The 57,800-nt window shown below is 40.1% G+C and overlaps 1 protein-coding gene across 1 annotated transcript; it reads right to left on the bottom strand.

Annotated features, from left to right (window-relative positions):
• Nucleotides 1–5,965: 5,965 nt before the first annotated feature.
• On the bottom strand, nt 5,966–39,378 carry IL12RB2 (interleukin 12 receptor subunit beta 2). The gene is made up of 17 exons (XM_005300109.4): nt 39,237–39,378; nt 38,797–38,926; nt 33,696–33,780; nt 31,711–31,926; nt 30,563–30,677; nt 29,880–30,055; nt 29,455–29,597; nt 28,277–28,421; nt 24,490–24,569; nt 20,255–20,474; nt 18,905–19,093; nt 17,770–17,871; nt 17,529–17,684; nt 12,932–13,069; nt 10,846–10,933; nt 8,490–8,589; nt 5,966–8,176 (listed from the first exon to the last, which is right to left on the bottom strand). Exons 3-17 carry the CDS (start codon nt 33,751–33,753, stop codon nt 7,631–7,633), a joined length of 2,472 nt encoding a protein of 823 aa, XP_005300166.3. The 5' UTR covers nt 33,754–33,780; nt 38,797–38,926; nt 39,237–39,378; the 3' UTR covers nt 5,966–7,630.
• Nucleotides 39,379–57,800: the final 18,422 nt, after the last annotated feature.

Raw genomic sequence — 57,800 nt, 5'->3', positions numbered from 1 at the left:
TGGAACCTGCAGGTGTTCAGCATCTATGACATGCATTTTAGACACCGAAGAATGAGAATTCTGGCTAAATTTGAGGCTTATAGTCTACTAGGGTTTCAGGCAGCAAGGTCATTATATGACAGCTATTCAAAGATCAAAGTATTGTTTTCTGGCCGCTGTGCTTTTGAGCTGAAAAGAAACTATTTTAATGTGCTATGTGGCCTCATATGTACTTGTCTTTTAAATGTATTTAGCAGTGACTATAAATACTAAAGGTTTTTCATTTTTTTTCAGCTCTGCTGCAAAACAGTGCTGGACATATACCTGTTACGCATGTGTGAACAGTTTAAAATGAAATAAGGCCATTCTTTATTGGATATAATGACATAAAACTACTTCTGTTTCTGAGAAAATTTGTATGTGCACCAAATTGTGTAAACATTTGAAATAAGTTTGGCCGTTAGTGTTAGACAGGGCCACCATGCTGTTTAATAGTGCCAAGTGTGGGTGGCTTTACTCTTGCCAATGTTAGCACTCTCACTTTCATAAACACTGAATTTTCCCAGTGTTTAATGGTGGAGAGAGAATACAAGTGACATGGGATTGGTCATAGTCTGTTGCAGTTGAGTTAAGTTAACATGTGATCAGTATATTAAGCAGCCTTTAAGATGTGCACTTCAGAGAGTTCACATTGCCTGTTGTAATTTACTCTTTATACAGAACACTGAATAAAAATAAAGACTTGTCTGTTCTCGCTCTGATCACAAGGCAACAGTTGCCCTGTTTTTAAAGTCAAATTGATTAATTCCAGTATTTCATTTTGGATTTACAAGATAAAATGGCAATGAAAAATTTGCATTGCTACATAGAAGATTAACTTTCTACCCATAGATATTTAAGACCGTTAAGGAGAAAAGAGGCTGAATTGTCCATTGCTGGTGGTGATATAAGATAAACATGCAGTTTCTTTTTTTTTTTTTAATTTCCCCTTCAAGGCCCTTCCTCCTAATATCCCCACAAGTCGCCATCTTTTTGTTCTGTGTTTGTATATTAGAATGGGGTCTTGGTCTATGACCTGGTTTCCTAGGTGATGATACAAATCTGTTCCAGAGTTCAAATAGCTTTATGTTGTACTCAAGAGAAAATATGCTTCATCAGTAGCAGCACAAATGTGATGGTGATCTTCTCCCTCGTTGCAAATTTTTGTGAAACTTCATTGAGCAAGCAAGTTCTTTGGGAATGAAACGACCAATTTATTGCTGCATTCGTTTTCAATTGCTATGACTGTCTCCATCTTTAGCTATGGTTTGGCCATCCTAACTGCAACAATAAAATGAATATTGAAAGTGATCCTAGTGATCTTAAAACACTTGCTTATCATGACTCCCAGGACCAAATGGGGGTGGGGGGTGGGGGTGAGAGAGGGGGAGATCCAGGTTCCTCCCACTGATATCTGTGGGGATTAGAGAGAATATTCTGATCAGTGCTAATGGGTTTTGGGCATAAATACCTTGCATGTCAGTGGGAGTATACACCCCCAAACACAAGTGGTGGGCTAGTAGTAATTATGTAGATACATTGGCATAGGTGGGGTGGGGAAGCTTGCTTTCTGCCTTTCCTTCGTCTGAATATTGTGGATAATTTCTGCACCATGTTTTATGACAATTTGAAGTGTTTTGACAATAAGGGTAAGTAGCATCTGTCATCAAGGGAGCACAATACACTTTACAATATAATAAATAGCCTTAGAAGAGTAGAAATAACATTCCAGTTGTACCATGCAGAAATGCTAAGGGGGTTAGCCAGAGTGACACAGTGAATTGGGGTTAGAACTTGTCTCCTAACTCCTGGTACTGGGCTTTATATTACGTTATAGTCATAACAGATAGAAACTTTGTGAAGCCCTTGACACAGAATTAATGTCAAGTTGTGTAGTTCCTCTGCTAAGGCTTGTGATTGCCTGATCTTTTTGTATTGGCGTGGCGGTGATGGAGCCCTTACAAAGCTTTGTGAAGATTCCCCCAGCAATAAAGCACATCACTTTAATTTCCAAATTAAAAAGCAGATGAAGAGTTGTTTAGATCTGCCCTGTGTCCATTTTCTCATTGCAGAGCAGCCTAAACTATGCATAGGAAAGACGTTTAACCCTTGTATGATTTGAGTGGCTTTGAACTTTTTGCTGATGGCCATTATCTGTTAAGTGATATAAAATGAGGCTCCTTTTTGTGTGTACACTCCACACTATTCCAGTGTGCCTTTTTGTGGTACAGTTATTTTGCTGAAACATTTCTGGAGCTTCTAATTGTGTGTAATCCATTTTCCTGTTCCCAGATTTCCTTCCAGCTCTGAAAAATTGCCTCTCCAAATGACGTAGAACCCTACCTCTTAAAGGCCAGCAGACTCCAGATCTCCCGAACGTTAGTTCAAGCCCGAATTAGGTGCAGAAAGGAGACAGTGAGGACAAGGTTACTTATTTTTGCTTCAGTGGCAATTGGCAGATGTTCAAAAATAGACTTTAGAGCTGCTAGACAAGCTTTGTGGTATATTGGATTGAGTTGTCATTGATCGGATATTAAAACCTTAGGTCAAATGTCTTTAAAAGTGGTTGTAAACTTTTCTACCTTATAAAGGACCTTTCATCATTGGGGGAAGAATAAATTACCAATTCTAATTTTGAAGTTCAGTGACTTACTGCAGAGTAGCAGAAACGTGTAGCACTGAAATAGTAATGTTTGAGAAGAGACTGGTTACTTGTACAATTTAGAGATGGGAAAACATCAGCTGGAATTTTTCAGGCCACCCACTGCAAAGGTAGGTTATAGATAGGATAAAATATTAAATGGATACTATGCCTGATGTTAACCAAAAGGCCAAGGAGGAGCAATTGTTGAGGTAGTCGGGTTGGTCACATGAAGTCTTGTCTACACAAGGGAATTACTGATTTAGTTAAATTGGGGCAACTCCCTTGTGTAGACACTCTTACTTCAGTTAGAGTACAGACGTTAGGCCTAACACTGTAGCTTCTATTATTATTATGCCATTCATCTGGAACAATATGTACTACAGCAGTTTGTGTACATTGTTGTCAGTTTTATTTCTCCCTCAGGCTTACTTGTTATAGACTTGTTGATTTATACCAAAGCACTTTTTTTAATATAAGTTTTGCTATCCAAATTTAGAACTAGGTGTTCTAAAAAAAAGACTAATAAATATGATGGAAATAGACTTTATTCAAGAATGTAGAGTTGTATCTATGACAACTGGCTAGATTTACTTTATTTGTATGTAACCTATTTTCATTAGCCTAAGTTATATTCATGTTCATTAAAATGCCATGACTGGTTGTATTAAGGTAACATATGCACATTTCTAATCGTATGACAGAGAAGGAATTTGATGCAAGACTCTTAACTGAGTCTTCTCAGCCCAGGAATAAAGAGGAACAAGATAACAATTTTTCAGAAGGGATTGTAGTTTAAAGCAAAATTTTATTTGAAACCCTGCGGGAACCATTTCAGAGGTGATCATCATTTGGCTATTTTAATTCTAAGACTAAAATTTGCTTTAAAATGTTTTAGAATAAATATTTGTACAAAACGTAGCTCAGCCTTTTTGATAATTTGGACATGGAAAACAAAATAGTGTCTGAAACTAGGCCCTATATATATATATATATACATGTATGCATGCGCACACACCTCACGATAGGTATAGACAGACAATGTCCTGCTTGGATACAATAAATGACTTAAAAGAAATCTTGCAGGCATTGGAGCCTAATTCTGCTGCTAATCTGTACAGCAACCGGAAGGGTGCTCCACCTAAGAAGTGGCTGCAGGCTCAGTACCATGGACCTTAGTTTGAACTTCACTTCTCTTTTCCAATTTAAAAAAAAAGCTAGCTAACTTACATATTGAAAATTAGCTATTTCACATGCACAGCCACTAATTTCATAAAATGAATTCCTATGAACAAGCAATATCAAAATATTAGACTGATGTATAACACCATAAGATAGTATTTTGTTGTTGCTAATTATCTTCTATTGTTTTGATGCTTGACTACAGACCAAGTGTGATGACTATAGGGAAATGTGTGTGATTGTGTTTCATGCAAAATCCACAGGAATGTCATGACAGATCTTTTGATGTTGAAAACAGATGTGATAGGGTCCATAATGGCAAGTTTCTATGTTGACAGAGGCAATAGTTGGAATAAAAAGTCTTTTGAAAATCTGCAGACAAATAAAGGGCTTCCTCCCTGACCTGCAAGAGTTACTTGAGTTTAGGACCTTCACTTCTGAGTACGGACGCTATGTTGGTCTCAGTGGAAAAAGCTATGGTCCAAATGCAGCAGTCTTTTGCAATAATGGTGCATTTCTACTACCTGGGGGGATGGGGAGGGGAGAATTCTCCTTCATCATTGCTTTGGGAGTATAGATAGATCTCTTCAAATTCACTGAGGATTGTTTCATCAGTAAATTAGAAAATAGCATTTCAACAGAGACAGTTTGGGATAGTATTGAAATAGTTGCAATGCAACAAGCTAAAATCTTAATCTATTTGTTGAAGCACTTGCTTTACCTGCCTTGAAAGGGGAACTGCTGTTATAAATGGTGAGTAAAGAAGGTCAAAGGTAAGTCAAAGATCTGAACTACTTCAGATCTGTTTGAAATGTCTACATTTAAAAAAAAACAAAAACAAAAAACCTCATATTAAAATCTCAATCTTTGGCTGTAGCCCAGAACGTGTGATCAGTCATACGGTAGCTAACAAGTCAGTATCGAATGGAAAAGAAGATTATGTGAACAAAGCAACGTAGTTTTCAAACTTCCAAGATTTTTCAGTGAATAAAATCATAGAATGTATATAAAATATTTTAAAATCTGTATCTAGACTATTTTAATAAACAGTCAAACATTTTGCTGTTGGCAGACTCTTGTTGCCTGTTTCTTCATTCCTGGAAACTATTCCTCCTACCTGCCATTGGTTCACCCAAAAAGGCAATCTGACTTTTGCTTAGTGATTCATATAACCTGCTGCAAAAATGGAGTAGGAAGCCCTTTCTCCAGTTACCCATGTACACATCTGTAACACTGTGGGCAAAGCACCATTATAGTTAAAGTTGAGACTAGCGTACCTCTTAACCGGGGCAAAAGAAAAAGTCAGCGAAGTGCTAAAATCGTGCCTAATTCGATTGCCTTGAAGTGAACTGTGCTTCAGCAAGGCTCAGGGTGTGGTGTAAAGCTGGAGTTTGGGCGTGGCATTTTAGTGTCCCTTAAAAATATAAAGACCATGTGACCTTAATTTTACAGTGGTTTTTTTGCTCATACTTGGGACTCAAAATGGTGATTCCGATTCACCCGTGGCCCTGAGGATGTCACATTGGCCACAGCTGTGTGCTGATTGGGCTGTGGGTAGAGAACCACTGGTTTAGAGACAGAGAGGGCAGTTGAGAAATGGATTTCTTTGTATCTCTGTCCATGTACAGGTGCAAGTAGACAAGTGCCCAGAGCCATCTAGAAGCCAGGGCTGGTAGTTTCTGAGCAGATCAGTGTTTTCCCATGGGCTGGAGAGTAAGTTTCCATGGTAGATGGAGTCATAATTGGAGAACTGAGCCAATCAGCACTCAGGGAGAGAAGCTATAAAATAGGAGTTTGAGACCACCCAGTGGGCTCCCTGTATGATCCTGATGAGATGATACAAAATGGTGCCTCCTGGAGTCAGAGGCCAGGTCCCAATGCCTGTGATGACTTTGCCGGGGTCTTGCACCCAGTAGCACAGCGCCTGGGGTCCTCCATAGGATCAAGCCCTTAATACCGTACATGACCTATTTGTGCCATATTTATGAAGCTTGACCTCAAAAGTTAGAATCGGGGGAAAATATCTCTCCTGGACAGCAGACATTATGGTTTATTGCTCCTGTAAAGAGTCAATATTCAACAATTTGTTAATTTAACTGAAGTTACCAAACAGCACTGGATTGGTTTGGATTAAAAATAAAACTATTTTATTAGCAAAATATAAGACTGTAAGTGAATTCAAGTATGAAATAAAATGAGAAATTGTTACAAGCAAATAAAAATGAAACCACATGTCTAAAACTTAAGCTAGCAAATTTTGGTTGAAGGCTTTGTTTTTAAGGTGGCCTTTCTCATCCCCAGTCTTCCAGCAATAGGGGACTGACCCTTTTCTTGGTTAGGATCTTGCAAAGGTGCTTGTGCCTTTGTTGTCTTTGGGGTAGACACCCCCAAGCTATATCTTTCACCTTTCTTTTACCTTTGAAGTGGATTCTTCTGAGGGTCACTCTTCAAAGTAAAGTTCATTCCATCAGTAAAGGAGGAGACATGGAGTCTGGTGATGAAGGAGGCTCTATGCTTTCTTCCCCTACTTGTTTGCTGAAATCCAAATTGTTCTGTTTCCTGCCATCATCTTCCCCTACTGTCTTGAAGACTCTGTTTGCATCTTATATGTAAACTGAGGTAAACTCACACTTCTTTACTTAGAACAGGCTTGTTTAACAACTTTTGCCTAAGCAGAGCTGGTTCGTTTTGGAACATGTGCTAATATCAGATGGGGAATTCACAACTTTACATATAATGTTGCTACATACATTTCCCCATGATAATTTGACCAGCGAGTTACTAATTTTCAAATGATACCTCACAAGGCATAGTTTGTACAAAGATTATTACAGTGATGTGTAGGGTGTGAATACAGGGATGCTTTTGATCACAGTCTCCCTCCCCTAAAATAATTTGAGCCCTCAAAGATGGGGGGGGGGCACCGTCTAAAGTTGATGAGAGGGGGTTGTGTGGATCTGCCCTCTGTATTTCTTCGTTTTCAAAGGTTTCAGTTTAGCCACATTCTGAACAGGTACGAGGCAGGGATGGGCAGCCTTTACCCCACATCAATGGTGATCACACCCCTCCTCTCCCACCCTGCTTTGTGTCTGTAGTAGTCCCCCACACAAGTACATATACCAATTAACCCCCCCCACTAAATATTAAAAACAGTAAGGCACTGATTCAAACAGAGCCATTTAAATATAAGGGACTTCCACCTTCAGCTCTGAAGGCAGTAGCGCCACCAGCAGCAGTGCGAAAGAATGGCGTATTGAATAGCTGCTAAGGTGTAAGATGGATGCCCTGTCTCCCTCAAACCTCGAGTTATTCATAGCTGTGGGTACAATGTGCGCAGTAAGGGTTCCCCTCCCCCCCCCCCCAAAAAAACCTACTCATACACACCCAGAATACATTCAGTGCCATTTCCTCCCTCACCCAGTTAAAGAACCTCTGCTCTACCTTAAAATTGAACTTTTGGCAGTTAATATATAAATATGCTCTGCTGTAAGAGCTCTCAACTTCTTATCTGTATGAACATGTCACCTACCTCAACAGCAGGTTCTCATAAGATCCACACAAGAAAGAGGTGCAAAACATGTACTATCTTACAAAGTAAGACACAAAACACAACTCTAACCATGTGTATGTTTAGATTTTACAACTTTCCTTTAAATTACATGAAGTGGATGAGTTGGTACTATCAAACTAAAAACAATTTTGTGATTTGTTCATTTGACTAAAGTGCACAGAACCTGGCCAGAATACAAAAAACAAACAAAAAAACCCCAGACATACAAGCTGGACTGCTTAGCCTGTGAAAGAATTGCAGTCAATTTTTACTGCATCCAAAGTAAGTTTCCCTCCACAAGAAAACATTGGCATCAGAAGAGGAGTTGTTGGGAAAATGGAGAAGGATTTGCATTCAAATTCATTGCTTTCTTCATTCGTGTCCATAATGGGAGACAATATGTTTGAAGGCAAATAGTTCACAGTCATGTCTGTAAGTGGATTAGTAAGGTATTCAGAAACAGTTTGAATTTGCTCTGTTCCCTCCAGTACTACTTTTTTGTACAAATAAGGCAGGTGACACTTATAATTGTCTCCATCATCTGGTGTGCTGGGGGCCAAAGGTTTGTACTCAGAGTTCTTTTCAGTGGATTCCCGTTTCTCAAAGCTGTTTTCTATTGTTTGCCAATCATGACCTTCACTGTTTTTAATGTTGTTGAAGATGGGTATGTCCTTGAAAGCCACTGGTTCCCTTTTTATGAAGACTTCCTCTACTTCTATAGTTTCAGGCTCTTCAAAACTGCTGAAGTAGCTTAGGAACTGATTGGAATCTAAGTTCAGCTCATTCTGATGGGTGAGGAAAAATATTCATTATTCAGACAGTATCTTCTACCCTGTCAAAATGCAAATAGCTTTCACACAACATCCTTTCTAATACTGCTAATCCTAAAAGTAAGTTTCTGCATTGTCCTTGTATCAGGCTGATATGTGATCATCTTAACAGGCCATAAGATTCACAAAGTCGTTTCCTGCAATCATCCCACTGACCCTAAATTCACACTTTTTTTGTACCAAGAGATTACGGACATGTATGGCCAAAATCATTTTTAAAGTGAGCATGACAAGCTTAGTATAAAAATAATTTTGAAAGGTGACTTACCTCTACAGAGGAGTACTTTTTAGCCCATGTCGAGTTAGCTGGGTCTGGAATGGCTTTTCTGTACCATTGAGGTACAAGGACAGAAAGGAGTGAGCATAATCTACAAACAAATGGAACATGTTGGCATTAAAATCGCGATTGCTAATTCCTGCAAATGTAATGGCTTCAAACTATAATCTATACAGCCTCACATTTAAATCTGACCATATTAAATTGGGACACCACACAATGCCAAGATACCAAATAATCCGTGTTTTGTTCAGTGTAGACTGCTTTAGTCTGGGCCAGTAGAAATTCCAGCCTGCCAGTATTTGGTAATTTGCAATTTACCTTGTTGGAACTTGTATTAAAGCAATTTAGTTTAAGCTCAATCTGGATAAAACTGTTGTGATGTTGACTGGCAGGTTCTCAAACTCTTCCCTTTGTTAACATCTATGGCTGCTCTCTCAGCTGAGGGCACCTGCCAACCTACACTCAGGTGGTTTGCAGACTTAGGGTCTTGCTATATTTATTGCTGCTCCTGGATTCCCCAGATGGCAACAGTGACAAGAAATCTCTTATTCAGATTTCAACTGGCCGAGACATGAACTTTTTCCTCTCTGAGGTGGGCTGCACATCTGTTTACCTCAAAACTTGACTATTGCAGAAACCTCTGCCTTGAGTTAACCTTGAAGAAGCTAGTCTGGAATGCAGCTGCTTGACTTGTCAGGAGGGAAGATAAACAGGAGCACTCTTATACCTGTACTCTGCCCCAATTGCCAGTGACTTTCTAAACCCATGTATGACCACATTTAACCCTAATGGAAGATGCATCTCTGTCTAGGCTTTCCATTAGATGGACTTTCAATCTAAACCATGTAAAGTGTACACTAACATTGCGTGATGTACACCTCTACAAGCTAATAAACTCTCTTCCCATCCCTGCTCCTAGTGCTGGGATGTAAAAAAGGGTCCTCGAGCATGTTTTTCTTAGCCCCAGTGACTCTGTGCTGAACACCTGAGAAGGCCGAACTTTCACCTTATAGTGTACCAATAGCTTCTAGAGGCTCCAGTCAGGGATTGGGGGGGGTGTGTGTGTGCGTGCACCCACCCAACAAATAGTCAATTCCTGCCCCCAAAAGCTTAGAATCTAAATTTCTGGCCAGTTCTAGTAGGGATTGTAGTTCAACTCTACATTCTAGGCTGCTGTTTTTATATCCTATCCTAATTTTTCACAGCTGCAAACACTACTCTCGCTCTTGTGGCCAAGAGGGCAAGGGACTGTTTCTGAGACACTGATTCTGCATCATAATTTACCACGAAGTGGACAAAACACTGCAAGTAGCTCCCACCTGTAATGCATCACCTCTGTGATGCTACTCCCTTAGAAGTATAGGAATTGCCATACTACATCAGACCAGTGGTCTGTCTAGTCTCAATGGCCAGCAACAGATGCTTCACAGAAACTCCTGCAGTAAGCAGTAATGGAATGGTCTGTCTTCAGGAAGTTTCATCCTAACTCTGATAGTTACAGGTTGGCTTATGCTCAGATGCATGAGGGTTACATCCCTTCCATAGGTCTGGTTTTCTTAAGAAATCCTTACTAACGTAACACTGGATATTTCTGTTAATCATATAGACTGAAATTTGCTAAGCTGGAGGCCCAGATAGTGACACTTCTGATATAGCTCCCAAACGTTGTTGTCTCTGCTGTTAGCATTTTGTGGTGGTCACTGAGTCAACAAGCTAGTATATAATTTACTTTGCCTTTTACCTTTAAGTATATCTTAAAAAAAAAAAAAAAAAAGTGGCCCCTTCAAGTTTTTAAATGAATTAAATTTGGAAGGTAAATTTGATATAGGGGAAATCCCTGTGGCATCAAAACTGTTCTGTAGCAGCAGATAATTAGAGAGCTCTTCTGTTCTATGAACTATATTTTGTTCTGGTCTCTAGACATCTATTACTTCCTTGGTGTGTGTGTTGCTTTATGAAGACAAATCCCTGCTCTTAAGAGTTTTCAGTCTAAGGGCTGGATTCTGTTCTCAGTGAAGTTACCAGGTGTCTCATTTCAATGGGAGAAGGATTAGGTCCTAAGGGTTAAACTTGGGGAAAAAAAAGAAAAGTATATATTGGGGGGAGGGGTGCACATTCTCGATTGGTGCATTTCTGAACCTGCATCTATTTACATGTACAAATACCTAACTTTGTGCTGTGTTTTTATTTAATATCATTTATGCAATTTGTTTGGCATCTTGTAAATTTCAGGTAAAATTTCAAAGGAGTTGAGAACAAGTTGTAAAAAGACATTATTATACATTCTAAAGAGGAAACTACTTTATTTTTGGAGTTCAGATCTGATAAAAAATAATTCACTTACGCTTTTTGAACAGATTGCACAAAGCAAATGCAGGCTGAAATACCAAAGAAGATGCAAGCAGCCGAAACAATAATCCATTCAGAAGCACCTGTAAATCCAGCAAACCCATGTTGATAAACAGCAAAAATCAGGTTTTAAATATGCTAACTCAACTGTATGGATGGTTGACCTATGAGAGTCCTGGGGTATGCTCTCTTGCACATAAATGAAAAAGAACTGAGTACATTTAAGAACTGGAATTTGGCATTGCTGAAATGCTAAGAAAAAAAGAGAACTTTGTAACATGGGGCTCTCCATTGGGCAATTTCACCCAAGACTGATTGTCTAACATATGCAGCCCTTTAACCTTTGTCTTGGGCCACTGCACTTAACATTGACATATGCAGCAAATAAACCTAGAGTCAGTAAGATGGACTATGCTAGTGAACACTAGGCTAGGCAGAAAAGCTTTTAAACAGTAAATGTACTATGTTGTGTCCGTGAAACAATCAAAATTAGAGCTGGTCAGGAATTTTTTTGACAGAAAATTCAATTTCTGCAAAATCAAAATTCATTGGGGGAACATGTTGATTTTGCTGTAGTTTTTAAATTTTTTGTTAGGGAAACGGAAACACAATATTTTGATTTAGATCGACCCAAATCTGAATACTTCAGTTTGTTGAATTGAATCAAAATATTTCATCTGGGGTCAGTTCAACATGAATCTATGTCTGCTGCAGCTGCCACAGTGCCTCATGGGAACTGTACTTGGAGTGCCTCATGTCCCCATTCTCTACAGGCCAGGCTCCCTACCTGGACATCTCCCATGATGCACCATGGCCTCTCCTCTGAACTGCTGTGGTGCATGATGGGAGTCACATAACCACTGTACATGGTAGGAGAGCTGACAAACCAAAATGAAACTTTTTGATATTTACTAATCAAAATTTTTCTCAACTTTCTAGTATATGTGTAAAATTTTGTTCTTTGACTTTCTGTCCCAATTTGGGATGAAAACAAATAGCAAACTAAGGGAATTTCCCATGGGTTTGAAAGTCTGATTCTACCAGCTCTAGTCAAAAAATTTAGACAGAGGTCTGACTTTGTAACTGGTATTACAGGCATAATGGTGTGGAATACACTCAAAGGGGGAAACTTCTGAATATAGGAAACCTCTGAAATAGCTGAGAATTACAGGAATTCAGAAATAATACTATTTTATTTATTTATTAGAGTCAGTGGGAATTTTGCCATTCATAGATTCATAGACTCTAGGACTGGAAGGGACCTCGAGAGATCATCGAGTCCAGTCCCTTGCCCTCATGGCAGGACCAAATACTGTCTAGACCATCCCTGATAGACATTTATCTAACCTTCTCTTAAATATCTCCGGAGATGGAGATTCCACAACCTCCCTAGGCAATTTATTCCAGTGTTTAACCACCCTGACAGTTAGGAACTTTTTCCTAATGTCCAACCTAAACCTCTCTTGCTGCAGTTTAAGCCCACTGCTTCTTGTTCTATCCTTAGAGGCTAAGATGAACAAGTTTTCTCCCATCTCCTTATGACATCCTTTTAGATACCTGAAAACTGCTGTCATGTCCCCTCTCAGTCTTCTGAAATAGCTGAGAATTACAGGAATTCAGAAATAATACTATTTTATTTCTTTACTAGAGTCTGTGGGAATTTTGCCATTCACGTCAATGTGAGCATAATCAGGCCCTACTTTATCCCTAGCTTAAATATGTAAGTAGTAATTTGAGGCCACTGGGACTGTTCACATTGAAGTCTGTGCCAAAACTCCTATTACCTTCAGTGAGGTCTAACACTGCTTGCCTTACTTATGTGACCAGTCCCACTGGACTCAAATTACTACTTGCATATCCTAGTTGTCTCTACAGATGTCTTGTGGGAAGGTGGGCAATTGGAAGGGAAAAAAACATGCACAATTTTATAACCAGCTGAAAATATCCAATTATTTTCTCTGTAAGGATTAACAGGAGTAGGTACAATCCAAATCTGTGTGAAAGGGCTGGGGCCAGGGATAGCTAAGGTGTCTTTCTGCTGACTCATCACACAAAGGTCTTAAGATGAAGTTATTTGTTACTTTCTAGGTAAACCAGTTCCTCGTTCCCTATAGGGCTTTCTCCAGCCATGGTTGAAGCTGTCATCCACAAAACGTAGTTCACACCATGCTGCAGGTTTTTGATTAAAAATGAATTTCTGGAAGTCTCTTTATGGATGACTGAAAAGAGAGAAAAAAAGAGAAATCAACAAAGAATCCAGTGTTTTTATTTCTCTTGTTTAATTCTAAAGAACGGAACCCTCAATTCTCCATCTCACTTTTTCTCCCTCCCTTTCCTTGTTCTCTGAGTCTTGTCTTCACTGCTTTCTCCTACTCTTAGCTACCCATATTTATTTTTCTTCATAACCTATGCTTTGAACAGGATCCTCCTTCACCAAGTGCCCTGCTTTCTCCTCTAAATCTCTGTGCAGCTTCTTTCATGAAGCTTTTCCAACCCAGCTCTCTGTCCCCTTTGCCCTTTTGAATCTGAGTCATTATCTTGTTATCCTATTTGTCTGAATTAGATCATATGCTGCTCAGGGTAGGTACTATGATTGCCATGTTTGCTAAGCACTATGTATGCATAAAGGACTTTGTAAATAACCATGTCCTGTACATAAAGAATTTAACAGTACCATTTTCTGCCCTATTCTAACTGGTGTGATTCCTAAATTGGAAAGGAACACTAAGCACAGATTAGTAGTGTTCATATTTGAGCAGCTACTTTTACTTTCTATGGGCTGCTCCTGCAATGAGCTCCAAGAAGGATGGACTCAAATTCCCATGCAGAGCCCTACTTCAAGTCAGTGCAGCTCCATGTGGTCACAGAAGTCTGCCTATACAGTATTTGTAATAGGACGGGGGAGTGGGGGAAGGGGAGACAGGTTTACAAATTATATACACGTGCTTTCATTTTCTACCCCAATGATTAAGGCTACGATTCTGCCACAGATGTCATGAATTCCGTGACTTTCCGTGACTTCTTCTGGGGCAGGGCTGGAGCAGCTGTCAGCCCCAGGGCTGCCAGAACAGCTGACTGGCGGCCAGCACCAGGGCCACTGGACCAACTGACCAGGAGCTCAGGCCCAGGGCCACCGAAGCAGCAGTCCCCCAGCCTGCTGGAGCAGTGGCTGGGGTTGGGTCAGCAACCATGGGGCTGGAGCAGCAGCGGTCAGCCCCTGCCGCAGAAATAGCAGTGGGGCTAGAGCAGCTGCAAGTCCCGGCGGCACTCTGTTTGTCCCTCCTCTCGCAAGCGTATTTTTAGTAAAAGGCAAGGACAGGTTGTGGGCTTCCATGAATTTTTGTTTATTGCCTGTGACCTGTCTGTGACTTTTACTAAAAATCACCTTGATCACCTTGATCGATCGGTCCTTCAGCCCTCGTATAGATTGCACCGATCACAACACATCTTCCATTCTTCTCATATCCTGGCCTCCCTTCTCCATGTACGGCCATATCTTTTCACAATAAAGTTTTCCCATCTCTTTGGAGGTCGGCCGAGTGGTTGTTTCAGTTCCCATGGGTACCACTCAGCAACAGCTGCAGTCCATCAATTGTCAGTGAGCCTCGCTATATGCCCGGCCCTTCGCATTTTACTATGCCTGCTCTCAACAACGTCGTGCACTCCACTCTGTTGTCTGATCACTTCTTTGGGGATTCAGTTACAGACTGAAATTCCCAGAATTCTTCTCTCCGTTGCCCTCTCCATGACAGACAGTTGCTGCTCCTCTGACTTCATCAGCACCCATGTTTCGCTGCCGTACAATATTGCTGGCAGTACTGTTGAGTTGAAGAGGCTGGCATATGTTCCCTTGTTGATTTTTCTTTGGAGGACATCCTTGATAGAATTGAATGCGCACCAACCTGCTTTCTTTCTTCGCAAGAGTTCACCTTCCTGATCATGGCGCATGTTAATTTCTTGGCCCAAATAGACATATTGCTCAACTTCTATTTGTTCTCCCTTGATCTGTTATTTGGGCTTTTGGCATGGTATCAGACCACATAAATTTCGTTTTGGAGCAGTTAATTTTCAGTCCGACTTGGCTGCTTTTTGTGTTGAGTTCTCGCAGCATTTTCTGTAGTTTGATAGTATTTTTGGCCATCAACACTTACTAAAAATACTGTGACAAAATCTTTGCCTTACCAATGATTCATTACTGGTTTTTCTGAATGTAAAAAATCCCTGCCAGTAGCTCCAAATGGATCAGAAGCCCCCAGATCACAAACTGGTCTGTTCACAGAATTAGGAGCTAGCTAATAGATGCTCATTGAACAGATCCCTAGTGAGTGTCATTTTTAAGCTTTTATTATTTTATTAAACCTCATTAAAATCCCTTATGGTAGCAAAACTATTCCTCAGACTGTGAACTTGGATGTAAACCAGTGCAGACATTGGCATGTTTTCTTCTAGACAATAGCTATCTTGTACTGCCCCGTTACAGTAGTACATGAACATCTCACAATCTTTTAATGTATTTATTCTTACAACACCTGGTGAGGGAGGGGAGTACTACTGGCTTTTTTTTTTTAAACTGACAGGGTGTTGAGGCACAGAGAGGCTAAATGACTTGCTCAAGATCATACAGGAATTCTGTCAGAGCAGGTAACTGAATCTACATGTCTCAAGTCCTAAGCTAGTGCCCTAACCACTGTCCTCCTTCTCTGTGTTAGATATTTGTGTAGAAATAAACTGCATTTACATAAGGAAGAAAAACAACTTGATAAAGCACAGAGGACAAAATTAAAAACTAAACTTGCTCCTATAAAATTACTTTAAAGGTGAATGAGAGTGTGCTTTCTTTTTTTTTTTTGCTTCTTTCCAATATATTTTTTTAAAAAGTTCTGAATGCATTTTGTCAGGAGGCTGTTGGGAGTGAGGGGAAGGGGGTTGGCCTTTGTTTGTTTTTAAGTGTGGAAGTGGTTTTTGCTTTTTCCCCCCCCCTCTTTCTTAGAAACAATAACTCTTCCCTCTGTCTGTTGGCAGAATTCTTGGATGCCTCAGAAATGTGGACTGGGAGGGTTCTCATTCCATAATGGAGGAGCCAGCAGGCCAAATCCTTATCCAAGAAGTTTTCTCCAATTCTTTAGTTAAAAGGGGTGTTGTTAAAAAAGAAAAAAAAAAAACAGTTTTAAGCAGTGACTATAAACTGCTTCCTCTCTCAGGCTCCAATTCTGCAACCACTTACATTCTTAACTTTACTACTATGTGCTGTCCTATTTATTTCAGTGGAACAACTCACAATAATAAAGTTAAACACATGCATAAGCAACATCAAGGTCTCAATTAGGTTTCGGTTCTGTGATATCTCTGATGCCATAAACTTACTACTTCTCTGATCACACAAAATACCTGGGTAGATAAGACCTGAATTTCATTTAAAGGAAGTCAAAAAAAAAAAAAACATGCCTTGTAGGCCATCTTCATACATACATAATGAGCAGAAGACTCACCCCAGCATCATAGAGATACTACAGCCTGGGATTTGTAGCCTTTCCACAGTGATTACTTGACCTAATCATACCCACAGGTGCTGTCAATAAGGAACTTGAGAGCAGAGAAAAAAGTGGAATTTAGGGTTTGTTTTGTTTGGTTACAGTGTAAAAGGTGAGTCTATATATGGGCTGTAGCAGAAAATAGCTGCTTTTTATTACTGATTCTATGTAAAGACAAAGATGTTAATGGGCAGGAGACACTTGAGAGATATAGTGTTATAAAACAGTAAAGGACCTTTCAGTTGAAGTGATGCAAGTAGGATTAAAGAGAACAGAGCATGTGTGGCTGCAACAGAGGTAAGTTTTTTTTTTTAATTTATTTTTTATTAGTCTTGAGAACCTAGAAAGAATACAGAAGAATTAACACTATTGTGGGTGTAGTAAGACTTATATTATCCTGCAGTACAATGATTACTAGATATTGTCTGAAGATTGGATTTTTTTATCCTCGGGATATCACTGGTTAGTGGTGAAAGATCACTCTCACCTCAAAAGATGTTTGTGAGGTGACATTTTGAAAGGCATGTTTGTGTTTTAATAACTCTGTTGTTGCAGTGCCTGGATACAATTGAGAAAGGAATGTATATGGGTTTGTTTCTTCTGGGAGGGCGTGGTGGATATAGGAATTACAGTGTTCATGGGATAATAGATGACTTGCACAATAAGAAAGTGGTGTGTGTGTGTATATGTATGTACTGATTAAAAACTTCATTGGTATGTTTATATCCTGAGTGACTTCTGAGTAAATCTGTTACCTTATCCAATCTATAACTAAAAGGGACTACATCAATTACTGTTAAGTAGTTTTAAGTAGATAATTCAAGGGTAGCAGTGTGCACAGATATCAAATTGCATTAGTTTATTCTATTTTTGTCTTGCTAGTACAAGTGACACACTTTTAAAAACTGACTCTCCAGTCCCTTCTGCAGATATTTTTAGTAGAGAGAGGCCCAAACCAAAACCTGGAATCAGTTGGCTCCAAACTCTGGGGAAGTTCAGCTCTGGAGCCAAGCCTTGTAGCTTTTGGGCTCATGTGTATCTTTCTAAATGCATTTTTTCCTCTTATCTAGAACAGTGGGGTTCATATTTTCAATGTCCTGTACAAGAACAGGGTTTATATTCTGCTTATTTTTTGCCAGATACCTACCATAAACTTTAGGGCCTTCCTCTGAGTTTTTCTTCTGCAAGTATATATTGTAGCTAGTGATACAGCCCATTTGCTGGTGGCCTGGGATTTCTTCCCATGAAACCCAAACACCATCTCCTTTTACTGCTGCATAAACCTGGGGGCCAGCTGATGGTGCTGCAAAACACAAGATTTTATTTTTAAGGACAAATGTTTAGGCTAGTTTAAACAAAATGTCTCGTACTGAATAGCCAGAGCTTGCCTTCCTGTTTCGAGTAACCTCTAGCTGAAGCCACTTGTCCAGCTCTGTTCCTATAAAGTGCAAATACGTTGATGTCATAGCATACATCATGCTTGATGTTCTCTGAAACGAGAGAGATCAGATATGTGGTCAATTGAAATATTATTAACACAATTACCTAACCATCTAAAGTGGAGACTAGGCTTCAATTTTATTACATATATTCTTCAAATTGAGCAAGAGATTCTTTATGTTCTCCTCTCTGGCAACTTTGCATCTTCTCTCTTTTTGTGTAAATAGCTTTAATGTTTGTGAAAACTAACAGTCCTGAAGACTGAAGTCCTTTATATAGCCATGGAGTGGGTATAGCATGAGTCACCACAGTGGAAGAAAAATCAAAAGTCAGAGCAAATCTCTTCAGCCATTTTTGAGTAATGGGAAAGCAGAGGAGGAAACAAGCTGTTACCCAGTTCACAGTTTTAATATATATGATTGATGGCTGCTATAGCAAAGCCAGATTGGAAGCAGTGCCAGTGATGGCCGCCTATCCCACATTCAGAACCATGGAATATGAGCACCTCCCCACTAGAAGGGTCTCTGGGGGTTGTGAGATGCTGCTAGTAACTCACTCTCCTTCTGGAGAGTACAAGATAGTAGCATGAGCTTGCTGGTTGTTTTCTGGTCTACTCCAGAGACAGAAGGGTCCTTACTCCTGAAAGGCCTAATAAACCAACAAGGTACAGTACCAGTACAGTATATTGGAAAGACTATTTATAATAGTAATGAGCAAAGTACTACTGCCTAGATAGTCCTTCAGCGTACTTTGTACTGATTCTAAGTTCCCTTGTTAATCTGTTTCAGTGTTCAAACTTCGTGTAGCACTGTTCTTAAATTATCTGGAAGGGACTACTACTTATGGAATGTGAGAGAACTGACACAGAACAGTCCATTTACCAGTTACAAACATACAAGGAGTCACTGACAGTCTAACCTAGCGCAACTAAGATTATTACATAGCAGCCACTAACTATTTTTAAATGCTTTCAATACTGTAACTGTTCAGCTTGGTCTAGTAGAAATTAACATTGAATCAGATGGTTCCCAACACAAAGCTTTCTAATTGGAAGGAGAATCCACTTCTAAACTGTACAATTACCTGATATTATTGTGGACAAATTGGATGCTGGAAATTTTATCCAGTTCAGATGGGGTTCAGGGCTACATGTCTTTGCCCATTCCACTATATATCCATTGAAGGCTGCAGATTCAATGGGAGGCGCCCAAATGACAAAGATGCTGGTATTCCCCATTGGTGTAACAGAGATGCTCTGCGGAGGAGGTAAATCTTAAAAAGGAGAAAAAAACACACAAGTTGCCTGTAACACTCCCTTAAACAATATCACTTATTTGAATCTGTTACTCATGGTCTGTTGTATTTTGACTTGGTAGATTGGATATGTGCAGTTGCTGCCTTTCTTCATCTTAGCGCTACACAGTGTACAGAATCCTTCATCAGAGAGAAAAGCTCTCTGTGCTAGTCTGATTACAACTAAGCTGCTAAAACGGTGGGGTTTGTGTGTTGTTTGGCTGGGGTTTTTTTATTGCCATCTGGCATCATGGTACAGCAACAGGAGCACTGCTACCTTTACTTCTTAATGTCCATGGTCTTCCCATGGTTTCTACCTACCAACCATTCTAATTACACCCATGCTTCCACCAAGAGTCTGGAACATGTCTGATCCACATAAATGTAAAATTTTGCTTTCAGACACAGGGCCACATTAATCTCTTCTGCAGGAAAAAGCTGTGGGAGGGAAGTTGGTGACAAAGGTGGGTTAGTAAGTTGCTATCTACCACTGAAGTATGACCATGCCACATATCTGACCTTGGTATAACAAACATGGTTGAGTTGTGTCCACTCAGCAGCGTTTTTCACAATACAGCCATGTATCAACTGTCTCTATCCATCTTAGGCAGCCTAAGTAAAGAGGGCCTATATCAACCCATTCTCAGCAGCTGATATGCCATACTGCCTCAGTTGGGGAGAGAGTGTCTAGAAATAGTAATGCAGAGCAGAATAAGCAACACGTGGAGCAATGCACCCTGTGAATATCCTACTACAAAGTTAGGGCAGGGCCCAGTAGTGGATCCCATCGATAGTTTAAAAATAAGCATTACTCCTGGGCTACAAGAAGGCAACTATGTGCCAGCCTAGGCTGCAGAGAAGGATGAAACCTGGCTAGTTGAGTCCAGCTGCTGAATATTAACCATGATACGTGGACACAATGTGCTTAGAGCCAATCATATTGCTCATTAATTACAACCTCTGACAAATTATTAGCAGAGACAGCAAGCTTCATAAGCACTAATCGTAACTGTATAAAGAGGTAACAGGGCTTTGAATGACCTTCTAACTTAAAAGCTGAATACGTCAGAACACAGAGTTCTGCTCTGTTCAAAAGCAAGAGCCAATATTTCTCGTAACTCAAGCAGTAAAGGTGTTTACCTAAAATACTTAGATCAGTAATGATGGACGTTGGAGATGAGTTTCCTTTTGAATTATGAGCATAGATCATTATGTTATAATCCGCCTTGGGGAGGACTCTAGTGAAGTGGGTTTGTGTGGTAATGTTCACATCTGTCGTTCTAGGACTCTTCTGGTTTAGTGCTTGAAAGGTCAGTGTGTAATGCAGGATCTTTCCTCTTGCTTCTGACTTGCTCATAACCTACAAAGAAATATACCTTATTACTTTTCCCCATTATTTTCCTGGCAAGATCACAAATATTCAAAAAAAGGAATTTGCCAAAACGGTTAAGAGCACCTTGCACTAGCACCATTCCATTGAAATTAATTAACTGAAGTGCTTCAAGAGACTTTGGAAAGTTTTCACGTCTGCTCTTCGATAAAGATGTTGTTAACTGTCTGAGAACTATACATCTTACCAAAAGCTAGGGCTAGTCGTTCACAGGAGCGTCTGGTGCCTTTACAATAGCCTGTGCATAATGCATGTACAGTATAAAGGTTCAATAGAGTAATAATTAAACTCAACAGAAAAGGTACGATACCTAAAAAAATTCGCATAAAAGTATATGCCAGGAGAAGAGGCTGTAATAACTGATGAGAAATCCTGTCTAGAAAAAGCCCTGAATTCAGATCAAATATTTAGAATATAATGGGGGAGTTATTTGTTTTTATATACATAAAGGCTTTTCATATTCAAGATGTACCAGAGCCTTCTACACAGTAACATTTTGTTTCTGTTAATTCTGTAATTATGAAACAAATGCAGCAGCTACTAAAGAATCACCATTGGATGTTAGAAAATATATTATGAAGACTGGAGAAAGTTTGAGGATCCTGCCATTTCCACTCAGTATCAAAAACAGCAATGGGCTCTTCCAGCAGAGACAAACCGAATGAGAGGCCACAACCCCTACTGTTGAAGGGACGTGTGCTGGTGCAAGCCCCATCTACTGATGGAGAGTGCTGCAGCTACACTGACATAGAATCCTCCCAAAGTAGCATCAGGCTTGCAAAGGCAAAAAAAACTGTAACAAAAACTGAGACTTCAATAGTACTTTTGTTATGAACCTGCTATCTTCTGTTTTTTAAAGAATCTATTTAGATGGCATAGGCATATCTTGGTTTGTTTTTTTTTAATTCATATGCAGACACTATAGCGATCAAAGGGACACTACTCTGTAGCTTAGATACCAAATACGACCTACCTTAAATTTATAATCTGACAACATTCTCTAGTTCACTCATTATTATTATTATTGTTCATAAGTCCATTGCAATTTATATAACAAAATATATAGCAAAGAGATGTTGGCTGAAGTTCTATGGCCTGTGTTCTACAGGAGGCCAGGCTAAATGATCATCTAATGGTTCCTTCTGGCCTTAAAATCGATGCCAAGATACATACTAATTCTATGGCAGAGAACCTTAATTAATTGCAAAACTTTTAGCTCATAAATGAACTATTTGAGCTGCAATTATACCTTTAAGGAAAAGTCCTAGGGAACTCAATAAGGCTGTACAGACTGTTATAGGTTGGTTTCAAATGATACAGAAAGGATAAATAACTTGTTAAATAACTTTTCCTTAAGGGAAATAAATATATAAAATTTGAATTCAGCTTTCCCTCTCTGTAGAGGAGAGGGATAGAAAGCTGGTATTTGTGGGACCTGTGGTAAAACAATGGCTTATGTCCTGTGGGGTGGTTCCGTGGAGGCTAACGCATTCTGTTTCCCAGAGCTGTCTCTGTAAACTAACAAACCTGAGATCAGCAATGTTGGTTGACTCCATTCAAAAACCATGAAAAACAATGCACTTATTTGCTAGATAGCTTTGTGTGCATTTAAAAAAACCCACTGTGTTTTTGCTTCTGCTCAAATGCATCTTCTACCAAGTAGCTACACGTAATTAAAGTAATGCTTATGGCTAGGGTTTTCAAAGGAGTTTAAGGTCGTTAGGCACCTAAATCCCATTCAATCAAATCAGTTCACTGGGAATTGGTCACCTAACTCCTCCTTTGAGAATCCCCATTGCAAAGTTGTGCCATTCGCTACTACCTTAGCTACACTTCAGTGCTGAAAGGATTTTTTTTGTGAGAAAATGATTCATTAGATGCTGCTATCCAGGGGCAAGGGGAGAGGGAGGTGGAAATATAAAGAAGAAAAATCATTGCTCATGTAAGACCTGCAAAAAGATATTCTACCTGTGCTCCCTCTGCTGTGGAAAATTACTAAGGAACACCATCTTGGGACCTGTGACGGTTCTGGAAGCACTGATTAGAACAATAGACAGATCTCAGGAATTACTACTTCTGTCTGCCTAATACAATGAAAGAAAATAGATTCTTGTGTCCCCTCGTATACAATCTCCCTGTTGTAAGTTTTTATAATATGAACACACTACACATGGGCTATAGCTTGTCCATTAAAGGCTCGATTTCAAGCCCATTGTCCTCCATGTAGTCTTTCCATACAAGCCGATGAGCTTTGAATCAGGTCCTAATTCAGAATCTCCTCTGACGACAGCTGGGAGAGCTGTCATTTCCTGGAAAAAATATACCAGCACATCTTTCCTCCTTTCCAGGAAGGGGTATAGTCTGATCTAACACTTCTCTCATGTGCGTATATTCCTTATGAGAATAAAGAATTGGAAAAGAAACTCAGGAAATCGGAACGACTTCAAGAACAACTGCTGTGGCTACCAATCATCATGACTGTGGTCTATCACTAATCTGAATGACAAACTATCTGTTTGTTCAGTGCTTTTCACATCTTCCACATCTTGCTTCAGACCCTCAAGATACCTATAATAACTAACTCAGCCACTGTTCCTTCCAATACCCATTTCAAGATGAGGTAACATTTTTCTGAATCAGACAGCTATTTATAGTAATAGTCCTCTTTGCTAGAAAATGATACTCATATCAACAACTGTCCTTTAGTAACCCATTTTCACTTCCTTCCTACCTCTGATCTAGAAACTGGAGGAAGTACAGTCACACCCTAGGCATTATTTGAAAGCTTATTTAGACTGGTTAACTGTAACTCCTTACCAGAAATTAGCAAGTCAGCAGTGGCACTTCATGTTGGAGAAGGTCTGAATATATTACTTTTAATTCGCAGAAGCATATTTGTTGTGACTAGAAGTAGCAGCTGCTGTGTCAATAACTTACCAGATACAAAGAAAGTGTTACTTCTTCATATAACACAAGAACCTGGGAGTCACCCAATGAAATTAATAGGCAGCAGGTTTAAAACAAACAGAAGGAAGTATGTCTTCACACAACGCACAGTTAACCTGTGGAACTCGTTGCTAGGGTAAGCTGTGAAGGCCAAAACTATAACAGGATTAAAAAAAGAACTAGATCCACTCATGGAGGACAGGTCCAACAATGGCTATTAGCCAAGATGGTCAGGGCTGCAACCTCACGCTCTGAGTGTTCCTAGTCTCTGATTGCCAGAAGCTGGGAGTGGATGACAGAATGGATCATTTGACGATTGCCTGTTCTGTTCATTCCCTCTGAAGCACCTGGCATTAGCCACTGTCGGAAGACAGCATACTGGACTAGACTGGACCATTAATCTGACACAATGTGGCCATTCTGATGTTCTTAAATTTTGAAATGCCCCATGAAACTTTCCGCATTTTAGAAGATCCTCAGACTAAGATATTATAAATAACACCACAAAAGGTATTTCAAAATGTCTTCCCCACAGCAGGGTTGAGAGTTGAAATGTTGGGGAGGGAGATGAGAACATGGGTATTGTCTCTCCTATCTCCCTGGAAGAAAGGGGGAAGTAGTGATGGAGAGCATCCTTTTTTAAAGGAAAGGGGTGGGAAACCATAGCTGGAACACTCTTACTCCCCTCTATCAAGTACTGCTACTCCTACTCCATCCACTGGCAGGAAATGTTGGGACCCCAAAAACTCTTCAGCCAGGAACTGGCTCCCTCTTCACATTCCCCTGCCTGGTGAGTCTTTGCTGCACTGGTCAAAGAGGAGAAGAAAACTCACAGGTAGCTGAATTTCCTCTACTCCTTGGTCTGCTCTCTTAAGAAAGGGAGGCAAGGAGGTAGCTCTCTTTCTGCTGTTAGCAGCGGAAGCGGAGCTGTGTTTTTCCTTGCTCTACGCCCTTGCTCTTTAAACACATAGTAAAACACAGTCCCTGCTTCAAACTTGACTATATACTTTTAAATTCACTTAGATTAGTAAAATCTTACCTTCCAAAAAAGAGTGATATTCTGTGTTTGGGAGTCCATATCCTGCATTATGTACCAGACATCTAACAACCCACTTGGCACTGGTTGGGGGAGAAAAAATGTGTAGAGTTTATGACTGCACTTTGATACAAATCTGCAAAATGTTGAAAGGTATGAGGGAAAACAAAACTAAACTGAAATAGAAATGTTTTTTAAATGGCACAAAACCATGCAGCCAGGAATCCTTGAAGGGACCCTTCTGAATTTTTCATTCATGTATAGTACTTAGTGGTTACAGTGAGAGGCACTTTAGAAATGTTCATAGATGAACGACAATATAAGTACTAAGACAGGTAGGTTATGTTAGTGGTGTGATTAAGTACAAAGAAAACAAGATTCTAGGGCATCCATCCAAACCATAAAACTCAGATACATTCTTAAGGCTACATCCTGCCATCATTCAATTTATAACATCATGCTAACAAGATCAGCTGCTAATAGTTGCATAAAACTTGGAGAGAGTTAAACCATTTCAGCACTAAAACAATTAACCTTGTGGTTATGCCACAGCACTCAAGCACTGGACAGTTTTTTATTCTTACCGGCTCAACATCTGCAAACTTTTCTGTGGCTACTCAAGACACAGCAACAGCTCCATAGATAACATTCTGGTAGGGTTTTTCTTGTATGATTTATATCTATTTGTGACTTACTTTCTTGGTAGAAAGAGCACTAGATCTAAGCTCAATGGGAATATACTGTTTCTTATTATGTTACTGAAAATAATAAATGTTCATAATGAATAAGTAGGGATAGGATATAGGGACCTAGACAAATTAGAGGATTGGGCCAAAAGAAATCTAATGAAGTTCAACAAGGACAAGTGCAGAGTCCTGCACTTAGGATGGAACAATCCCATGCACTGCTACAGACTAGGGACCGAATGGCTAGGCAGCAGTTCTACAGAAAAGGACCTAGGGGTTACAGTGGACGAGAAGGTGGATATGAGTCAAGAGTGTGCCCTTGTTGCCAGCAGATTGAGGGATGTGATGGGTGAGGTCTCATCTGGAGTACTGGGTCCAGTTTTGGGCCACACACTACAAGAAGGATGTGGAAAAATTGGAAAGAGTCCAGCGAAGGGCAACAAAAATGCTTAGGGGGCTGGAGCACATGATTTATGAGGAGAGGCTGAGGGAACTGGGATTATTTAGTCTGCAGAAGAGAAGAATGAGAGGGGATTTGATAGCTGCTTTCAACTACCTGAAAGGGGGTTCCAAAGAGGATGGATCTAGACTGTTCGCCGTGGTAGCAGATGACAGAACAAGGAGTAATGGTCTTAAGTTGCAGTGGGGGAGGTTTAGGTTGGATATTAGGAAAAACTTTTTCACTAGGAGGGTGGTGAAGCACTGGAATGGGTTACCTAGGGAGGTGGTGGAATCTCCTTCCTTAGAGGTTTTTAAGGTCAGGCTTGACAAAGCCCTGGCTGGGATAATGTAGTTGGGGATTGGTCCTGCTTTGAGCAGGGGGTTGGACTAGATGATCTCCTGAGGTCCCTTCCAACCCTGATATTCTATGATTCTATCATTAGTGGTGTCAAAAGTTGTAGTTAGCCCAAAGAAGAAAAATGTTCATGAAAGACCTTTTAAGATTTAGCAGAAATAAGATATCTGATAAGCTTTGCCTAAAGTTTTTAATAAACCCACAGTAGCAAAAATCAAGCAAATTGAGTGTGAAGAATGCCCACCAACTTTTGGCCTATGTGCTCAAGTACTTCAAAATCAGAAAGAAGTAGCAAGATAAGAAGAAAACTAGTAAAACAAAAGATACTACAGACTGGTTCTTCAAAACTGATTTCACTAGTGTATGCTGAAAGAAAAACACCACAATTCAAATAAGCACAAATTGTTACTAATAACCATAAAACAAAAGCAAGGAGCTCATGGACAAATCTGACTGGAATGTGATTGGGATTGCATGCAAGGAGGAGATAAATCCTTAATATAATCAATGCTAAGAACTCTTGCCCCAGATCACCTGTAAATCTCCCACAACTTTATTAATCTTAGCTAAAGGAGGGGAAAAAAGTAGGATTTAGTTCTCTCAATACTAAGCACTATTAGACAGTGAGATTGGGGGAGGGGGGGAGGGTTTCAAAGAATCAAAAATGAATTTATCAAACTCAAATATTCCTCCTTCAAGGCTATTTTCACATATATCCTATACAAGGTGCTTGAATGTAACATGTCCCATGGCAGGACCAGACCCTATAGAGAATTGAAAATAAGTAGCTTTTAAAAAAAATCATTCTAATATTAAAAGCAGAGCTTTGAATTCTGCACATTAGTTATTTTAGGTAGTAATGGAGCCATTTTGTACCTATGTCTTCTCACTCACACGACTCCCAGTGAGATCAGTTGGAATGAGGCTAGAGCATACTTGTTGATTAGTTTGAGATTCTTATTTCACGTTTAGCTGGGAAAAAGACTAAATGCTCCTCCCTACCCTAACTGAAATCCTAACATTTAACTGAAATACTATAGAAACCCAATGTGCGTACAAAGGGTTACAAGAAGGAAATTGTTAGGGGGGAGAAAAGTTCACACTTCTCTCTTGCATCAGTCAATGTTTCATACAGAAACTGATGCTGTCAATGGTGGTAAATTGCATGAGTCATAGTAAAATCCTGTAGGTTTTATAATAACTTACAAATATATCAAAGATATGTGTAAGATCAAAGGAGTTGGTGCCAAACTAACACAACTTTGAGAGACAAACTTCTGAGAACTTTTCTTCTTTAAGAAGAACTGAAAAGCCTGTACTATGTGATTTCATGGGGATAGTTTGAAGTCAAGCAAGCAAACACATGACCCAATAGTGAGCATCACACATCTTATATTAGAGCTGGCATAAACTGATTAATACCAATTCTCTTTATGGTCTTACTATGTGTTCCTGGAAACTGTCACCTATTCCTACAATATGGAATAGTGGCAACATCTCCTGTTCACCTCATACTTTATTGTGTGTTTGATTGTCAGAACACATGGCCAGATTCTGCTCTGTTACAACGCTGTAAGTCAGAAGTGACTCCACTGACTTCTGGATAGAGCTGTTGGAAAAACGTTCTGTTGGAAAATTTCTCATCAGAAAATGCCAATTTGTTTCAATCAAAATGTTCCACAGAAACATGTCAAGTTAGTTGAAACTGACAACAGAAACCAGGCAGGTTTCTAATGGAAGCCTGCCTGGATTTCCTGCCACCATGCTTAGCCTCCCAGCAGCCCACCTGGTAGGCTGAAGGTAGTGGAGATCCTGAAAGTCCTGGCTTTCAGGGGTGCAGCTCCCAGGCTTGTGGCTCATTGGCAGTCCGGGCTCCCACGGTCCCCAGCTCCAGGGCAGTATGTCAGGCAGATGGCCCCAGAACCAGGGCTTCCAGCATTCTTAGGAACTCTGGCTCCTGGGCTCCCTGCCTGTGGGCTCCAAGAGCCTTGGAAACATTTCAAAAAGATCAAAATGAAATAATATTTCAGCTTTTAATAAACAACATTTTTGGAATTCCTGGTTTGCAGGAAACTTCAGAAATTTAATTTTTGTTCCATTTCCAAATGAATTATTTTTTCTGACATTTTGGAATTTCCCAATGAACAGGAATTCCAGTTTCCGACTACCTCTACTTTTGGATTTACACAGCTGTAACTGATGGTAGAATCTGCCCCACACTTTGCATTTATTAATATTAAACTCTTCTCAAACAATTTCTAAATACATTAGACAACGGATTAACATGGCAAACTGCATATTTTATTACCTGCTTCTGGAGTCTGTATTCGAAATGTGCTCCAGTCACTCCACATTCCTCTGTTGGGGTGAAATTTGCAGCAAACCTGAAATTCATACTCTGTATGTGGCTTCAGATCATGTAGATTATATCTTGTAGAATTTAAAGTTTCAACCTTTAATAGCATTAAAGCATATGTAATGTTAAACTTAAGAGGAAATAAAGACTGAATGAAGTAATACTCTGAATTATGGATAATTTATATTCTGCCTGAAGCCTGTACTGCTATCCAGGGTTTTCAGAACCCAAAGCAGTGGTAACTTAATGGCCTTTTTTTTATGTGGTGTCAGGAATAAATCAATGGGGACATATAAATAAATCTGTTTGATAAATAATTGGTAAAAACAGAAATATCAATTTGGGAGTTACAGTACCAGCTATCCTCATGTAGCAAAAAAAAAAAAAAAAAAAAAATGAATACAATGCTTAAAACCAATGGCAAACTAATTCAGTGCAACCCTGAATAACCTTTTCAAAAAGAAAAGTGTAATGAATATTTTGGTTTGCAGTTTTCCAACAAAATTCTATAGTTAATAACCTGGAGATAACAAACTCTTCCATTGTTCACAAATTCTGTCCTCAATACTTTATATGATTTCTACTTTTTAAAAACCCTAATATGTTTATTTGAGGTCCGACTTGGATCCTGTTAAAATAAAAGGAAAAACTTCTATTGACTTTAATAGGAGTTGGATGAGGCCCTTCTTCAGCTTAACAAGCGTGGTAGTTTATATGTTTATATCTTGTAACTCTGAAAGTGTAATAATTTTCTGGCTTTTGCAGAGATGCAGCAAGTTACTTTATACATGTCTGAACACAGGGCTATGTCAGACATGAGGGCCGTGATCCTGAAAAGACTCAAATGAATATTTGACTTCACTGAGGTTATTCATATTCATAATATTAAGTACACGAATACGTTCTTGCAGGATTAGGGCCTCACATGCAGAAAACTTCAGACCAAAGATGGTGTTTATGATGGACGTTTAATTTAAAGTTAATTTCCTATATGAATTATTGCATTATCCTAAATTTGGTGCCAACAAGAAGAGATGCAAATTTGAAGAAATAAAACCCGGTAAAAATAATTAAACAAAACCAAACATCAGTGACCAGCAACTTCCTTTTTTTCTTGAAAGAATTATTACCATATTCCAGGAGCGACTGTTAACCGGTCGGTATCTTAGTCTAAAGCTTTGCGTCTGTTGTTGATCCTGCCACAAGACAGTGCAATTTGTTGCAGAAACATTGTCGAATTTCACTAAAATATCTGTTGGAGAATGAGGTTTCACTAATAGTAAAGACCAAAAAAAAAAAACCAAAAAACAGTTAGATATGCAATGTGATTAGAAATTGTTGTGTAAGATATGATGGAATATAAATTTCAGGTAAATTTACACTGGGTTGCTTCTTTATTTATATTGCTGTTACTTAACAATAAGAACCCCCATCCAAAGCTCTAGGTGTCTTTGGCAACCTTTTGAAATTTATTCACTAAGGCATATATTGGTATCCTCGACCTCTTCTAACCAGCTCCCTAGATCTGGTCATTTCAGAGACAAGTAACACTTACCTATGTCTATCAACATGAATGTAAAGGGTAGGGAAGAAGCATTTCCTAGTCTATTTGAGGCAGCAACTACAGCTGTATAATTGGATTCAAAATTCAGCTTGGTCAGATTCAGTGAGCCGTATTTAGGATTCATACTTTCTTCTGCAAAACGTAAGCATTCTGTCTCATTTGTTAGCCTAGAACAAAAGAGAAACCTGTGATTAAAATCTTCAACACACACTCTGTGGGCCAAATCCTCAGATGGTGTAACTGAGCAGAGAAAAATCTGCCCTGGACCTATATTAGGACGCTGGACAGTTTGAGAATGTTCCCTAGGAAGGGGCAAGCTTAAGCAGCTGTTTAATACCAGTTCCAGTATTAAACATCCAGATTCAAGAGGGAAGCATGTCTAGAAATGGGGTGTAGTCCCTGCACACTGCCTAGCGCAGAAGGTGCTGAGGTAATGTGGTGCAGTATCTGTGGGGAAAAATGTGAGCTGAATAGTCTACTTATGCAACTAGACTCACTTTCATGAACTTGAGTCATATACTGTCTCCATTGTGCTTTTCCCTAAATAGTTTAAACATAAGCCAACTGACTTTTTTGGGGCCTTAATAAAAAGAAATAGGCCTACCAGAAATAGTAAGTTTTCAAGCTATTATTCAACTGTAGGCTAAAAAGAACCTTGTCCATCAGTTACTTACTGTACCACATAGGTAGTGTCTATGTGAGTAAGTCTTCCTTTATCCCAAGTGCAAGTAAGGTTCCCATCTCTTCCATACTGAATACAGGATACATTTCCTGGCTGGTCTGGAGGATCTGAACAGACACTCTTGTCAATATTTGAGGTAAACACTGGTAACAGAGGTATTAAGAAACCCTCTTCTAAACAGTCTTGAGTTTTGTTTTGTTGCCTTTGTTTTTAAAAACAAAGAGTTCAGGGTTCAGGCTGTCTTTTAACCTAGCTCTTTTATGGGAGACTGGCTTTTTACTTACTTAGAAGAACAAATTAAAGCCTCAATTTCGGCAAGCTGTTTTCATGGGCTGACCACTGTGCGGAGCCCCAGTGAAGACAATAGGATTCCACATAGACGTAGGGGTCTCAATGTGCACATCCTGGATTGGACTGGGGGGTCAAAAGCCTGCCTACAGCAACTGATGACTGTTCTTAAAAAGCTTTCTTTCCCCATGAGACAAAAGAGAGTATTAGCTCCCATAGGCTACTAGAAACTCTGTGGGATTCCCATTGCACAGTTTCTTATTCACACTAGGATTCATAGGGGAACTACTGGGAGTTTGTGCCCTGAATTACAAATCTTGGGGATCCACTGGAGGCTAGATCCATCTATGCCGAGACCCTATGTCTGCATTTTGGGGAACCCTGCACCCTCCAATGGAGCAATCTGTTGGGGATTTTTCCATTTACCACTGCCTTGGAATCTTCTGTCCCCTTCACACTAAAAGCGGCATTCCACTGAGGAGGGTGGGAGAGGCACAAACATTAATAAAGCCTCATGTAATATTTTACAAAGGGGGAAGGGCCAATGTGTTTACAGTGGGCTGATGATGCATGTGTCCAACCCCTTCCCAAAGTAAAGCATATGATACTACAATGGTGAATGCCCACACATGCACGGGGGGGAAATCAGTGTATGGAGGACCCCTGAGGCACAATCTGGCCGAGAGTAAATAATTAACTAACTCTGACTATAATAACCTATCCATCATGCAATGGACTCACTAAAGTAGTTATCCCACTACCACTTTGTGATGTGCTTCTCAGAGGTACATCACATCTGATACCCTAGGAAGAAAGTGTTAGAATAAGAAATAGGAAATGGCTTCTCCTTACTTCCAACATAGATGTCAATTCCACAGATGATTTTTCCATTCGATTTACATTTGCAACTAAATGTGTGTCTTCCATATGCAAGGACCATTTCAGAATTATTGAAAATTAGCTCCTTGCATTGTTCACCCTGTTTTAGCCGGCACGAGAGGGTAATGTTTGATCCAGGAAGGACTACCGAATCTGTACTAGCAATCATGTCTCCTCTTTTGCAATTTTCTACAATACAATGGGAAAAACAAACAGTGTGTATATATAGCAACAAAGAGTCCTGTGGCACCTTATAGACTAACAAATGTATTGGAGCATAAGCTTTCATGGGTGAATACCCACTTCATCAGACGCCTGGGTATTTATACTCACATGATCCCTTCTTAGAATGTGTAAAGCCTTTTGTTTGAAATGTCCTAGAAATGTATCAGTATTTATTGCAAAAATTTATAAAAGGGGTGAAAAAAGGTGCAAAAAATTAACTTCGGGTTTTTTTTGGGTAAATATCAGGGTTAATATTGGGGGACAGGAGGACAGAAAAAAAGCAATAGATTACTGAACTGCCATCTCTCTTGCCGCAGTGGGGAGATGGGTCCAGGGAATTCTGTCACTTTTCTTTTTAAGGACTTGAGCACTGGAGTGCATTTGTATGCGCGCACATCCTTCACTACATTGCCTTACTTTAACAGACAGCATCACATTTATACTTAGATTAATTTATTATTAACACAAACACATTTACCTAATGTAATGGATTGGATTTTCTTAACATAATCAGTATTTTCATGTTGAGTGGTCCAAAATTTGTGTAAAAGTGTTTGTTTAAAAAAAACAAAACAAAAAAAACAAGTAATAGCTTTTCTAAAACTTGGGAATTTTGGGGAAAAAAATCAGTTATAAACTGAAAACCAAGGGCCTTAAGTATAGGGTATTTTACAAAGCAAAGGAGAATCTTCCACCAGTATAATCCTCTACCATAATCCAGTTCAGAACTCTGGATTATGATTTGTGCCTGGCACTAAATTTTCATTGATTTAAGGGACCTCATGAATGAAAGCCAACCTACTTTCTTACTGAAAAAGTACAATCCAAGGAGCCACCTGAAAGCAGAACTTTATCTTCTCTTTTAACAAAAAACACTATGCATATTGGTGAAATAGCAGCAATCATGCCCCTATTGAGGTGAATGGTAAAACTCCCTCTGAATTCCATGGGAGATATCCCTTATTTTCCTTTTCATAGTTCCTGTGTAGATGCAAGGATAGGCAGGTGTAACACCCAATTCAAACAGAGATGTGCATATACATTTGATGTTGCTCAGTGGCCCTGGAAAACTATGGAGCAGCATTTCTATTTATTTGTTAACCTAGTCAACTCTGTCTATTTGGAAATGGATTGTATGCAATATGTGCCTCTCAGGTAACCAACAGCAAACCTCTAACTTTAAATAAATAAATAAATAACTTACTAGCAGTTATTTCCTGTAGTAGCCTTGAATTCACACATCAAACAGAAGTGAAACTTTAGTTATATGCAGTATAAACAAATGAAAGTGAGTTGCCAATGGTTGCATGTATTGGCTCTTATCTTGTGCACCATTTGGTTCTGAAAAGTGCATTCAACTAACACCAGCCTGATTCTCCAATGCCTTGAACTTTGTAGGGTTGTTTACAGTTGTGCGCCATGGGTATAAAATGCTGCAAAATCAGAATAGTAGTGTCATACATCCGCTATGACCAGGTGTAAGCGACAAGGCGCAAGGCAGCAGAGAATCACATCCACTATTCTTAACAGCGTTATCCAATTAACTGAAAATGATTTTTTTTTTAATAAGAAAACAATCCAGGTAGGTATCCAAGTTACAGTAGCGTGACCCTCTGGAACTTTAAAAAAAAGGAAGGCATTTTCCAACAAAGCACTCAAAGACTGAAGGAGAAACAAATTAAAATGTTCAAGATTTTCTAAGCAAAGTTTCTGTTTAGAAATCAAACACTAACCTGTTACTGCTTGTACCAAACACCAAATTGTCATGTGCACAAGCCATGTGGAGAACATTTTGCTCTCTAAAGTGAAATGAATGCCCTGTTTTTAAAAATAAAAAACAATATATTAAAATACTCCTGATGTTACAACATCTGCAACTTAGAACATCCAAAGATGCTTGTTGCAATATTTAATAAAAAAAAAATCCTTTCACACACAGGGATAAATTGTGGCTTACTGGAGGCATTGGCTAGAGAGCTTATTGACTGCTTCTGGCAGGCACTGTATCCATGGGAACATATGGACTAAATGTGTCTTCTTCCACAGCACTTTAAAAGGTTATAGCATATGCTTTTCCGACTCCACCAATAGTCCTCCTTTACCAGCCCAACAGTCTGAAAAGGCTATGTGGAGGTTAGCACCACTAGCAAGTGCTAGCCATTGTAGTGTTTATGGTTAGGAACCACAAGGACAGACTGTGACTAGCCCCTGTGCAAAGTAGGCGTAAGGGTCCCTGTTCACATCTTACTCTCTTCCCCTTTCTTCCACTACTTTGTATATCTGAGCAGGACTAGTCATCCAGTACTTCTTAAGGGTGACATTCCCCAGCTCCCTGGAGTTCTGCCATATTTTAGTCCTTGCACAACTACAAGGAAGAAGACCTGCCAAGTAGGGGCACTCTGCAACTCTTGTGTGCTACAGAATTAAACTCCGCAATTTTCCTCTGTAGGAGCCCAGGGGAGAAGGAGTTAACGGACAGGACAGGTGAATGGTGAGAAGAGAATAGTAAGTGGTCTTGCGAACTGGATGATCCACTGGTTAGAAAGCCCATGGGGGAGGGTGGGAGGGACAGTGTCTGCCGCCACTCTTCAAAATCTGTGTTCTGACTTTTCTTGGGTGACCCAAGATATTGCCCTAAAGTGAGTGATGCTTGTGGAAAGGACCAGAATGCTGTCCTCTATACACAGAACAGGTAGCAGAGGCAGTGAAAGCTTCCCTGTTAATTAACTCCAAACTCCTCTAGGGATTAGGGCATAGTCCAGCCTTGCTACTGAGAAGGCCACTATGGGAAGTGCTATTCCAGCATGAGGAAATTAGTTCAACCATGTCAAATTCAAAAGAGAGGTTATAAGTCAAAGGCTCTATATTCTCCTAGGAATCAGTCTTGCTGACTCCAAGAAAATCATGGATCAGGCCCTACACAATCATGATTTTTTTTAAACATAAAAGTGGGGTGGTTCTTATTTGCCTTCTGGCTTTTGAGCCTTTAGGGTTGCCAATATTGGTTGGATGTATTCCTGGAGATTTCATCACATGACATAATCTTTAATTAAAGATTAATCTTGAATTCCTGGAGACAACAGGCCAATCCTGGAGGGTTGGCAACCCTACATGAGGGCCATAAACAATTTTTTTTTTAATGAAACCTGAGACTCTCACAAAATCCTGAGATACAAGGATCTAGAATTTTACAAAAAACACCAAATAATGCAAGACTAGTAATAAAATTGTGGAAGTTGGCAATACCACAATTCTTTGATCCATCCACTTCCCCAAAATGAAAGGCAGCACAGATGATAAAAACACTGCTGACTTTCAAACTGTTAGTTAAAGTCTACCCTACAATAAACAAATGCCCGGGCAGATGTAATGGAGGCAAACACTTTTTTTTTTCTTTAAACGAAAAGGTTTAAGTTTCAAGCTTCCAAAGGATTGATACACTTTTTAAAATATGTCTCTTCAACTGCAAACCTATACTAGTTCTGGTCATAATAAACAACTTTAAAATATAGATGATGTTGAAGTGTTTGAACTTTGGCCAGAAAATTCCCAGAAGGGGCCTTAAATATTTCAAGTTCAGGTAGGACTATTTTCCACCCTATTTTAACATCTAAAAGTGCCATTAGTAATTGATCATTGATCTTTATCCTGTAATGCTGCACATATATATTGGAGGAGTGAAGGCATATCAGGTATGTTACAGCAGAGTGAATCTATTATGACTCTTATCGTTTGACCTTTTGTAATGAAAATACTTCTATTGCAATGTTTTCATGATTTAATTCTTTATTTCCAACAAAGTATTTGTGCTGTTAGAAGCTCTGTAAATCCTGACCTCTTTGCATGACATTTTGGGGGACAAGCCGGAGACATTGTTCTGGAAAATCCAGTCTTTGCTAATTTATTTTTACATTAATATGAAGTTTACTTTCCAGGCTTTTGGGGGGAGGAAGGCGGGGGGAGGCAAGGAAATGTGAACTCTTCCTTTTTTGAGAGGTATCTGAGGATGAAAGACAGGGGAGTTGATATGTGGTGGTTTGTAATTTTTGAAAATCTTATATATTTCATAAAGACTGTATCTTTCATAAAGACTGTAATTATAAATCCTTCAAACTGAAATCTTAAGTCTCAATGTAAAATTCCTCAGCCTCTGCATAAACTTTACTTACAGCAGTCACTGAAATCCTCAGCTACCATACTGATGAGCAATCACAGCACTAATGTGATTCAAGTAAATGGTGTGTTTTCCAATAAACTGAAATTGCCCAGTAACTGTAAACATCCTTCAGACAGCTTGCTTTATGACAGCAAAACCATAGCCATAGTACTGCTTGAGTCAATGTGCCAACAACACATCTATTCATATCCTTTTTTGGATAGTTGCTTATTGCTTAAGTTCTAGACAATGACAGCACTATAAAAATGAACTGACCAAGTTACATACGCAAAATTCATACAGCATAAAATGTAAGAGCAAATATCAAAGGAGATCAGAGATAAACGTCAAACTTTCTTTAAAAACAACAACAAAAAACCTTTAAGATTCTATATCAGGAAGGGGAAATTTTGCTACCTGTACACTGACTGAATAAAAGATAACTGAGGTTCTCTTTAAGCTTGTGAGGTAGCAGACCTATGAAGAAAAAGTGAAAGCTTCCCCGTACTTATGCATGTTTACAACTATGAAGTCTACATGATATGTAGAAATGCTGATGAGAGTGAATTCTGTGTGTCCATGAAAGTATTAAAATTGTCTTAAAGTAACTGATGTGATCAACTAATTTTTACTTCTTAAATAGTTTGTGAAGTTTATCCTTCACAAAGGCTTTGCAGTTCACCTTTAAGTCTGATGTTCTCATTCCAAGAGCAAAGAAATTCAGAGTTCAAGCAGAAACTTCATTCTAAGCAGGATATACTGCCATTGATAGGAACATTGAGATGTCTTTCTAATGATAGCATGATTTCTGACAGTGCATTACATTACATGCATTACAGCATATGCAGTATGACAGATCACGTACTACACCTCTACCCCGATATAACGCGACTCGATATAACACGAATTCGGATACAACGCGGTAAAGCAGTGCTCCGGGGGGGCAGGGCTGCACACTCCGGCGGATCAAAGCAAGTTCGATATAACGCGGTTTCACCTATAACGCGGTAAGATTTTTTTGGCTCCTGAGGACAGCGTTATATCGGGGTAGAGGTGTATTTAGGGATCATGAATACTATACTAATAAACCTAATATCTGTTTTTTCAGCACCACTACACCACTAACACTGGTACTGATAGTATAAAATCTAGTGGACACCAAGAATAGGAGTGTTTACTATTGTATCATCTAGCCTCATAGGTAGTCTGAAAAAATTGCCTGCTCCTTGTCTATGGTAGTGCTTACACTGCTGGTAGCACCACTGCAGCTGCACTTTTGCTGAAGATATTTTCTAGACAAGACCACGAGGAGTTATGGATAGAGTTGCAGCACTTATGGAATGTCCTTGCTTTTGTGGGTTGACAGACGTTGATGTTGAGTAAAGAAAGGTGTGAATATAGCCGTATGCAGATGTCAGAATGATTGGAACTATAGCGTTTATATGGCAGCCTAACCATTCTGCTGTTGGGTAAACATATCTTAAATAATTTGTTTTAAAATACCTGTAATTTACTTAATACAATCACATGGTCTTGGAAAAAAAACAACCTCCAACTTTTTTTTGAAGGTGGAGCTTTCATTCAAAATATTACATTTTATAGTTTTCATTTGGATTATTGACAACAGAACCCATTACAGGGTATAGTGTGAATCCAATAATGAGAAACGATTCCATGGTAATATGGATTTTTTTATATTTAGCAATAGTTATGCAAAAGCTCTTTGGGGCAGGGATGGTCTCGTTGTTCTCTGTACAGTACCTAGCACATTGGGGTCTTGGTCTATGCCTACAGTTCCTAGGTGCAATGGTAATACAAATAATAAATGTGTAAAATGTTTTTTAACCATTAATATGGTTACTTTGGGCTTGATCATCCTACTGAAGTCAACAGCACAGCTCCTATTGGCTTCAATGGGAGCTGGATTGGACCCATTAGATAATAGAAATATCTTTAAAAGCAACAGAGTTGGCACCTTTAAGACTAACAGATGTATTGGAGCATAAGCTTTCATGGGTGAATACCCACTTCGGCAGACGCATAAGAAATATCTTAATTTCCTATGCATAAATGGCTTGCAAAAATTTATTTTAAAAAATGCATATTTGCATTGCGGAAGCATCCAATATGCACTGGTATAACAATAAACATAATTGTAACACTAAGGCAGGACACCCTGCCTTTTTATAACAGAAATAAGTATTGAATCGCTAATAATCGCGTTTAGCAATGGTGTAGTGTCAGTACTTATTAATACTCCTGCACTGTCTCCCAAAAGGCATAAGGAGATCAGACATTCTCAGCCTGGAGTACAATGTCTCAAAAAGGTTTGTGAGCACTTTCTATGGGATAAATATATTTGAACCCATGCTCTGCAGTTTATCATTAAGGACAGTCGTTCCTCCCTCCTGAAACCTTGTCTCAGCTAAATTGAAAACAAGGTGCTGATCCAGCAGGGCCTTTTCCATTTCTAACTTCTGTGGGCAAGACACTCCTCTCTCTCCTCTGCATCCGAAGAAGTGGGCTGTAGTCCACGAAAGCTTATGCTCTAATAAATTTGTTAGTCTCTAAGGTGCCACAAGTCCTCCTGTTTTTCTTTTTGCGGATACAGACTAACACGGCTGCTACTCTGAATCCTCTCTCTCTGTCCTTTTAGTCTGATCACAGAATCGACTTGCCTGGTTTCACTGATGAGGCTCCAGTCACCAGGGGAGAGCTCCTGAGGTACCAAGAAAGGCCAGCTCCATCTCCACCATTGACCCAACATGACACGTCCCTTCGAGGGTGTAGCTTCACCGCGCAGCTTTCCTGTTCAGAGGGAATTTGGAAAGGAGAGAGGGGGCAAAGTCTGACCCTGCAGGAGAATCCCTCAAAGCCCAGCCTCTGGGGCCTGGTGCTGAGCTGCTCTCTTCCCCCTCCCCCCAAACCCCACTAGGCGCCCAGGACAAGGACCCCCCTGTGCCCTGGTTGCAGCGAGCTGAGTTCAGGTGAGGGGCACAAGACCACTCCCTCCAGGAGGGGACCCTTGCCCAGGGAAGAGGCTGGAAACTCCCCCCACCCTTCGCAGACCGCACGGCCCCCTCCCCAACTCTCCCCCCACAGCCCGGGGGCCACTCACCCCCCAGCATCGCCGGCCGGGCTCCTTGCTTGCGCCGCCCCGCTGCGCTCCTCCAGCTCTGCGCGCAGGGAGCCGCGCACACGCGTGCGCCGCGCAGCACCAGCCGACCTAGGACAGCGCTCCTTGCCCTCCCCCGGCGCCCGCCCCGCCCCTCCCCGCCGGCCTTTCCGGCGCCCGGCCTGGCCCCGAGGGGCCGAGCTACGCTGCTGGCGGCGGCTCCGCGGGCGCGCAGCCCTCGAGCGCTGGGGGAAGTGCCGGGCTCCTCCGCTGCCTGCCCGGGTCCTGGGCAAACCGCGCCGCAGGGGCAGCGGGGGAGCTTGGTGCTGCGGAAACCCGCACCTGACCTGGCGCCTGTCTGCCCCTGTAGGCACCGGCTGTGGGCAGGGCTGGTCGCAGGGCGGGGGAGGGGACCGCGTTAAAACTACTCGGAGCGGCTGAAGCTGGTAAGAGGCGTTGGGTACCCGGCTGAGCCCCCTGTTAACTAACGGAGCGACTGTGCCGAGCTCAGGGGTGCAGGTGCTGGAACTAGGGGTGCGGCTGCACCCCCAGGTTTGAAGCGATTTGCCTCATATTCATGGTTTAGGGTTTGGTTCAGTGGCTCTCAGCACACACACTATACAAATTGTTCCAGCACCCCTGGGTGCTTGTATTTATTAATGCAATCTTTAACCACCATTACCGGCAATCTGCCCAGGCAGGGCCAGCTATATGGCTCGGGAGTGTCCTGCCAGCCCTTTGACTCATACTTTCCGTCTGTCCCCCCATGATTGGGGGTGGGGGGATTGTTGTTTAAAATCTCTGCAGTAGCTTCATTGAATCCTACAGGTTCTGCTCCAATGAGAGACTTTCCCTTGACTTCAGTGGGTGTTGGATCATGCCCCTCTTAATGATTATATGATTTGTAGTGTGGTAGTGCCTTGGAGCCCCAGCCAGGGACAAAGACCCTATTGTGGTAGGTGCTGTACATATACAGTCACTGCGCTAAAAAGCTTACAGTCTAAAAGCTTGAAATCAACTGAAGCTGCTTAAATCACTTGAAGGACACATTCTATTTTTAATCTTCAAAAATATTCCCAAAAAACCCAGAATGGTTCTGGGGACAGCAAAGAGGCTGGAGCATTGGCAGCAAGATGGAAAAGGACAGGTTAAGAAACAACAATTCTGCTTCTTAACCAACTTTTGAAAACTGTGTATTCCCCAACTTCAGGCTGACCATGACCTACCCACTTAAACAGCTGTAATGCAACTTCTAACCTAACACAAAATGTACTGTGTATGCCCACTCTTCAAATATTAATTGTGTTTAAAAAACACAAAGCGCTCTCAAGGAGATGGTGAGCTGAGGGAGGCAGTCTTTTGCCTTTTTTTATATTTATGGGCTAGGTGACCAGAGCATAGGATGGATGCCTATTGTAACAATCTAGAAATTTGGAGAGAAAGAAAAAGAATTGCTGAAAGGATTTTGCTCAAACATTCACTCCCACCTAATATTTTCCTTTCTCTGAGCAGTGACACAAAGACAAAGCTATCGTCATTATATTTTCCTATAACAGGAAAACTTGAAGAGTAGTTTTTGTTCTGTGCTTAATCCCATGTGACTTTTTCTTTCCATGTGCTGGAAACTCTTTGCCTTATAGTTTCTCCTCCCTCAAACTATGTGTTCCAAAGAGCTTTTTAAGAGTTAATTTTCTATAATCACATGCTCAGTAATATCTGATAGGACAGACTACAGAACATTAAGGAAAATATAGTCAATTTCTACCTAATTTTAGCTTTTAAAAAAAATTTACTTGTATATTTGTCCTTGCCGCTTCTCTTTTCAGGATCTGACAACAAGAGGGCACTGTTGATAATGACGTCCCCTTGACTAGCTTGAATTTCAGAACACAGGTATTCTCAGGACAGCCATCCAAATGAATGCCCAGAGAAAGATGCATATAAAGTCTGCAGACTCCAAAAGATTAATCTGTGAACTTTAGCTTCCTCAGCACCTCCGTTTACCAAACCCCAAAGTAGCGTTGGTTTAAAAAAAAAAAAACTGCTGACAATTCACAGCATTGGCTTCTGTGAACGGTGCAGTTTTGGACCACATACATTATGAAAACACAAATTTCCCCAGTTTCATTTTAGGTGTGAATTCCCCCCCTCCCACCCTTCTACATGTTCTTATACTGAACACTTAATTTTTCTCTCTTATTTGCAGAGTTCTTTACATTATAGTTGGTTCCAACATAGTCTTTCTACCATTTGTAAAACAAAGATTCCTACTATTCCTAAAAGACCCAATTCTGACTCCCTTGCTCATGTTGGGGCTCAGTTCATCAACAGGGCACTGTGTGTAGTCCTTTGTATCAGTGGAAAGTGGGTGCAAAATGCTTCCAAATCAGAACAGCGCTCACTTCTCAGAATAATCATTTAAGCAAATGCGTAGCACATTACTATACAAGTGGTGCCATTGAAGTAAGGAGCTCCTCATTGTGAGCAAGGGTATCAGAATCCAGCTTAGTGTTATGGAGTCTGACAAGAAAGGAAACAAAACAAAAAGTCAAACTAGAAATTAAGATGCAATCTCTTTAGCCTTTAAAAAAAAAACACTTGCTCGAGTAATTAGATCTCTTATTTTTATTTGTGTATTGTGGTAGTGCTGTGGACTAGTACCCCATTGTGCTGGTCACTGTACAAACCCCACTGCCCTTTTCAAGGCTTTATTATAATTGAAATTATTTTTATTATATCCTATATACATATATAGGATATAATCTGACAATATACTGAGCTTGTCAAGAAGGGGAGGCACTAGACAGTCATGAAAGATTAAAGCAAAACTCTTCCCAGGGAATTAAATCAGTAAATAGTTGTTTGTTTATAAGCATTTCTGCTGTGTTCATCACCGTAGTCTCTGAGCATCATTTTGTTTCTCTACAAAGGATTATGCAGGCCAGTTTTACAAAGATCAGTACATCATTTAGCAATTTAAAACAGTCTGGTGCAGAACTGGGAGATACTATTCACAGGACAGTTCAAAGCTGGAGAACAACTTGAGTAGCCACTCCTTCCAATGGGGTTAAGGGCTCAATCCTGCAATATGATGAGTATTCTGGCCCCCAATCCAGCTAATCATTTAAGCATCTGGGCTTACTTGTGTTCAAAATTAAGCACATTCTTAAACACTTTTCTAGACTGAGGCCAGAGTGTTCTGCACCTTGCAGAACTGAACCCTGAAAGAATGAACATTTCTTGCTATGTCTCCCACAAATCTGAGAAAAGACACAATACATCATCAACTCTATTCCCCTGCCATACAAACCATTGTTCTTTGTATTACCACATTGTCCAATCCAATGTAGAAAAGTCCCAAGTGACCATGCTTCCATCTCCACTCCCCACACTCTGCTTGCAAGTTTGACCTCAGTCAACCTACATTTTCTTTTTTAATTTTGTATAATATTGCCACACTGTCCCTAGCTATGTTTTCTTGTATCACCATAAATAATTCCTCTCCCTCCATGAAACATTCAAATATTTCTAGACTTACCATATTGCCATCACTTACCTAAGCTATTTATACTTCTCTTTGAAGTCACTCCTTCCAATCATTTTTCTTCTCTGAATATTCCCCTATTAGTCAATATTATTCTGGTACCTCGTTACCAGAACTGAATGTTCTATTCTAGGAGTGATAACACGCTGGACCATATAGAGAAAGACATACTTCACTATTGCATTACTGTGGCAACGCACCTCCTCCTCCTCCGCTGGCTCAGCACCTCCCCCTCTGGCGGTGGGGGCCTAGAGTAAATAATTCTGGACAGTGTTTACTCTCCCACTTGGGGGGTTATTTCCCAATATTTTCCAGGCAGGCCTCAGGGCAAGCCCAAAAAGTGCCCCTCCACCAAACAAAACCAAAAAGAAACCAATTTCAACACAAAACTGAGGGGAATACCTTTCCCTACCCTCACTCCTGAGAGTGGGTGGCCTTGTTATTGGCCCTGGGGGTGCCCCTCCTTCCTCTAAACTAAACAGGCAATCTGTTATGTAGCTTCCTCTGTGGAGAGGAGAGCAGCCATCCACCCGGGAGCACCCTTTCTTCCTACTGCCACTAGCCCTGGCTGCAGAAGTTTGTCTCTCCCCCTCTCTCTCACTGGAGGAGGAGTTTTTAAAGGTCTCAGGCAGCCTTTATATGGATGTAGGGATCCCTAATTGACCTGAGGTAATCCCTTTACAATTTATACGGAAAATAATCTTGATCATTCTAGGGCTAATATACCTGCCTTCCAATGCCAAGCAGAGAACAGAAGTATCCTGTAAAAAATACAGGAGTCTATTATCTAATGAGAAGTGGAACATAAAGCAATAAGGAAGTGAAGGATCAGGGCTCCTGTGGAATTATAGACTTGGGCTGCCAACAAAGTAGAGTGTCTGACTGATCTTCCCATGGATTATTTGAACCTGAAGTTCATTTTATGAAATGTATAACTGGACTGACTGTGTTTCATTGTGGAACATGAAACCTTCACAAAAACATACAAGCAATTCTGTATATTGAGAAGACCACCCTCTTGCAGCTCTCCAGCCTGACTTTGTCACAATTACATAGTGTCTCCACTCAAGCAACCCAAAAATGCATTGGCCATATTGCCAAGTGCCATCATGTTGCATTACAAATTCAAGTTTAATTTCGCATTCACTATTATGCCAAGGATACTCTTGTCATCACTACTTTCCAGTATTCTCCCTCCTATTGGCTATGTAGTTTAGATTATTTTTCTCCACATAACTTGCAGAGATTCATTCTAACATATTAGCATACCTTTTCCCCCCCAAACTTTCATTTTGCTATCTTTGTCCATACCTTTAACTTCTCTTGCCCTTTTTGTGTTATTTTTCTGTTCTGTCTGATGATTGCAACCCCTTACAATTTAGAAGCTATGCAAATTTCACTAACATGCTGCTGTCTTCCTCTTTCAGATAGCTCCTGCCATATTTAACATCCTCATGAACTGACAGTGATTCCTGTGCTACCCCCATAGATACCCATTCCCCAGTTCAATGCATTCCCATTTACTATTACCCTTTGTCTTCAGTAATTCAGTCAGTTTTGCACCATGTGTCGTTCTTCTTCGTATCCCTCCAAATTCTGCACCTGTTCTTACTCTATGGGCCTTTCCCATGCTTTGGTTTGATGGTAGCCAGAATAACAATAACTCCTTAAGGCCAAGACCATTGGTTGATCAAGAACACAAGTTGAGCGAAGGTCATTAAAACAGCTTGCAGCAGTAACACTGAGTAGCTTACGTAATACAAAGTTTATTTAATGTTGAAAATATAGAATAAAGGCAAATAAATTGCTCCCCTCCATATTGCTGTTGAGAGTTATCACAGGCCTCATGGAGTAGCTGGAAAGGCTCTTTATGTTACAGCTTAAATGAAGTGGAAATCAAAGAATCTTGAATCCTCAGGCCATCCGTGTCCCCATTTGACCATATGAGCTAGTATCACTCAGCTGCCAGCTCTCATGCTTCTACTCTCACTCCCCTTTCCTTTTTTCCCCCTAGTAACCTGACTAACCATAGTATCCATGGAGACAGGCCTCCAGACCCCATGCTAGTGATTCAGTTGTCCAGGCCCTTTGTAGGCCAGTTTTGAGGTGGTTAAACTTTCTTCCTACTGCTTCCTGCACACACAACCAGCTTCCAAGACTCAAGCTACATCTCCTCACTTCATCTCCCTTCTTTGCAACCATTCTATTTAACTCTGAGTTGAATGATTTGGGGCTACTGTATTGCTCACTTGGTTTGCTTCACAATGACATACAAATGAACTCTACTCTGACTGTTAGCTCTTTGCCGGTGTGTCTATTGTTTATCTCAACAATTTTGTTCAGTGCAAGTTAGTTATCCAGCAGTATAAAAAAATTATTTATCTGTATCAAATATAGTTTCCCCTGAACTGCTCTCCCATCCACCTCAGTACTGAAGCCAAGTTGAATTAACGTTGAGAGTATGATTTTGTGAGACATTGTAACAAGAATCTACTAAAATCCAAATAGCTAACAGCTGTTGAATCTGCTACTCCTCTCCCCCCCGCCCCCTTTGTGGTAAGATTGATTCTTTATTACTTCTTAGGTATGTGGATTATATTGGGGAGGGAGCAGTCCAGAAAACCCCCACGATAGATGATGCTAATTGTTCATGGTTCTTTTAATCCCTTATGTTTAGTGTTTGCTTGGTTATTTTCTCCTAATATTTGTTCCATTCTTTTACTAGACATTACAAGTGATGTTTTCATAAGAATACATTTGTAAAGCTAACATTCAATGAAGCAGGTAAATGTATAAAACCACAGCCATGGCTTCTCACATCCTCTTCTGGAAACTACATATTTAGTTTCATTCTCTGCTGTTGCATTCAGTCCTCCTAGCCCTGTAAGTACTTAATCCTCAATAGTGCTAACAAAAAAATACTAGAGACCATACTGAATCATATCATTCTAATAAACATTCATGCTCTGCTTGTGTAAGCACTTGAAACTCTGACGTTTTCTGTTGCTGTGTTGTCAGGGTGATTTTGATATACCAACTGCAGTTTATTTACTGTTTTGCTTTTATGTGTCTGCCTGAACTTTAATGTTTTATCCTTGCACTCTGAAAGCCAAAAATGCTGTGGGTTAGTGCTTCAGCATAGCTACTTAACATTGTAAAACTTTAGTTTAGTCTTTTAATCCAATTTTTAGTCACTTCAACATACTTACCTGCCGAAAGCTTTATTCTCTGTGACTAGTGAGTTACAGAATAATATTTTGACACCTTTTTAGTGTGATGTATGTCAAAAATACATGCACGGTAAAACTAAGCAATACCAGATTATTAGAAAAATTATTCTGTTCTGTTTAGTGTTTTATAACACTACTACTTGGTTCCTACATAGCACTTGTCATCTGTAGAGCCTAAAGTGTTTTACAAAGGAAGGTAATTATCATTATCCTAATTTTATAGATGTGTAACTGAGGCACAGTGATTGGCTGAAGGTCACACTGCAGGTTAGTTGCAGATCTGGAAACAGAACCTAAATCTCCTGACACTGGTCTAGTGCCCTATACACTAGTTCACGCTTGTACCGCCTCTCTACATAGCATCTACAGTGTAATAACAATGCATGTTTAATTTCATGGAATAATATTTAATTTTAAAATGCACTTAAAATAAGAGACCAACACAACAACTGAAGCAAAATAACAGACTCCATAATCATTACTGTTCTATCGATCCCTCTGAGCCTAAAGTTTGTATTTGTCTCAGGAGAATTTCTGATATGCCATATAAAGGTCTGTTGGGGCTGAGTTAAGGATGATATCAAAGCCTTGAGCTTGAATGTTTTTGTTCTTGTGGGTAAAATCCAAAATCCAAGCTCTTAATGGATTACTGTACAGTTTCTTGTATTTTTTTTTTTTTTTATTTTCCTCTCTTTATCCACTGATAGGTCCCTCCCATTGAGATTGCATTAGAGCTGTGAGAAACAATAATAACGGGACTATCTAAGTTCTTTATTGTGTAGAATATGATGCTAAGTTAAGCCATTATATTATATTTAGATTGAAAGTCATAACAATGTCATGTACTGGCATGATTTTTTCTGTTATTCAGGAGTTCCTCCACAGGGTGATAAGTATGAATTTTGAGTGGGCCTGTTACCTCGCTTGCGTCTGCACTGACACCAACAGCGGAGGATGTGAGGCCACAGCTTTTGTGCATCATAAAAGCCAACATCAGCATGAGAAGCTCTCCCACACCATATTCTGACACCAGCCAGTTCCTCTGCACTATGCACAGAAAGAGGATGTCTAGCTGTCATGAGATAGCAGGTAAAGATTTTGCTCAGTGGTAGGATGCATGCAGCAACACAGAGACATTTCTACTAGGGCTGTCAATTAATCGCAGTTAACTCATGCAATTAACTAAAAAAAATTAACTGTGATTAAAAAAATTAATTGTGATTAATCGCACTGTTAAACAAAAGAATACCAATTGAAATTTATTAAATATTTTTGGATGTTTTTCTACATTTTCAAATATATTAATTTCTATTACAACACAATACAAAGTGTACAGTGCTCACTTCATATTATTTTTGATTACAAATATAGTCATCCCCATAAAGTCACAGGATGAATTCTAACATATGTTGGTTATAGATTGTAATGACTTTCAACTAATAGCAATGTGGTGGCCTGCACGAAGTTAGCAAATGTTCTTCATCCATTAACAAATGTTCATACATTAAAATCACCCTCACAATGGGCAATGATCAGAAGACTTAATGAGCGTCTCAGCAGGGAAGTCCGGGACTGGAGGAGTATGGACACTGAACTATCCTCTTGCCCCTACAGGTCACTTCATGTCAGAGTTGAGCTTAATTGCTGGGGAATTAAGACCGTAACAATAGCCGTGTTTTACCTGTTTTTTGACTAAATCTAGAATTTTAGTCCCCTGGGCTGTTGATCTGGGATCTCTCATGAGTAATAACTTCAAGATTTAAACAATTTTTTTAATGATCAAACTATCTACGAGATCACTAACTTCTGCGCTTTTGGGTTTGTTGTAGTTTCTGTTAGGGAAGTCAGTATCTGTACTATTTAGTAAGGAATCAGGTTTGGCAGGACACTTCAATTATAACTACATGAGTTCTCAGTTCAAGCAAAGTGTGCACAAGTTGATGGAAATAGCTCTGTCACATTGGGAACACTCAGAGACTTAACTCACGCCGTGGTATATTTGGTCTCATTCTAACTATACACCCGTGTATATATAGTTGCTGTCATTCTAACACAATATCTAGCCCTGCAACGTCCTATGAATGCATGGAAGGGATAGAAAGCAATTAATTTTGCCCTGTACTGTGATACAAAAATGAGTAGAGGACACTATGAAACTGAAAGGCAATGCGTTTAGAAAAAATAAAAGGAAATTCACCAACATCCAAGTTATAAGTAACCCATGGAACAGGCTGCTGCAAGATAAATTTGAGACAAATGGCTTATATATAATTTAAGAAGATTAGACATTTCTCTGACTCAGAATCCAAGCTGGTTTTCAGGGTCCTCTAAAACCTAAAATATAATGCACATTTGAAATGTAATTCTGATCATTCCATCACAAAAAGATCCAACAAACTTTGAAAGGACTGAGACAGGATGAAAAGAGGCGGCATGGGAAGACTTCTACATGAGGAAAGACTGAAAAGATTAAGCTGGTTTAATTTAGAGAGAAGATTAGTGAAAGGGGACATGACAGAGGAATGTAAACTAATGACTGATATACAGAAGATGAATCAAGCCTTCCTATTTATCCTTTCTCCCAATAAGAAGAATAAGGAAACACTCAATGAAATTGAAAAGCAACCAGTTTAGAACTGCTAAATGGAAATAGTTTTAGACCATTCATAATAATCTGTAGAACTCTTGCCACACTCATAAGTAACATGTTACCACAAAATATCTGAGCATAGCAGAATTCCAAAAGGATTAGACAGACAAATGGGAAATGAGAACATCCATTGTCACACTAGATAGCATAAAATATTTTTAGAAGGGATATAAACTCTCATCTTTCAAGGCATGAGCCATCCACTAACTGGTGTGGGGCTTAAAAAGAAACTTCATCATAAGCTTGTTATTCCACATTGTATCAGGCTATTGATACTTCTCACTTATTCCATAATTGTCTGAATTAGTGATGTGGAAGTGGATAAGCTAAGCTAACCTAACCAAAACTCCATATTCCCCAAACGAGAAGTGAGTAAACTCAGTTTACACATGTTTAACCTAGACCACACTACTGCCCTGACGCATCTGGTATGGTTACTGTCAGTCAGCATACTGGATTAGATGGCTAGGTGCTGTGCATAATCAAAAGAAGGCACAATTCCTGGGCCAAAGAGCTCAGAAAGGGCAAAACAGAGAGATAAGGAAAAAGACATGCATACAGAATATATTTCCCAGATCTGAAGAAGAACTCTGTGTAAGCTGGAAAATTTCTCTCTTTCACCAATAGAAATTGCTCTAATAAAGCTATTTCCCCATCCATCTTATCTTTCTACATACAACAAAGTTGTATGGAGTTGTGCTTAAGTTATCCTTGTTGCTGGTGATTTCCACTATGAATGAATGAGGTTTGTGACATGTTGTATTTGAAATATTTGTTTTCTTCAGATACCTGTCAAAACACAGACCATCCATTGCAGCCTTGGAGATGGAGCAATTTCTTAGAGTCAAACGCAGGACAAAACTGCACCCAGTGCTTGTTTGTAACCAACACCATATTTGAGTTGCACCCATTCAACTACGAGGAAAGAAGATCTGGGTTCAATTGTAGGGACCCTGTTCTGCATGACTGGGAGTGAAATCCTGAACCCACTGAAGCCAGTGGGAGTTTTGTCATTGGCTTCAGTGGGGCCAGGATTTCATCCCAGGGATTTGGAGTACAAAAGGAATGCAGGATCAGACCCTTCTGGTTTGACAAAGAGACATTTCCAGGTTGTGATGACTTCTGTGCATTTCTTGCTCATGTAGTGTCTTGAACTGAAATGTCAGGATGTGGACAAGAAAAGGGTTTATTAACTTCCACATCTCGCATTTTGGGTGGTGTGGCTGCTCTGACAATTTCCTTCCTGCACAAGTAACGATCACTACTTTTAGACCAACTTGCATGCTAGGAAAACACTTGCACTTAGAGACAGTTTGCAGCTTCTAAAATACCACCACAACCTCCGGGTTAAAAAACTTACCTGGTAATAGAGTACTCTGTAAATTAAGTAAAAAGGTGACAGATTTCATAGATCTGACTAGCACACCGCATATTACTAGGAAGCAGCCACAAATAGTCCACGACTATCTCAGCTCAAAAGCCAAGGACAAGCAATTAGAAAGATCAGTCATTCCGTCATCAGTTATTTGAGAAGAGCGTACAGAGCCTCACCATTCAAGAAAAGCCTGTAGAGTACTAGCACAATTGGGTTCGTGTCCATGACTGGGGCTCTTAGGTGTCACCACAATAAAAAATAAATAGTAGTAGTAATAATTAATATTTAAGTGCCATGTTCCTAGATAGCTTGGTATGGGTATTATAATTTATCTGAGCTTTAAGATTATTAATACACTTATACAAAATCAGTATTTGTTTCCTTTTAATATTTTACATTTCAGCTTGGTTGCAGGCATTCAGAGGTAACACTTCCTTTTAATATTATTATTAGCTTCATTATTACACAGCAAGAGAGGGATAGCCCTACAATTTGTGTATCCAATTAAGCCATTTATATACAGTATCCTCTATGATTCCAAGCATGTCAGAGACACTTGTATAAGCTTCTTTGTCACATAGTAAAAAGAATGTGCCTAAGGTTACTATTTAAGTAGAACTAGCCTAACAGGCATGTACTTCCTATGAATAAAATAAGCATGTCCAAAATACAACGAAAAGGAACAAATGCATTTTATGGTTACCCCCACCTTTTCCCTCTTATGCAGGTTAAGGACAATGCTTGGTCTTCTGCAGAATTTTATTTCTAGTCAACTAAAGCAACCAACAAATTGTATGAATGTACTCATAAAAATTGGTGTACAACCAAAGATTTTGGCGCTGACCATTAATTTTTATTAAAAATTAAGTCCATATGCAAATAAGATTGGGCCCTGGGCTCCTGACAAGCTGCTAATGTGACTCTCAGTGTCTTTTGGGTATCACATGGAAGTAATCTAAGTACCTCAGAACCCAAGCCAGCTCCATTGAAGTCAATGGGTGTCTTGGCATGCTCTTCAAATGGAGCAGGACTGAGCATGTATTTGCAAACAATGTAAACTAGATACTAAAATATCATCAGAGCTGAAAATATCTTAGAATTTGAGAGAGCCTAAAGATCTCCCCCCGAGATTGTGTAATGGCAGCAAGCCAAAGCCTATAGCCCTTATTCAGACCTTAATTGTAAAGTTTGCAATGAAGGCAATGGGCCTGATTCTCATCACACTCACTTTATAACTCCACTGACTTCTCCATTAGGCTTAATTATGTTTTCATTTCCACTGGGGTAAATTGGGATTAACCCCACTGAGGTTGCACTGGTGTAAACAAGAGAAGAATCCAGCTCTGTAAGTCTTTGTTTCATTGCTTTATGGTAATAATTATAAAGCCACTGCAGTAGCTGTACTAGAAAGGACATGCAAAATTTGTGTTTACATAGAATCACTTGGGTTCAGATTCTGATAATATTACTCAAGCTGAACTGCACATTTGAAGACAATCCAACTATTCCTGGGGTAGGTACTATTCAACCCAAGTAAGGATATCAAGAATCTGGATCTTGAGGAAAAAACTTAAATTCAGGCCATGTCTTCACTACAAAAGTAGGCTGACACAGGTTACATTGGCATAAAGCAGACACAGTACATTGCTCATGCATGTGCATACTTAGGTCCTTGCAGCGGCACTCATGAGGTGTCCTTGTGTCAATTCACAGTGAGGTGCATGGATAGATGTTTCATTGTGCAAGTCACCATTGTCCTGTGCACTGAAATTCGGGCAATGCATAGTAGAGTGGAAACAAAGCAGCACAATGGTGACTGGGAGCTAGGGGTCAAGTTCCCAGCATGCAACTTTCGCCATCCCATACTAGCATTCATATCCTATAATTTTTATGCCTTTTTTAATATCCCACAAAGCCATGTGGCACTATTCAGTGTCGGCCATCTCTGACAGAAGCATGGAGCCCACACAGCTCTGTACTATTGTCATGACTGTCGCAAATACAGGACATACGAGTCTCCAGTATTATCAGAGCTACAGGAAGAAGCGAAACAGGGGACCTGACGATTTCTTCAAGAACAGATTTCTGAGTGACATAGCAAAATATAATTCAAGGATGTTGGTGTCATTCACAGAAAAGCTTCAGATGGTGGAGCGCTGCTTCTGGGCGAGAAAAAAGCACCAATTTGTGGGATTGCATCATGACGAGCAGTAGCTGCAGAATTTTCAGATACACAAAGCCATATTCCTGGATCTGTGTGCACTGGCCAGTCCTCCAGCGCATGGACACCAGAATGATAGCTGTGTTGACAGTTGAGATGCAAGTGGTGATCACACTCTGGAAACTTGCAACACTGGGTTGCTATTGGTCAGTCTGAAATAATTTTGGATTTGGAAAATCCACAGTTGGGGCCGTTTTCATGTTTCTTGGGTCATTAATTGTGTTCTGCTATGTACAACCAGGGCTCTTGGCAATGTGCAAGTTACAGTGGATGGATTTGCAACAATGGGGTTCCCAAACTGCAGTGAGGTGACAGATGGCATGCACATCCTTAGTTTGGCACCAGACAAACCTTTTAACAGAGTACATCAGCAGCATGGGCTATTGTTCTATGTAAGCCGTGGCACTGGTCTGGAAAGGTACATGATTCTTGCACCTTTAAGAACACAGGACTGTTCAGAAAGCTGCAACCAGGGACATTCTTTCCTGACTGGCCAATTACCATTAGTGATGTTGAAATGCCAATAGTGATCCTGGGAGATCCAGCCGACCCGTTGCTTCCCTGGCACATGAAGCTGTACATCGGCCACCTCAACAGCACCAAGAAAAGATTCAATTACATGCTCAGCAGGTGCAAAATGACTGTTGAATGTACTTATGGATTGGTTCTCGTGAGAAAAATATCCCAGTGGCTATAGCTGCCTGTTGTGTCCTATGTAATATCTGTGAGGCCAAGGAGGAAAAGTTGGTGCCAGGAGGTGCGGGAGTGGCTCTCTGCTGAGTTTGACAAGCCAAACAAAAAGGCCATTAGAAAAGCTTAATGTGGAGCTGTTACCCGAGGTGCCTAGGGCCAGGGCCAATCAGAGGGGGGGCCAGGAGGGCCATTTGGCCTGGGCCTCAAGCTCAAAGGTGGCCTCAAATTTAGGCACTTGTTAATTTTTTGGCATTTGATAAGTTTCACAACTTATTTTTATGCGCATCCCTATCGGGCCAAAATGTGACACACACTCTCAGCTTAGAGCAGCAAATTTAAGCAAATAAGAGATGTGATTTGGTAAAAGACATACTTTTTTTTGTTAACTGATATAGATTTTGTCATATTAAAGAGTTTAAAATGTTCATAAATATTAATAAAAAGATATCGGTTCTGATGGCACAAGATTAGACCGTGATGAACGTGTCCTCTCCGATCAGCTGATTATATAAACAAACTACTAGTAGTGGCTGGTGCTGGATCAAGTGCGTGTTGAAAGGTAGAGAATTGTCACATTTTAGTGTCTTTATAGTTTTACGTCTAGTTGATGAATAAATTATTTGTGTGAGAATTCCTCATTATTATCTCCATATCGTAGCTAACAGTGGTGATTGGTTGGTTGGCCAAGCTTGGTAGCTAGGCCATTATCATAGGCTTTTGTAGTCTATAGGTCCAGATTCAAGGTGAAAATTTGTGAGGACAATCTTGTACAGTGAGTTTCGTGAGGACACACATTTGAAATTTTTGCACATTATCCGTCTGTCTGTATCTGTGTCTGTGTTACTATATATATGTCATCCCTTTGTCTTCAGCTCAGCCTGTTATATTATACCTTGCGTGCTTGAGTTTTGATTCAGTGATAAGGATAATAACCTGTCTGACCGTTTCCTTTTGTGTTCTTAATTAGTATTCCTTCATTTTAGGTCTTTTCAGCATTTGTGTACATACAGTAGAAGATTTCAAGTGTAGATGAGCTACTTATTTACAGCAGAATATTTCAAGTGTGGATAGGCGACATACTGACCAGATAGATCACTTTGAAGAGGAGATTTGAAAGTGGTGCAAGCAAGAGACGGAGAAAACAACTGAGTGAAGCAGCAGCTAAGAGCTCAAAGCCAGTAACTTCATTTCTCAAACCACTGGAAAACACACCTTACGCAACAAACAATGCTATAGATAATGAAAACTCCACAACTGCAACAGGTGATACTTCAATGCCAATACCTGAACATGAGGACAGTAGTCAAGAAGGAGATGTGTCAACAGTAACAGATGCAGCAGAAGATCCTGTGTACGATCAAGAAACTCAACAGCAACAGGAAGATGTAGATCTTACACAGCAAGCGCAATTCATGAGTACTACAGGTTTGACTGTGGAATTATTGACAAGAGCAATGCTGCCCAAATGCAATCTTTTCTTCAAATTAGTTGTTTTGAAATTCCAAGTAACATTCCACGAGATGCTGATAATCATGCTTTCCCTACTCGTCTGCTGACAAAAATTCTTCCAAATAGTGAGACCTGCACAAGAGACTGGTTATGCTGGAGTACGGAAAAACAATCTCTGTACTGTGCACCCTGCTTCATTTTGAACAAAAGTGCTGCAAATGCATCAGTTCTCTCTGATCAATCAGGAAGAAGCATCCACAGAGGTTGGAGGAAGTTGAAAGACCGAATACCATCACATGAGAGTTCAACATCACACAAAGAAAACGATGTTGCATGGAAATCAGCCAGTAGGGCAGCATCAGCTGAAAGTTCAGTTGAGAATTTACTCTTGACTGAACGCTCTACAGAAACTAATAACTGGAAAAAACTTCTTGAGCGCATCCTGAATATCATCCTTTCTTTCTGAGCAGGGATTGGCTTTCTTTGGTTCCAGTCAATGTATTGGTGATCATGCAAATGGAAACTTTCTAGGTATAGTTGAGCTCCTCAGCAAATATGACCCACTTTTATCAGAGCATGTTAAATGCGTTCGAGAATCGCAAGAGAGTCAAAAGTGCATGCAAGTCAATTATCTCTCTACACGCATACAAAATGAGTTTATTGAGCTATGTGGGTCATTTGTACAAATAACAATGCTTGATGAGATTTGAAATGCCAAGTATTTGTCAATCATTGCTGATGCCACTCCAGATTGTCCTCACAAGGACCAGACTACTATGGTTATTCGATATGTTAAGATTGTAGACTGCTCAAAATTTTCAATTGAAGAAAGGTTTATTTTGTTTTGATAATTTCATGAGAAAAACTGGAAAAGACATTGCTGCTTGAGTACTAGCAATTCTAGAAGGTTTTAAGTTAAAATTTTCAAGACTGCATTGGTCAAGCCTATGACAATGGATCTAATTCGGCTGGGAAGTACAAAGCTGTACAAGCAGTTCTGCTTGAGCATAATTCAAACTCTATTTTCTCCAGCTGTGGAAACCACACACTAAACCTTGTAGGTGTTGACTGTGCCGAATCATGCAAGGAAGCAATTACTTACTTTGGAACTATTCAGCAAATGTACAATCTCTTCGGTAGCAGTCCACAAAGGTGGGAAATTCTGAAGCAATATCTTTCTGTTTCACTGCCTGGGATGTCCAAAACTCGATGACCTGCACGGATTGATGGTGTTCAACCAGTTGCGCAGCATTTGAATTCAGTGAGAAAGGCTTTAAATGAGCTTGAATCTCTCAAGCTCACTGCATAGGCTTGAACTGAACTTCAGTCTATTCAGAAACACATGTCCAAATTTGAATGCATTCTGATGTCATCTTTGTGGATGAAGCTACTTACAACAATCCACCAAACTAATCTGGTAATTGAAGCATGCAATGTTACACTTGATGTTGAGAGGGAAAACATTGAAAGTCTTATTGATGATATTTAATAGATTCATGAACAATGGAATGCGATCCTGACTGAGTCCAAATTAGTAGCACAGAATATTGGCATTTCATCTGAGTTCTCCACCAATCACAACTTACCTACTGAATCCGATGCCAAGCAGCATTATAGGGTCAATGTCTTCCTTGTTATCATTGATTCGATTCAATCAGGTCTTACATGTCGATTTGAGTCACTGCAACTACTTTGTACCCTTTTGGGGTTTCTTTGGCAGTTCAACAGACTGAGTAATGAAGATCTACTTTCTGAAGCTGAACAATTTCAGCAACAAAGAAATCTCAAAAGATCTCAGTGATGAGGTCATCTTCCTCAAACGAATATATTCCATAAACTTTAAATTGGATTGCAAGCCAAAGGAATTGCTTCAAGAAATACTCAAACTTGTACTTCCTGGAATGTTTCCTAATATCACAATTGCATTGTGTATTTTTGTCAGTTTGCCTGCATCAGTGGCTTCAGGTGAACGCACCTTCAACATGTTGAAAAAGGTAAAGAACTATCACCGTTCAACTATGGGACAAGAGTGTTTGAATGGGCTTGCCATGCTTAATATCAACTGTGACATTGCATGAAAGCTAGATTTTTCCTCAATAATTAGTGCATTTGCACAGAAAAAGACTAGAAAAGCATTTGCTAATTAAAAAAATATTCAAATTAGTCTCTCTCTTTTTTTATTTTGGTGCCTTATTTTGTTTTCATGTGTCGTCATTTTTTATTTTTATTATGGCTTGGGGCCTCAAAAACTGGAAGTGGCCCGGACCTCTCTGGACCTCTGAGAGGGCCTGACAACGGTGTCAGCTGAACTCACCGTGGAGTAGCATGGGAAAGTGTCCTCCTACAGAGGAAGAAATAAGGCAACCATCCCTAGAAACCTCACAGAGTATCTCCATGAAAGTTTCATCGAGATCTCTTAGGAGGATACCAGGGACATCCTTATGTATATCAACAAACTGCTCTGCATGTCCTCCCGACTCAACCCCACCTAATGCTACAGGGGAATGAAAACAACTCTACCTCAGTTTGTTGCACTGCAACCTTTTCTCACACAAGTAAATTGATGAAAAGTTGATGCATGTGTCTTTGGGAACCTGGGATGGTCCAGGCACCATCTTTCCATTTAAACATTGTAATGGGAAAATACATACACACGCTTACCCAAGTTTCCTTTCCCTGCATCGGGCTCATCTGTGATTGGCTGGTGGGACTGGCAAGAATGTGGTCGAGTCTCAAACAGGTTCTGGCTCCCTGCATAGCCCATATTTTCCTCCTTGTCACTATTCATGGCCAGGGTCTATGTCTTGGGCTCCTCGGAGGTATCTGTAGTGGTCTAAGGGGTGGTGGTGGAGACTCTGCCATACTCATTGTAACAGTAGCAGGTCTGTGGCTCAGCACCAGATCAACTCTTGGTCTCCCTGACCTCATCGTATGCCTGCCACAGTTTCTTCACTTTTTGTAGATGTCCACATTTCTATGACTACTCCTTAGTTGTGTCTGAACAGTCCCTTCTCCCCAGGGGCCCAGGAGATCCAATACCTCCTGTCTACTACAGGCAGGAGCATGTCTAGAAGATGTGACCGGCATGGTTGGGTGGGCAGTTGTACCTAGCACGGGAGAATTGCTGGGGCACTCACCATGCTGGACAATCAGGGAAAAGCATTTCAAAAATATGCAATGTTTTCCAAAGGTGGGGAGTGGCTTCTGGTCTCCAAGACCCCTGGGCAATGAAGTCCACAATTGTGACCAGAGCAGTCAGTGTCAGGCATGCACTAGAGCAGTGTTTCTCAACGACCGATCTGAGGTCTGGTGCCGTCCCTGAGATCTCCCTGACACAGTTTAGGAAGGCAGCAAGCCGGTTCCTAGTATCAAAAAGGCATAGACATGGGAAGTAGGAGTGCAGGG

This window comes from Chrysemys picta, chromosome 8 (assembly GCF_011386835.1).
Source record: "Chrysemys picta bellii isolate R12L10 chromosome 8, ASM1138683v2, whole genome shotgun sequence".
Taxonomy (NCBI): Eukaryota; Metazoa; Chordata; order Testudines; family Emydidae; genus Chrysemys; species Chrysemys picta.
Note: the sequence above shows the minus strand (reverse complement) of the source record. Positions and strands in the feature narration are given on the sequence as shown.

Coding starts and splice junctions, on each gene's coding strand:
- IL12RB2 (XM_005300109.4), bottom strand. CDS start 33,753: ATGTTCTCCACATGGCTTGTGCACATGACAATTTGGTGTTTGGTACAA. Junction 29,598..29,879: donor ATTCATGTTGATAGACATAG/GTAAGTGTTACT, acceptor CTTTACTATTAG/TGAAACCTCATTCTCCAACA. Junction 28,422..29,454: donor ACAGTCGCTCCTGGAATATG/GTAATAATTCTT, acceptor ATGCTATTAAAG/GTTGAAACTTTAAATTCTAC.